The sequence below is a fragment of the Natator depressus genome, chromosome 20 (genome assembly GCF_965152275.1).
Source record: "Natator depressus isolate rNatDep1 chromosome 20, rNatDep2.hap1, whole genome shotgun sequence".
Lineage (NCBI taxonomy): Eukaryota > Metazoa > Chordata > Testudines > Cheloniidae > Natator > Natator depressus.
Window position 1 is genome coordinate 25,984,554 of NC_134253.1, and position 58,108 is coordinate 26,042,661.

The 58,108-nt window shown below is 62.9% G+C and overlaps 2 protein-coding genes across 7 annotated transcripts; both read left to right on the forward strand.

Moving 5' to 3' along the window:
• The first annotated feature begins 4,582 nt into the window (after positions 1 to 4,582).
• QTRT1 (queuine tRNA-ribosyltransferase catalytic subunit 1) lies at positions 4,583 to 11,202 on the forward strand. Its single transcript, XM_074935262.1, is given in 11 exon segments — positions 4,583 to 4,649; positions 4,652 to 4,887; positions 5,649 to 5,717; positions 6,850 to 6,988; positions 8,014 to 8,092; positions 8,625 to 8,740; positions 9,294 to 9,432; positions 9,984 to 10,059; positions 10,258 to 10,367; positions 10,735 to 10,819; positions 11,050 to 11,202. Coding segments are annotated over 11 exon segments (1,251 nt in total). The 5' UTR covers positions 4,583 to 4,600.
• A 3,671-nt stretch (positions 11,203 to 14,873) lies between these two features.
• Positions 14,874 to 57,696, forward strand: LOC141975386 (potassium channel subfamily T member 2-like). 6 transcript variants are annotated; one of them, XM_074935708.1, is made up of 30 exons: positions 14,874 to 14,965; positions 23,233 to 23,312; positions 23,894 to 23,996; positions 24,401 to 24,454; positions 24,538 to 24,586; positions 25,635 to 25,694; positions 26,672 to 26,746; positions 27,190 to 27,273; positions 27,631 to 27,728; positions 28,294 to 28,474; positions 31,336 to 31,500; positions 40,690 to 40,826; positions 41,163 to 41,226; positions 41,761 to 41,869; positions 42,636 to 42,744; positions 43,286 to 43,342; positions 43,717 to 43,866; positions 44,465 to 44,700; positions 45,435 to 45,657; positions 46,267 to 46,372; positions 47,051 to 47,223; positions 47,507 to 47,578; positions 47,951 to 48,085; positions 48,220 to 48,331; positions 48,552 to 48,650; positions 52,093 to 52,176; positions 54,756 to 54,884; positions 55,516 to 55,819; positions 56,366 to 56,450; positions 56,827 to 57,696. In XM_074935708.1, exons 1-30 carry the CDS (start codon positions 14,877 to 14,879, stop codon positions 56,930 to 56,932), a joined length of 3,528 nt encoding a protein of 1,175 aa, XP_074791809.1. In that variant the 5' UTR covers positions 14,874 to 14,876; the 3' UTR covers positions 56,933 to 57,696. The 6 variants fall into 6 exon arrangements, with proteins under 6 accessions (XP_074791809.1, XP_074791807.1, XP_074791808.1 ...); XM_074935706.1 differs by having other exon boundaries at positions 48,549 to 48,650; positions 56,827 to 57,694; XM_074935707.1 differs by having other exon boundaries at positions 27,634 to 27,728; positions 48,549 to 48,650; positions 56,827 to 57,692.
• Positions 57,697 to 58,108: the final 412 nt, after the last annotated feature.

Here is a 58,108-nt window from a genome sequence, read left to right on the forward strand (position 1 = left end):
CTGATCCACTGCCCGCAGGTTCGGCCGCTCCATCGCCTCCACTCCCGGCCCGGCCCGGCCCTCCGAGCGCAAAGCATGCACCACGTTCATCTTCGGCTTGGAGAGAGAGCAGAAGGGTGGAATGGGCCAGCACAACTCCCCACCCTCAGGAGAGAGCCCGTAGCTGGTACCCTTCAAGATACTCCAGGGAGAAGGTCTATGAGCTGGCAGGCAAGTGGGGTTACCCTGGCTGTGCCATTGCAGCGGGCTGCAGGTGTTGGGTCTTTTGCTCTTCACCCACCACCAAGCCCCTATGCAGAAGCTACACAGGCACCATGGGGACCCATCTGCCCATGTTTATGGAGATACAAGGCCTGGCTATGTACATCTTACTACACCAGCTGGCCTAGGGAAGCCCCTAAAACACAGTGAGCACCACTAGTGGGCTCACAAGCTATTTAAAGGGATGTTCTCCTAATCCTGTGTGGCACCCAGACCTACACAAGCGGTGGTGAGCTCTTTTAGCTCAGGCTTTCCGATTCAGAGATCACAGGTTCAATCCCCGCTGCCAACCACCCACCCAGGGACACAACATGACACACACCCCACTGGTGGGAACCCCTTGTGGTGATCCTGCTGCTGTCCGGGCTACACCTGGTCTGATGCTAAACAAGGCCTTCAGGATGGCATGCAGCCCTCATGGCAATTGGTTTCCAGCCCTACCCAAGTGACCCCGAAGCAACACATGGGGCTAGCCACCTACACAGCCTGAAGAGGTGTCAGGGCATGCCATCACACCACCAAGAGCTCAGACAGCTATCAGGGCCCCCTCATGTCACACCCTGCCCCAACAAGCTCAGTCTACATAGGGATGTCCCCACTGGAGGGGACCAAGGCCCAGAGAGGCTCCGTGACTTGTCCACGGTCACACAGGCTCAGTGGCAGAGCTGGGATTAGAACGCAGATCTCCAGTGTCCTGGTCCCCTCTGCCTCCAGCTGGGGTCATCACCCCCACCCACCTGGTGTTCTGGCAGCTTCGCTCCCTAATTGCTCAGCCCTTCCAGAAACACAGCTCAGGGTTTCTGGGCTGAGAGCTACCTCTCTCTGCATACTCAGCGAGACTTTGATAACCCTGCAGAGCAGAGCCTCCACCAGTGCTACATGCTCACACCCCCACCCCCGCTTTGCCTAGTAGTCGCAGAATTGCAGATTCTATGATCCTGGCCAGATTGTACCTGGTTTGTATTTCACAGCAGCTCAGTTCAATAGACACATGGCAGCTTTCCTCTGCCCTGTACCTGCCAGACAAGGTCAGACCATTGGTCCAGCTAGCCAAACATCCTGCCTTTGGCGCTCGCTGCCTGATATTTTCTCCTTCCACAGAGCAGGTAGCCCTGCTTCCTGCCAGTACAACACATTCAACGCTGCACAGCGACTAGGAGCATAACTGAGCGAACCAACTGTGCAGCACTGGAGAAGGAGAAGACTTGTTCCCCCCCCCCCCCAATCACCTGAGGGTCCGTGATGCCCCACACAGTGGGCGATTTAACCCACTCGTCAGCCAGAGTCCATAGTTTCACTTGAAAACGCACCACTTTGGCAGAGACCGAATTGCTGGGCAGGGGAGAACACAGTGTTCCGAAAGGACAAGAAAAACAATTGGTGGTTTGCTTGCGGCTGCAGAGAGGTATTACCGGCGCTAAACAGGCAGAACGATTGCACTGCAGAGGTGACAAGGGAGCCCATAAAAATAAGTGATGGGCCAGCAGCTAATTATTTTTCTCTTTTCCCCACCTCCGGCTTTCTGGGTAGAACTAATTAAATCCCTTACCAGATTAAATCTATTACCCAGATTTCCCAGCTGGCTGTTTGCTAGCTACAGAGACAGCCCTCGATTGGTTTCCATTCGGGAGCCCACGCAGGGGAAGTCAGACCAGTAAATGGGCCAGGCTTCTCCTACGGATTCTTGCTGCACTCGAGACGGAGCCCTGCCAGGAAACCATTCATGAAGGGCCAGAGCTCAGCCTACGAGGAAGGCTCATGCTTGAGGTGCTGGGCTGGAACTCTGGCGCTGGATTGGATTCCTGGTTCTGCCATAGACTCCCTTGAGCACCTCACATCAGCTGGGTGCCTTGGTTCCCCCATCTGTGAAGTGGGAGCAATGGGTTCCTTGTTCAGTCAGGCTCTCATTAGGTATCCTTAGCACCTAGCACACGGAGCCCTCTAGCATACAGGGGCAGCACATTCTTGCCATAACCTCCCTAGAAATGCACCCCCCCCCCGCACACACACACTCAAAGCACTGCCAGTGAGAACCTTTTTTGTTCTGGAGCCATGGCAGCAGCCTGGCACAGCTGGGCTATGGAGTCTGTGCATTTCAGGGTGGTGGGAGAAAGGTGCTGGATTTGTCTCCTTGCAGGTGCTCAGCCGCTCTAGCAACAGAGCTGATGCAGCATGAACAGAGTTTGCACCCCGTGCACAACACCCAGCCCCCTCTGCTTGCAAAGCTTGTCTGGCCAGAGGTTTGCTACTCACACTACACCCCATATCCAGGCCAGCAGGCAGAGCCCACCCCAAGCCACATTTGCCTTTACTGTCTAGTCCCCTATATTACCACATTTCTATTGCAGCAGCACCTCAGAGCACCAGCCGTGGACCTGGCCTCCATTGTGCTAGGCACTGTACAAACACAGATCAACAGGCCATTACTTTTCAGTTAACAAGAAAAGACACCTAGGAGCCGCCAGATCGGCTCAGCCCCAGGTCCATGTAGCTCGCTAGCCAGTCTCCAACAGCAGCCAGAGCTAGTTGCTGTGAAGGAAAATCATGAGGTTTTAGAGCCCTTCTGAAAACCTTTACCAAAAGGTACGGACTAGAAGGACTCCAGAGAACCCTGCCAAAGTCATCTAATACTTAATGCTTCCATGACAGCCTAGGACAATAAATATCACAGTTTAATTATACAGCACTTGGAAGTGTATTTCCTCTTATCCATCTTGAATTTGCCACCTTTCATTTTAATTGTCCCCATGCTCTTGTGTTACAAGATGGGGAGTAGAAATTGGCAGGCTCTTTCCAATACCCTCCCTTATTGTACATGCTTGGAGCTCTTGCTCACCACCTCCTGATCCAGGTAGGCACAGAGGCTATGCCATTCCCACCTTGCTGCAGGGCCAGATACCTGACATGGTTAAGGAAGAGCACCAGCCTCCCTGTCAGGACAGTCACTACCTCAACAAGGTCATCAGTCATAACTAACACACCCAGCCATCTCCCCCTAGGAAGGATTAGAGGCAGACATCCCTCATTGCAAGGGCTGCCCCAAGTTTTAGTCCTGTAGTTAGCTGCAGTCCACCCAAAATGGGCCTCCTCTTACACCCAGTATTGGAAGTTATTCACAGCAGGAATAAAAACCCATAACCCTAGGGCTGTAGAAAAACACCCTGACACCAACCCTACCACACTAAGCCCCCTACCTGACTAATATTCCTGCACTCCTCTACGGGGCACAGCAGAGCCTACATAGAAACCTTGGCCACCTAAGCAAAAACAAAATAAAACTAAACCTTACTTACCCCCCACCCTATTTTCCCTTTACACCTGCCTGACAGACACCTGCAGCTGCCACCCCTGGCCCTATATACGAGGAGCCTTGACGCCCTCATTCAGCAACCTGACTCCTCACACCTGACCCTTGCCACACCTAATTCAATCTGCCCCTTATTAGCCCCCCCCAACCAACCCCAGCTGCTTTCTAATAAGGTTTAGGGAGGTGATTTCTCTGTAAGTCGGTATCTTGCTTTGGGGGGGGGGCTAGAGCAAAGGTGCTGTGCTCTACGGTACAAAGGAGCTTGGATGCTCAGGGGGGAACAAGAGCGGGGGATGTTTTGCTCTGGCGCACGAGGGGGCTTGGGCCCTTGGGGGGCAGGAGCAGGAGGCACATTGCTCTGGCACACGAGGGGACTCTGGCCATGGGGGGCAGGAGCAGGGGGCCTGGGCCAGAGCAGGGGGGTATCACTCTGGGGCACGAGGGGGCTCGGGTCATGGGGGGGCAGGAGGAGGGGGCCTGGGCCAGAGCGGGGGGGGTATCGCTCTGGGGCACGAGGGGGCTTGGGTCTTGGGGGGCAGGAGCAGGGGGCTTGGGCCGGGGGGGTATCACTCTGGGGCATGAGGGGGCTCGGGCCATGGGGGGCAGGAGCAGGGGGCCTGGGCTAGAGCCGGGGGGGGTATCGCTCTGGGGCACGAGGGGGCTCGGGCCATAGGGGGCAGGAGCGGGGGGCCTGGGCCAGAGCTGGGGGGGTATCGCTCTGGGGCACGAGGGGTCTTGGGGGGCAGGAGCAGGGGGCTTGGGCCGGGGGGGTATCACTCTGGGGCACGAGGGGGCTCGGGCCATGGGGGGCAGGAGCAGGGGGCCTGGGCCAGAGCAGGGGGGGGTATCGCTCTGGGGCACGAGGGGGCTTGGGTCTTGGGGGGCAGGAGCAGGGGGCTTGGGCCGGGGGGGGTATCACTCTGGGGCACGAGGGGGCTCGGGCCTAGTGGGGAGGCTGAAGCCTGAACATGACAGCTGCGTTGCGACCGCCGCTCCCGCGTTGCTCAGGCAACGAAGGCAGCTCGGAATCACATGACCGTGCCCAAGATGGCGGCGCCCAGGGAGGCGTCACGTGACTCCCGGCGAAGATGGCGGCGCCCAGCAGCCGCGGCCCGGCGCTGTCCCTGCGCGTGGTGGCCGAGTGCGGGCTGAGCAAGGCCCGGGCCTGCGAGCTGCGGCTGCCGCACGGCCCCGTGCTCAGCCCGGTCTTCATGCCCGTGGGCACGCAGGGCACCATGAAGGGGATCACGGCCCGGCAGCTGGAGGGGCTGGGCTGCCGCATCTGCCTAGGCAACACCTACCACCTGGGCATGAGGCCGGTGCGCGACCGCCCCCCCCACCCCCCCCCCGGGCATGAGGCCGGTGCGCGACCGCCCCCCCCACCCCACCCCCCGGGCATGAGGCCGGTGCGCGACCGCCCCCCCCCCGGGCATGAGGCCGGTGCGCGACCGCCCCCCCCCCGGGCATGAGGCCGGTGCGCGACCGCCCCCCCCCACCCCCCCCCGGGCATGAGGCCGGTGCGCGACCGCCCCCCCCCACCCCCCCCGGGCATGAGGCCGGTGCGCGACCGCCCCCCCCACCCCCCCCCCCCCGGGCATGAGGCCGGTGCGCGACCGCCCCCCCCCCGGGCATGAGGCCGGTGCGCGACCGCCCCCCCCACCCCCCCCCCGGGCATGAGGCCGGTGCGCGACCGCCCCCCCCCCGGGCATGAGGCCGGTGCGCGACCGCCCCCCCCCAACCCCCCCCCCCGGGCATGAGGCCGGTGCGCGACCGCCCCCCCACCCAGGGGTCTAATTCCCCCACACACACTTTACCACCTGGCTATGAGTGAGGCTTGTGGTTGTCTGACCCTCCCTGCTCACCTGCCACGTGGCCATGAGGCCAGTGAGTGTCCCTGTCCCTGCAATCTCGGCGTAGTCTGTCGGGTGGGTGTAAAATCCTGTTCTTTGTTGTTGTTGGTTTTTTTTTTGAGGGGGGGGGGTTTAGCTGGTGCTTCTGGAGTTCTGATTTCTGGAGAATCCTTGGGCCTGTGTTCAAATTTCTAACCCTCCTTTTTCCCACCCTTCTAAACCCACCTCAGGGGCCTGAGCTCATCAAACAAGCCAACGGCCTTCACGGGTTCATGAACTGGCAACAGAACCTGCTCACGGTGAGTGGGGCTCACCAGGGCTGGGCGAGGAGGCGGGTTTCAGAGGCCTGATCCCTGTGGGTTGGTGGTGAGAGGGGGAGCAGGTTAGAAGCCAGGCACTCTGGCAGCTTCTCATGGAGCTTGGCTCTGGGGGGGTGAATCGGGGGCCCCTCTGGGCAGGGTGGGTGGTCAGGATTGGGGCCCCTGTGGGCAGTGTGCCATGGCATTTCAGAGCTGGGCTGCAGCATGGAGCCCCGGTGTGTTTCCCCTGTGTTAACCCTTACGTGGCGGCTGGATTTTCTTATCTGGGACTTTTCTTGACTGTTGCTCTGTTCAGGGTTTGCACAGCACCTTGTACAGCCATGGGGTCCTAGGTGCTACCGTAATACATGGTTTCAGAGTAACAGCCGTGTTAGTCTGTGTTCGCAAAAAGAAAAGGAGTACTTGTGTAATAGACGTAATACATAATGTGCAGCCCCTAGCACAATGGGCCACCTAGGTGCTACCGTAATACACCTAATAGATAATACAGAGAGTACCTTTAGTGCTAGTGGAATGTCCCACGTTGAATCGGCTTCTGTATTATGTATCTACAGGTTCAGCCTGGGCACCAGCAGGGCAAGCTCCTGCCTGTGGCTAACATGTCTCTGTGCTGCCCCAGCGGGGCCCCGTGCCCCCAGCAGCGAGCGGGGAAGCCTCTGAGGCTGCTGTTTAACACCATTTGCCTCACTGAGCACCTGGGAGAGGATGACTAGCAAGGGGCCTCGTGGTGAAGGCGGTGGTCTGGCACTTGGGGGATCTGGGTTTGATTCCTGGCTCTGCCGCTGACTCCCTGCGGGACCTTGGACAAGTCAGTGACTACCTGTGCCTCAGTTTCCCCATCTGTAAAGAGGGCATTGCAAGGAAGCTCATTAATGACTGAAGTGCTCAGATGCTCCAGTGATGGGGGCCTATGGAACAACTGAGGTAGATGGGCCACTGTCAGCCTGGAGTGGGCTCAAAGCAGAGGCCTGGAGTCTCCGTCCCCCTCCCTCAAGCTATCCAGCCTCCCTTCTCCCTATGTTGCACCTGTGACCCCTAGACAGTATCTCTGGCCTAAATTTCAGCACGCCCTGGCCTGGTATTCTCTAGCTCTCCATGGGCTTGTTCGCAGGACAGCGGCGGGTTCCAGATGGTCTCCCTGGTGGAGCTGTCCGAGGTGACGGAGGAGGGCGTCCGCTTCCAGTCTCCGTACAATGGGGAAGAGATCCTGCTGACGCCGGAGAAATCCATCGAAATCCAGAACACGCTGGGTAACTTGTGCTGTTTGGGAGCCACTGGCTGGGTCCCTGGTGCTTACCAGTGGCTGTACGCAATGGGGCCATCCTTTAAAAAGGCATCCCCAAGGTGCAGACCAACCTAGAAAAGGGATTTTGAGTCTGAGCTGGTAACTCAGGAGGGAGCACTCGCCCTTGCAGCCCATGTGCTGTGGGGTTCAGTGGGGGGCACTGTCCCTTTGGAGGCAGTGCTGGCCCCAGTGCCCTGCCGGGGCAGGGTGGGGCGCTCATCTGGGAGTGTTTATCCCAGTGTCCTGGGGCAGTACCGGAGGGTTGCTGTGCTCTGGGGGAAGAAGTGGGGAAGTGAGATCTGCTCCTGTGGTTATTGGAGCTCCACATGGAGTTCAGGCCCTGTGGTGAGCTCTGGCCAGACCTCCCCACTTCTGTTACATTCTGCCACCCTAACCCCCTGTTGCCTGTGGAAATCCAGCTCCTGGTGGGGCTGAGCCCTGGTGTGCTGCTTCCGTGGGTTGCATGTGGCTTTGAGTACTGCCGCGCCAGCGCCGCGAGAGACCAGGGAACGGGTCGCTCTGGTTCCTTCGAATCCTGCCGGCGGCGGGAACAACGGAAAGTCCTGGCCTCTGCTGGCTGCTCAGTGGAATGAGTCTGGTGGATCTCAGACCACGTCAAGTGCCAGATGCTGCCAGAGGGGTGGGTAAATAACACCCCCACCCCCACTTCTTAACGTCTTCAAAGCACAGAAGACATTAAGTGCTGTGGGTGTTTTCCTTTGGTTAAAGTAGAGTGGGGTCTAGTGGTTAGAGTTGGGGGCTGGGAGCCAGGACTCCTGGTTCTCTCCCTGATCTGGAAGGGGAGTGGGCTGCAGCGGAGGGCAGGGGGTTGGGAGCCAGGAGTCTTGGGTCCTGTTCTGGGCCCTGGGAGGGGATGTGAAGCTCAGGGCAGAGAATCAGAGCCATCCCCTTAGAGACTGGCCCTCCCCAGGCAAGTGGGAGCTGCCGCAGGCTCCTAGCTCAGGCTGCCTCTCCCTGTTCCCTTCCTAGGCTCAGACATCATGATGCAGCTGGATGACGTGGTGAGCAGCACCGTCACGGGGCCCCGGGTGGAGGAAGCCATGTACAGGTTTGTCCAATCTCTGTAGCCCCCCCCCCCCCCCCCCCACTTCTGTGGCTGGCGGATAACGCCCATCTGAGCCTTCCCCAAGCAAGCGCCCCACTCGGGCTCCTCCGCCCCCTGCTTTATCCCTCGCCCTAGGAGGTGGGGTGCCAGGCTCCTCGCCCCATTCGCTCCACGGGGTGGGTTTAACCCTGGGCAGGCCGGAGCCTCATCACCAGCGGGTCCCAGCTGCGGGCGGGTGGAGGGCGTTCCCGTCTCGCCTAGTTCACCCCCCCGTGTGGCCGAGCTGTGTGTCCATCGATCTCCAAGTGCTTCCCAAAGCAGGTCCCTATCATTGCTATCCCCGTTTTACAGATGGTGAAACTGAGGCACGGGGCAGTGAAGTGGCTTGCGCAGGGTGACCCAGCGGGTTGGGGGGCAGGGCCAGGAACAGAACCCAGCCTTTCCGAGTCCCAGTCCAGGGCTCTATCCATGAGGCCCCGCTGTCTCCAACTCTCCCGTGGGGTGGCAGGGACTGAGCGGGCCGGGTGCGTTGCAGGTCGATTCGCTGGCTGGACCGCTGCATTGCCGCCAATGGCAAACCCGACGAGCAGAACCTCTTCGCCATCATCCAGGGTGGGCTGGACCCTGCCCTCCGCACCAAGTGTCTGGAAGGTAACGGAGACCTGGCTCTGCTCCCTCCAGTAACAGCTGGTCTCTGTGCTCCGAGCCCGGGGGTGGATGGGCTGGACTTGGGGGCTGAGATGACCGTGGGCAAGTCCCTGCTTCCCTCTGGGCCCCAGTTCCCATCTGGACAATGGTAATTCTTCCCGTGTCCAGATAGACCATGAGCTCCTTGGCACGGCCCGATCTCGGGCGGCCGTACCTGTGTTGCTGGGCGGTTTCCCCTCTCCAGAGCTGCCAGGAAGCCGGGCAGGGCCTGGTCTGGGCTCGCCAGCCCTACTGTGGTCGTGGGAGCTGTGTGGGGCCGTGATGCCTGCGGCGGGAAGCTCCCGGCTGGCTTTGGGGTAGGATCTAGAGCTGCTGGAGGGGACTAATCCTGTGGGATGGGGGCATGCCCTGGGGGTGAGGCGAAGGAAGGGGGTGTAGAAGCTGCCTCTTCCCCCTTAGCCTGTGGAAACCCTCACGAGGGCATGGGTAGGAGTGATCCTGCCCTACCCCTTCCCCCTTAGGGACGGGACCTTCCTAGCTCTGTTTCCATCCTCAGAGATGACGCAGCGGGACGTGCCCGGCTTCGCCATCGGGGGGCTGAGCGGTGGTGAGGCAAAGGATCACTTCTGGAGGATGGTGACCCTCAGCACCGACCATCTCCCCAGGGGGAAGCCCCGCTACCTCATGGGGGTTGGGTAGGTGTCGACGCCAAGCAGCATCCACTCGTTGGCTCCCCCCTTCTTCTGGGGCTTTCGGCTGGGCTTGGCATCTCGGGGGACTGGTTCCCTCCGCTTGGGCTCAGGGATCGTCCCGTCTACGCAGCACCCGCTGCTGCTGGGGTGCTTCATGCTGCAGAATCTAGGGGGTTCAGGTGCCTGGGGCAGCAGTGCCTCATGCGGGGAACCAAGGGGGTTCAGGCGCTAGAGGCCTAGTGTGCAAGTTGAAGCCGAAACATGGCTGCCTAGTTACCCCACTTCCTCTTGGGTCATGGGAGGGGAGCATGTGACCCTTCACCAACAGGGTGATGCCCGGGGGCTGGCAGGTATGGCCCACACGCTGGCAGGGCAGGGCCCCAATTCTAACACCCCTTCCCCACCCATGTGCCTCACCCTGCCCTCCAGAGGGCCTTGGGCCGTCTCGCTCCCTCTACTGAGGTTCCCCAGGTTTGTGCTGGATGTCTGGGGCCCTAGGCTGAGACTCGATGTGCTCACGGGCCAGTTTGCAGAGCTGTCGTCTCCCCCCCCAGCTACGCCACGGACCTGGTGGTCTGCGTCGCCCTGGGCTGCGACATGTTTGACTGCGTCTTCCCCACCCGGACAGCGGTGAGTGGCTGCACCCAAGGAACGGGGTGGGGGTGGGGGGGGGGGGGTCAGTCTGTCTGTCTACACCCTGGGCTGCTCTTCTGTTTGCTGGGATGCCCCATAGTGATGGGCAGGTAACTGGGATCACACACCCCACCCCACCCCATAACCCCTTGTTGGCCACTGTCCCAGTGACCAGCCGGATTCTTTCCCTCCCAGCGCTTCGGCTCGGCCCTGGTGCCCTGGGGCTCCCTGCCAGTGAAGAACAAGCAGTTCGCCAAGGACTTCCGGCCCATCGACGAGAACTGCGACTGCCCCACCTGCCGCAGGTGCGTGCCCTGAGTCGGGGGAGGGGGGCAGGCAAGGGTCGTTCCCCTCCCCGTGGCGGCCACCTCGCCCCGCTGATGGGCTGGGAGCCAGCTGGTGTGCCGGGCACCTCGAAGTGGGTTGGTGCTTGGGGGTGAGGGGCGTTGGGTCCCCACCTTCGGCACGGATCTCCTGCCCTGGTGAGGGGGGTGGAGGACAGAGCTGCTCCCACCCCAGGGTATTGACCCCCGATCCCAGCCTTTCTCTCAGCCGTGGCTCGTCGCCAGGGGCTCCCGTGCGTCTCTCGAGCTCTGTCCCTTCCGAGGCTGCCCCAGGAGGGTCGGTTCCTGGGGCCTTCGCCTCCTTCACCGTGACGTTTCTCCGTCCCAGGTACAGCCGGGCCTTCCTGCACGCCCTGGTCCGCAGCGAGACGGTTGCCATGCACCTCCTCACAGTACACAACATCGCCTACCAGGTGGGTCCCCAGGGCGCCACCCGCCGGAGTGCTGCCCTCTAGGCCGGGCGTTAACAGCCCTGGAGGCTGGGGGGGCGCAGCAGGGCTGTTAAATTTGCTGCTGCTTCCTCCCGGGAGCCAGGCGGGTTCTGGGTGTGTGGCGAGCCCCTGGGTCTGTCCCCGGTCGGTGGGGAGGGGACGTGGGAAGTATCTGAGCTGTTCAGGGTGTAATCTGTGCCCCTCCCCTACAGTTGAATCTGATGCGGTCGATCCGGGAGAGCATCGTGGAGCAGAGGTTCCCGCAGTTCGTTCGGGACTTCATGAGAACCATGTACGGCAGCCGGGAGCGGTACCCGCCATGGGCTGTGGAGGCCCTGGCCTCGGTCAATATCACCCTGGAGTGACGGGGGGGGGGGGGGGGGGGGGAAGGTTGTTTTTCACTCCCTGTCCCCTCCAAAGAAGATGAGCTTGGAGGAGCACAGAGAATCTCTTCTTGACCTGGATTATCCCAGCTCTTCCCGCCCCCAGCAGATACCCTGGGAGTCGGAGGGGTCAGACCTGTAGCCCAGCCGGCCCCATCTTCTGATGCCCGTGCCCAGCGGTGACTGCTCTTCGTGGCATCTCCACCATGGGACGAGGGGGGGTCGGTGAGTCTGCAGCACAGAGCTCCTCTGTGCAAAGGGTTCTGGGTAACACGGGAGCCCTCGATCAGGCTCGTGGCAGGAGCAATGCCAGTGCCTGGGTTGTGGGGTCGAAAGAGTTAAAACCCAGCAGCTTCCAAGCTCATTAAGAAGGGGGCCTGGGAATGATTTTAAGCTTTCTTTTTGTTTTACTGTCCCGTCCCCCCTTTGTACACGGTTTGTAATTAACGGTTGGGTTTTTAACGAGGCGGAGCCAGGTGCTCCACTCCCCACTGGGCCGGGCACTGCACATCAGCCCCCAATAAAGGCTGTGAAGCTGCCAGTGGAGATGGATCAGACTGTCATGGGAGTTGACTTGTGGGGGTGTGGCTGGCTTGGGGCAAAGACTGGGCCCCTCCACACCGGTCTGGTCTGGCAGGTGCACGACATCCCCCTCCCTCTGCCTGGATCCGCTGCAGGATGCCAGAGACACCTACATGGCAGGGCACATGCCTGCTTGTGACATGGAAAGGTGGGCAAATCCCCTTACAGCCTGGACAGTGGGAGGGAGCACCTGAGCTGTTCTGCATCCCTTGTGCTGGGTCTGAACCTGCTCAAGAGCATCCGCCTCTAGGCTGTGGTGCAGGGTGGTCTCTACAGGGGTCCTTTGCCCCTGCGCTCAGATGCAGCCACTTCTGGGGTGGGACATGGCAGCTGTTCAACAGCGGCACAGCACCAGCGCTTGCACCCCCCATTCTGGGCATGGAGCGAACAGGAGCGCTGGGAGGCAGGGCTGGGCCTGTGCTGTCAGGGGAAAGCTTTGGTGCTCACCTCTGACCTGTTTGGTGCCTGAGGGCTGCTGATGTGGCCGAGGCCTGGAGCTGAGCTGGGCTTGTGGGTGGGCCCCCCCCCCCGCCACTAACTAGCTCAGGGAAGATCTAGCTACTCTCCAGCAGCAGCCTGTTACAGACCCTATGGGGTGCCCCAGTCCCTATGCACTGGGCTGGGGAAGCAGGGCCCAGGATACCAGCTGGGGCCTCATGGACCTGGCTTCACGTCCCTGCTGTGCTGCAGCCTCTCTGTGTGATCTTGTGCCAGTGGTGTAGTGTCTCCGTGCCTCGGTTTCCCCATGTGTCCAGTGGCACTAATAGCCCTGCCTCCCCAGCAGGCTGGGAGGGCAAATGGGGCAGCGCCCAGGTGCCTAGAACGGGAGCGGCGGCAGCCCGTGGCGCTGTGCGTTTCCCATTCCCCTTCCAAGCCCCCATTCCTGCCTCTCCCGCTCCCCAAGCCCAGCCCCGAGGGGGGTCCCCCCAGCAGGTTGTGATCTGTTCCATGGGGAAAGCATCCACAGGGGGGCCAGCCGCTGGGAATGGGAGGTTCCCCCGTCGGCCAGTAGGGGGCAGCAGGTGCCTGGCGAAAGCGGGGCCCTGGTGGCGCTGCAGCGAGCTCGGGAGGTTCTGCTGCGGGCGTGCGGGGGTGTATACGGTAAGTGCTCTTTGCATCCTGATGAGGACCCTGCGCTGGCTTCTGCTGTCCTGGAGCAGGGACTGCTGCGGGGAGGGGTGATCTGGTACCAGAAGAACCCAGGAGTCCTGGCTCCGAGGCCCCCTTTCTCTAAGCCACCCAACGCAACTCCCCCCCTGGTCGGTTCCTATTCCCTCCCCCCTGGCTTGTGCCCGGTAAAGCAGCAGGCTGGGAAGATCCGGTGCATTTGTTAGCCCTGCCTGCTCCATCCATCCTGCTTTTGACCCGGGTTCCTCTTGTCCCTGCCAGCCCAGGAAGGAGCCCAAGGGGTGAGGGTGTTGGGAAGGGGTAGCACTGCCCGGGCACCTGGTGAGCTGCAGGTAGGAGAGGGTCGTGCTGCGGCTCCTCTGTTCTGGGCAGATTCAGCTTTGCAAACCCTCCAGGGAAAGAGACCGGCCTTGCCGGGGTCCCCCTGCCTGGGCCATCAAAATCACAGGGCGGGCACTCCCCTGGCACATATCCCCGGCCTGGGGCAGTGCTTCCAGCTGTGGTGTACCCAGGTATGTTGGGCAGTTGGCAGCCAAAGGGTTAAGCCATACATGGGTTGGGCCCAGCTCCCACCCCACCTCCCAGGTATCTCCTATGCCAGGCCGCACCTGGCGTGATGCAGGGACACAGTGTAAGCAGCTTGCCGTGGGGGGCAGGGTGGGGGTGAGGTGCCCTGGCCTAGGAGAAGGGGCAGCAAACAGGGCCTGGGGATGGGGGGGGAGCTGGGTGAGAGAGGGGAGAGGAAGGGCGCCATGGCGCTGGGGAGGAGACGCGCTAGTGCCAAGCGCACACGCAGGGGCACACACAGAGGTCCAGGAGCTGGAGTCTCTTCCTGAGTGCGCACGATAGACTGTCTGTGAATGCAGCCGCCAGGGGTTCACTGCCACCACTGGGAGGGGAGTGGGGTCTAGTGGTTAGAGCAGGGCGGGTGGGAGGCAGGACTCCTGGGTTCTATCCTGGCTCTGGGAGGGGAGTGGGGGCTGGTGGGCCAGAACAGGGCGGGCTGGGGCTCAGGGTGCCTGGGTTCTCTCTCCCTCTCTCTGGATGGGGAGTGGGGGCTAGTGGTTAGAGCAGGGTGGGTGAGGCAGGACTCCTGGGTTCTCTCCCCAGCTCGAGGAGGGGAGTGGTGTCTATGGGTTTGGGGGCGGGGGCGGGTTCTATCCCGGCTCTGGGAGGGGAGTGGGGGCTAGTGGTTAGAGCAGGGTGGGTGAGGCAGGACTCCTGGGTTGTCTCCCCAGCTCGGGGAGGGGAGTGGTGTCTATGGGTTTGGGGGCGGGGGCGGGTTCTATCCCAGCTCTGGGAGGGGAGTGGGGGCTAGTGGTTAGAGCAGGGTGGGTGGGAGCCAGGACTCCTGGGTTCTCTCCCCAGCTCGGGGAGGGGAGTGGTGTCTATGGGTTTGGGGGCGGGGGCGGGTTCTATCCCGGCTCTGGGAGGGGAGTGGGGGCTAGCGGTTAGAAGAGGGGCAGGGAGGAGCATCTTGTCCCCCGTTCCCGGAGCCCGAGGGGTTAAGAGGGAGGGAGGGAGGGAGGGGCAGCAGCCCCCCGGCGTGGGGCGGGTCGGCGCGGCCCCTCCTGCTGGAAACGCCCCCCGCCAGCCCTGCCGGAGCCCGAGCCGCGCTCAGCCGCCGGAGCCGCGGGGGGCCGGGCCGTGGGCTAGCGGCAGCGCCCCGGTGGGCAGCCAGGGCGGGGGCAGCTCCAGGCTGCTGCAGGAGCCGGGCACCTGGCGCCCCCCCGGCCGGCGAGGCGAGGCTGATGGCGCCCGCTGCTGGCTCCCCTCCCCAGCCCGGGCGGCGGGCAGCGGCGGCGAGCGGCTCCGGGATGCCCGCGCCGCCCCGCCGTGCCCCTGGGCCCCGGGCGTAGCCGGCCGCCCTGGCTAGCGGCGCCCGGTGCCCGGCAGCCGCCGGGGCGCAGCCGAGCGCCGGCGGGACGGCGGCGTCGAGAGCCGACATGGCGGAGCTGGAGAAGGAGGTGCTGCCCCTGCCCCCGCGCTACCGCTTCCGCGACCTGCTGCTGGGGGACTGGCAGGCCGACGAGAGGTGAGGGGCGCCCGGCACCCTGGCGCTGGCACCCTGGGGAGTCTGGGTGAGGGGCGCGTGGGGTGGGCTGGATGGGGCGCTGGCAGGGTGGGGGGTCTGGGCGAGGGGCGGGTGGGTGGGCTGGATGGGGCGCTGGCAGGGTGGGGGGTCTGGGCGAGGGGCGCGTGGGGTGGGCTGGATGGGGGGCCCCAGAGAGGCTGGTCCCTGCTCCAGCTTTGCCAGCCCACCTCTGGTGCGAGCTGTGCCCGGGCAGTCCTGGGGGCGTCGGGCTCTCTGGGGCGGGGCCCCCGTGCCCTCGTTCCCGTGCTGCCCGCCGCAGCCTCCCCGGGCTCTCGGCCTGGGCCCTGAGTCTGCTGCCCGTCTGCCCGAAGCACTTTGCGCTGGGAGCTGGGTGCGTGATGTCTGCTGGGTGGCCCCTCGTCTTCCCCTGCCCCCATTCCCTCTCTGAGGACAGGGTGGGGGGCTCAATCCCCCTCCCCCGATCGGTGCCACCACCCCGAGAGCCTCCCCCATGCTCCCTGCCCCTGCTGATGCCAGTGTCGCCTGCCGCTTCTGGGCCCTCAGCCAGAGGGACGGGGACAAATGGGGAGGTGCTGCCTCAGGGCGGAAGGGAGCGGCAGCGTGGTCTGGTGATCTGGGGGGTGGGGTACCAGGACTCCTGGGTTCTGTTCCCAGCTCTGGGAGGGGAGTGGGGTCTAGTGGTTAGAGCAGGAGGCACTGGGAGCCAGGACTCCTGGGTTCTCCCCCCAGCTCTTGGGGAAGGTGTAGGCTCCGGATCAGAACGGATGGCATGGTCCCTGGGGACACTGGGAAGCCCATGTGGGGTGGTTCTGGGCAGCGGCAGGGGCCACCGGCTGGCTTTCGGTGGCTCTCCGTAGCACCTGTGGTGTCACCTGGCGCCCCAGAGTCCTTGGTGGCTCTGACAGCTGCTGCATGGGATCTCCCGGTGGGCTGCCTGGCTTCCCCTGGGCACAGCAGGGGCTCGGCGGCTCTGTGTGGCGCTGCTGAGCATGGGGGCAGGTCCCGCAGGGTGTGTGGAGCTGGGCGCTTTCCCTGTGGCAGGGCAGGGGACGGGGTGGGTTTTTGGGGCAGTGCGTGGGGCACTGTGCGTGGGGCTCTGTCTGGTGTCCCCGGGGGTCTCCCTGGCTCTGACTGGCATGCATGGGGCATGGGATGGTGCTGCAATGTCCCCGCCAGGCCGCTGCAGGCACTGGGGGCTTTCCCCACAGTGTCGCATGGCTCCATGGGGCACTTCCAGTGTGCTCACAGGCTGCCCTAGTGAGAGCCCCCCTGCTGCACCATGTGGGGGCAAGGACTCCAGGCAATGGCTGGGTGCCCCACCCCCAGCCCTGCTCTGTGGGATCCCCGGGGGGACGCTCTATGGCTCATGCAGTCCCCAGCCTCTCGACTGAGCCAGCCAGTCCCCCTGGAGACCCTGCCCCTGGGGTCAGATTGGAGCCGGTGTCTCCTTGAGGGGAAAGGCCTCGTGTCCCATTCCCCACCCCCCTGGGCCAGCCAGTCCCTGCTGCTCTGGGGCTGGATGGTGAGGGGCACCGGCATAGCTGGCTGGGGGAGCCCAGGGCTGGGATAGAGGGGGGCTCCACGTCGGGCTTGAGGGGCACCAGCGAAGCTGGGGGGTGGGAGGAGCCTGGGGCTGGGTTAGCGGCAGGGCGCTGTGGGTCAGGAGTGAGGGGCACCGGCAGCGCTTGGGGGCAGGGGGGAGCCCAGCATAAGGCTGGTCTGGGTCTGTGCTTCCAGTGACCTGAGTCTCGGTGGCCTGGGGCTGTTGGGATCTAGCAGCTCCTAAGGGGTTAACGAAGCTGTGAGCCCAGACTGGGGGGTGGGGGGGTGTTTTCAGAGCTTCCCTGGAGCCCATTTCCCCCCCCCATCCCCCAATCCACCCACACCCCTCCTCCTCCTCCTAGCCTGCTTCCAGCGACAGTCACCAGCTGCTGCCTGACTCCAGCGCCTGATCATTGGAGCGGGGGATACGGGGGTAGCTTAGCTGCACCCCGGGCTGTTGCAAGGAGATGCAGGGGGGGACGGACAGGAAGGAGTGGGGGGGGATATCCTCTTCAACCTCAACTCATTTCCCCCCCCGTCGCCCCTGCTCCTTCCCCTTGGTCAGAGGCCTCCTGGAGCCAGATCCCTGCAGCCTGAGTGGGTACCTGGGGCTGCCGGCTGGTGCCAGCTAGGGGAACCTTCCAGGACTTTACGTGCCAGCCTGGATCTGGCCCAGCAGGCAGAGGCTGTGTGGAAATTACAGCTGGAGAAGATCTGTTGTGGTTAATCAGGTGTATCCGGCTGTGGTGTGCACAGACCACAACCCAGCTCCAGGGGTCCCCAGAGACCGTCCCTCCCCCAGAGAGCTCATCAAGGATCATTCCCACCCTCTTACAGAGGGAGGACTGAGGGCCAACACAGACAAAGGTGTCACGGTGTCCCCGGGCGAAGCTCTGGAACTGCTCCCCATGAAGCCAGGCAGGACTCTGGGGCAGTCGCCTTCCTGGGAGCAGCCTGTCTCCAGGACACACAGCTCACACAGCTTCCCCCTTCAGCATCCTCTGCCCCTCCGTGCACTTCCCCCAGCAAGTCTGCCCAGGCGGGGTCCTGGGGAAGCCAGAGGGTCCTGCCCCCCAACTCCGCAGTCAGACGGGACTCTCAGCCAGCCAGTAAAACAGAGGTTTATTAGACAACAGGAACATGGTCTAACACAGAGCTTGTAGGTGCAGAGAACAGGACCCCTCAGCTGGGTCCATTTTGAGGGGGGCAGTGAGCCAGACAACCCCGTCTGCACTTCACTCCACGTCCCCAGCCAGCCCCAAAGTGAAACTCCCTCCAGCCCCCCCCCCCACCTCCTCTGGGCTTTGTCCCTTTCCCGGGCCAGGAGGTCACCTGATTCCTTTGTTCTCCAACCCTTCAGCTCTCACCTTGCAGGGGGGAAGGGCCCAGGGCATCAGTTGCCAGGAAACAGGGTGTCGGCCATTGTCTGTGTCCAGACCCCTGCACACACCTGCCCTCTAGGGCTCTGCAACGATCATACACCCTTATCCCACCCCCTAGATACTTAAGAACTGCCTAGGGGAAACTGAGGCACCCCCACAATATTCAGAGGAAACATTAAGAACTCAGTCCCGCTTCGTCACAGGGGGCACTCTTGGCCAGTTAGCTGTGATGTGGCGGTGGGAGCATTTATCTAGGGTCTGCCCTAGGAATGATCTGGGGGAGGGGGGCATGCAGCAGGTCAGAGCAGCTGATCACAACGGTCCCTTCCGGTCATCTGCTCCCGGGCCGGCATGTGTCTCAGCCGGTTCAACATTTCGCACCTGGCGGAGCCCTGCCGGGCAGGAAGCCTTGCTCTGGCAGCAGCCCTGGGGCCTTTCTGGGGTGCATGGGGGAGCAGGGATCTGCTGGCGGCTGAGTGCCCCGGGGCCGGGTGGGGCAAAGGCTGGCTCTGGGCGCGGGGGCTGTGCCAAGTGGAACGCTGAGAGCAGCTGACAGCGGGAATGAACAGCTGAACAAGGGGGAGGGGCTGAGCCGGCCCCTTGCCCCCCTGGGTCCTGATACGCTGGTGCCCCTGCTCCCGCTGGCCCAGGGAGGGTGAGCTGGAGAGGTGACCCAAGTCCCCCACAGCTGGGCCCCGGGGGCAGACGCAGATGGAGCAGAACCGATTGGATAAAGCCCTGGAAGCATCAGCAGACCCGGGGCAGGCAGGTCCGGTGTGACTTCCTGGCCTGAAGTGGGGGGGGATGGGGGCTGGTTTCTGATCTCAGTCGCCCCAGGGGCCTATGGGAGCTGCCCCCAGCACTGTGTGTTCAGCTGGGCCAGGCAGGGGCCACGTCCCTCCTCCTATCCCCCACATCTGCGCCAGCTGGTTCCCCACCCCCTGCCCACCACTCGCTGCTTGCCAAGGCCCTTCCGAGCTCTACCCCTCCTGACTCACTCACCCTTCCCCTGCATTGGGTCCATGTACTCCACCTGCAGACACCCCCCGAGCCTTCCCCCAGCCCCCCTCGGAAAGCGGGGAACACTCGAGATCAGGCCCTAACTGCCCCGATTGAATCCGGACTGACACCAGCGCTGGGCCCAGGCGTGCAACTGGAGTGGGTTTGACCAGCAGGACACGTTTACCGAGGCATGTGGCTGAGGTTGATTTGATCAGCCCCGCGCTGCGCTGTGGCTGGGAAGCCGGGAGCCCCAGGGCCAGGCAGGGAGCGCTGAAATATGGGGCCTGTCTGGCGTGTGAGCTGCAGCGAGCGCCCCGGCCCGGAGCGCCCCCGCCAGCAGCCGCGGGAGCCGTAACTGGGAGCAGGTGGTGGGGACGATCAGCCTGGGGGCTGTTCTTCATGGCTGCGTCCTGGCAGCCGGGTGTAATGAGGGTTGGGGTTTCTGAGGCTACCTGTGTTGATGAGGGGGAGGACTGGTTTAGCCGGGCTGCGGGGGCTGGCGCCCGGGTGGGGAGGTTTAAGGGGGGGGTTGATGCAGGGCGGCACTTGAGGAACAGGGTTGGGTGGCTCAGCCCCCAAAGCACCTAGAGACCCTACAATAACAAACCAGCACACGGAGGCTCTGCGTGACCCTCCGTTACCATATGGGTGAATGCAGCTGCTCATGATTGACCCTCTGCCAACGAAACACTAGAGGGGTCTGCGCACCCTAGGATAACAAGCCAGCGCCCGGCTCCGCCCACCCCAACGATAACAAACCGGCGCCCGGCTCCGCCCACCCCAACGATAACAAACCGGCACCCAGCCCCGCCCACCCCAACGATAACAAACCGGCGCCCGGCTCCACCCACCCCAACGATAACAAATCGGCACCCAGCCCTGCCCACCCCAACGATAATAAACCGGCGCCTGGCTCCGCCCACCCCAACGGTTACAAACCGGTGCCCGGCTCTGGCCACCCCAATGATAACAAACCGGCACCCAGTCCCGCGCACCCTACAATAACAAACCAGTGCCTGGCTCCACCCATCCCAACGATAACAAACCGGCGCCTGGCTCTGCCCACCCCAACGATAACAAACCAGGATCTCTCCCGGCGAGGAGACCAGCTTGATGATGACAACTCCCACCAGCTCAGTGGCTTCTTGGTGAAATAGCCCTGGGAACCGGTGCCCCAGGGTCTCTGATGGCCCCGGGGCCTGGCACCCCAGCCTTTAGAGGTTTCTACCTCCATCCCGGAGGCCACCTGTCCTCCTGGCGAGGGTCACGCCAGCCATGGCTACTGTGAGCATGGTGGTCTGCCCCCATCCTTACTCTGGTCTGGCCCTGCCCTGACTCTGAACGCCTAGTGCCAAGGCTCTGTCTGGCCAGCTGGCTTGTCTGGGGGGCAGGGGAGAGTCGGCCCCTGGGTTAAATCCCACAGGGCTGTGGCTTTGGCACGGCACCTTCCTTGCCAGGTGAGTCCCGAAAGGTGTGTGTGGGGGGTCAGGGACGTGTCCCTCCTGCCCCTGCCCCGGCGTCCCTGCGACAGTCACACTAAGGGCAGCTCCCCATCTCACAGCAATGGGCTCAGGCTCTCTGCAGACCCAGGCAGACATTGTGGCCTCACATGCCCACCCATCCTCCGGGCAACAAAATGGCAGGTGACATTCAATGTTGATAAATGCAAAGTGATGCACGTTGGGAAACATCATTCCAACTGTACACATAAAATGACGGGATCTGAATTAGCTGTTACCACTCAAGAGAGAGATCTTGGCGTCATTGTGGAGAGTTCTCTGAAAACATCCGCTCAGTGGGCAGCAGTCGTCAGAAAAGCGAACAGAATGTGGGGAATCATTCAGAAAGGGAGAGATCATAAGACAGAAAATGTCACATTACCTCTATAGAAATCCATGGTACAAATCCAGTATTCATCCTTGAATCCTGCGTGCGGACGTGGTCACGCCATCGCAAAAGAGAGCTAGTGGAATTGGAAAAGGTTCAGAAAAGGACAACAGAAATGATCAGGGGGACGGAACGGCTTCTGTATGAGGAGAGGTTAATAAGACTGGGAATTTTCAGCTTGGAAAAGAGACGACTAAGGGGGAATATGACAGAGGTCTGTAAACTCATGCCTGGTGTGGAGACAGTGAATAAGGAAGTGTTACTGACTCCTCCTCATAACGCAATCACTAGGGGTCACTCAATGAAATGAATAGGCAGCAGGTTTAAAACAAACAAAAGGAAGTATTTCTTCACACAACGCACAGTCAACCTGTGGAACTCCTTGCCAGAGGATGTTGTGACGGCTAAGACTATATCAGGGTTCAAAAAAGAGCTAGATAGGTTCCTAGAGGGCAGGTCCATCAATGGTTATGAGCCAGGATGGGCAGGGACGGTGTCCCTAGCCCCTGTTTGCCAGAAGCTGGGAATGGGTGACAGGGGATGGATCACTGGGCTTTTCCCTGTTCTGTTCATTTCCTCTGGGGCACCTGGCACTGGCCACTGTCGGAAGACAGGACACTGGGCCGGAGGGACCTGCTCTGACCCAGGATGGCTGTTCTGATGTTCTTTAAAGTTTTCCTTTGCAAACTACGAGGGCTGGAAACATAATTCTGTACGTTTGGTGGATGAATGTTGCGAGGCTGCTCTCACGCACTGATGCCAGGCGCTGGGTCCAGGTTCCAGAGCAGGGCTATAACCCAGCCCTGCCCCCCATGCCCACTGGTTCCCAGGGAAAAGCCAAGTCCTGGGTTTCAAGCAAGCAGGAGTGCCTGAAATTACAGCTGCTGCCTCCCTCCTCCTGGCGCATTGTCCTATGATGGGGGTGACTGATGCAGGGTCCCTGACCAATGCAAAGGGGGCAGCTGCTATGGGGAGGGATGGGGAGAGATCAGCAGCTGAGCATCCCCACAGCAGACGTCAGGCAGCCACTCGCTGGCAGTGGGGAGGCAGCCGCCTGCCATGGCTAGTGCGGCAGGGCAGGACGCCTGGGTTCTTTTCCCAGCTCTGGCACGGGGGACGGTCCTTGCCCTGAGGATGTTCCAGTTGAACGTGAAGCCACACGGGGAGCTGCGTGTGTTAGCGTCTGCTCCTGCCTAGGGCCGAGATCTGGTGGCACACACAGGTTGCCAGAGCTGGTGCCTCGTGGCCCAGCGGAAGCGAGAATGTGCCAGTGTGGGGAGCTGGGAGCCGCTCAGCCAGGCCTGTGGCTGGGCACGGGGCTGGGGTGGGATGTGGAGCCTGCGGCGAGATGGCTGGTTCTAGGAGCAGGGCTGCGCCGTGGGGATGCAGAAGGGTTTGGGCTGAGTCTCCCTGCAAGCAGATGGGGGGCAGCCTATCAGCTCCTGTCCAGCAAGGGGGAGGCCAGAGGGGTCTTTCTCCGGCGGCCCGGAGAGCTGGCTCAGGCTGAGGGATGTCTCTGAATGTAGTGAGCTACTTCGGAAGGTGCTGCAGGTCAGAACCGAGGAGTGGGGGCAGCCCGGGGCTGGGGCAGCCGGGGGCTGCGGGCTGGAATTGAGGGGCACCAGCAGAGCTGCTAGGAGCCCGGGGCTGTGGGCTGGTCTCATAACCTGAGCCCTTGATCTGATGGAGCCTCGCAGGTCTCGGAGCCAGCACTTCCGCCCACGGGCCTGGAGCGGAGCCGGGGGGCAGGGACCAATCTCCACTGCTCTTCTGGGGGCAGACAGCAGCGCGGGGGGCTTTGGAATCCAAATGTCTGGTTGCTCCCTGTGTCCTGGCACATCGCAGCTGCCAGCATCCCTCCCCGCACCCCTCCAGCCTGGCATCCGCTGGCCTGGTACCACCCCGGGCTCCCTCTCTGGCTCAGTGATCACCGCTAACGAGATGCCGATCGGTGGAGGCCAAACAAAGCGAGTCCAGCTTATGGTCCTGCCAGCCAATTAGCGCCCAGCAGTAAGTGATGCCCTGGGGTGAGGGCCCGGAGCAGCCGGGCTCTGCCTGCCCAAGACACAGGGCAAAGGGGGACCCCAACCCGACAGGACCCCAGCGGGAGCGGCCAGGCGTGTGATGCAGGCACTGGGCCGGGACTCGGAGATCTGGGGTGGCCACCCATCTCTGCCACCGACTCCCTGGGGTGTCCGTGAGCGAGTCACTGATCCTGCCCTGCCTCCCGGGGGCGCTGTGCGGATAAAAGCCCCTGGACTGTGTCCGGGAAGGTGGCACCCTGGGGAGCTGTCTCTGGTGCTGACTGAGGCCCAGCAGAGGCTGCTGGGATCTGCCCGGAATCGCCAGGGCTCGGAGCCCCGTTCCAAGCAGGCAGGTTCCCGCAGCCTCAGCTCTTCCCCCGCTGACTCTGTGCCCCCATCTCTCTTGCAGGGTCCAGGTGGCATTTTACATCAACGAAAACACCTTCAAGGAGCGGCTGAAACTCTTCTTCATCAAGAACCAGCGCTCCAGTGAGTCGCTCTGGCCGCCCCGAGTCCTGGGAGGGGTTTTGGGGGGGGCCCGGTGCAGAGTCTGGGATGGCTAGGGCAGGGCGTGGCCAGCCCGCGGTGATGGATGGTTCTGTGGGTCTACAGCTGCCGGGGCCCCAAACAGGATCTGCCTGGGCCACAGGGGATGGGACTGAAACACAGCTCGGAGCCCCCGGGAACCTCCTGTTTCTCCCCTCTGGCCCCATCTACTCCCTCACCTCGTGGGCGTTACTTTGTCTTTCTTGGCGCCCAGCTAGCTCTAGCTCCACCATAAGATGTGGGCTTGAGGCAGGAATCCCTGGGTGTGATCCAGGACTCCTGGGTTTATCCCCAACTCTGGGAGTGGTTAGAGCAGTGGGGGAAGGGGGGAGGCAGGGACTCCTGGGTTCTATCTAACTCTGGGAAGGAGTGTGGTGTCTAGCGGTTAGAGCGGGGAGGACTGGGCGTCAGGACTCCTGGGTTCCCTTGTAGGGAGTGGGGTGGAGGCTCTGCCCTTGCAGTCCGTGCTGACCCCAGGGTGGCGCGTGGGGCACTGCCAGTCTCATCCCCCGTGTGTGTTTCAGGTTTGCGGGTGCGTCTGTTTAACTTCTCTCTCAAGCTGCTCAGCTGCCTCCTGTACATCATCCGGGTGCTGCTGGACGACCCCCAGGAGGGCCGAGGGGGCTGGTGAGTGAGGCCCCCCTGTCCCGGCCGTGACTAGCTCAGAGCCCCCGAGCTGAGGGCAGCCAGGAGAGACAGGCTGCGCCGTGCTGGGAACTGCACAGAAAGGGTGGGGTGGGCACGGGCGCCCCATGGGCAGACCCCACATGCCTCGTTACCCAGAATGCTCTCTGCTGCGGGCACCACCTGGTTTGCGCCAGTCACTCCCCCCCGGCCAGGAACATGCCGCCTGCACGTGCAGGGCAGGAGAGGCTGTCTGAGCAACCTTGGCATGGAGATCACAGCGGGCACTCTGGGGTGGGGGGCAGAAACCAGGGCCGGCCCGGTGACTGGCCTCCGCCTCCGGGGAGAGATGGCCAGGGGCTCAGAGGTCTGTCTGTCTGTCTGGCTGTCTCCTTCTGCTTTTCCAGCTGGGGCTGCCCCAGGCAAAACCACTCGGCTCACCACCTGCATAAATTTGACTGGTAAGTGTCCGGAAGCACCGAGCTGGCTGGGCCAGGGCTGGGGAGCTCCGGAGCATGCCCTCAATGTGGCTTTTCTCTTCCAGGACCCCGATTATCTGGGTGAATAGGCCTCTGCCCCTCTGGGGGCTGCAGGTGAGTGGGGGTGTCCAGGGGGAGCAGCAGGAGGCTGGAGCGCATGGGGGTTAGTGACTTGTGGGTGCCTAGGAGTCTGTGTCCCAGTATTGGGGGGGTTGCCCTGGGGGTGTGATGGACACATGGAGGGACCCCTGCCACGGGGAGGGTACTGAGCTGGTCACAGGGGTTATCAAGGGAGGTGGCGTGTCTGCAGTTTCACCAGCCTCTTTCCTCCCAAAGGATCCCAGGGGTTGCTTCTCTGGGCGCTGAAATGCAGCTGGCTCTGGGGTGGGATGCAGCTGCTGTATAACGGCCACGCAGCAGCGCCCCACAGGGATCGCTCACCCAGCACGAACATGCAGCCACCTCTGGGGTGGGGCATGGTCACCTGGCAAAGTTTAACAGCCACTGGGCAATGCTGCCCAACAGCTCAGGGCAACACAAGGGGCAAGGGAACCGATCTGACCCGAAGAGCAGAAGCCAGGGAGGCCCAAGACTTCGAAGCGCCAGCCGGCCTGGGGGTGGGGGAGGGTGGAGAAAGCAGCGGCAGCCTTGACGTTAAATATCTGCCCTCTGGCCAAGGGCCCAGGGGATCGTTACGGCTACGGATGGACTCCGTGACTTCCAAAGACCTCCGTGGATCAGCACTGGAGGCTGGGAGCCGCAGGGTCCCGCCTACGGCAGCGAGGCCCCCAAACTCCCTGCCGCCATGGGCAGCAGGGGGATCCCCGCAGCTCCCCACCGCCGCGGGCGGCAGGGGGACCCTCGGGTGGTGCAGGCCCCGGAGCTCCCAGCCACCCTGTGGCTGCCCAGTTCCTGCCCATTTTATCACAGGCAGTTTTAGTAAAAGTCAGGGATGGGTCACGGGCGCCGTGAACACCCATGACACAATCTTAGCCTCAATCCTGGGGCCTGGTGGACCGCCGGCTGCTTGGCAGGAGCTGGGGTCCCCTCCCAGTCCCTTGGGATGGCCCAAGGCGCTGCGCTGGTGGGGAAAGATCTGGGCTCCCTGTGGGGCTGTCAGCGTCGTTCCCTTACTGACCCCCCCTCTGTTCCCCACCCCCAGGTGCTGGTGGCTTTGATCAGTTTCCTGGAGACGATGCTGCTGGTGTATCTCGGCTACAAGGTACAACCAGGGGGTAGGGGCGGGGGGTGGGGGGCTTCTCCGTGCAAATCGCCTTGGCCTGAACCAACTCCCCTGCCCTGCAGTGGGCCCCGGGGGCAGGAATCCCTGGCAGTGGACTCTCTTTGGGAGGCGGGTACCCCAGCTGCCTCCCCTCTGACCCCCTCCCGGGATCTCTGCCTTTCTGCTGCTATCACCTGCTACAGCAGGGGGGTCCCTCTGAGCAAGACGGGGGGGGCAGACTCTGCCCAGGTGTAAATCAATAGACCCACCCTGGTTTACCCCAGCTCAGGATCTGGCCCTCGAGGTTCCAGCCCCGTCCCCAATCCCCCAATACGTGGGGGCAGCTGGCAGACACCCCTGGAGTGATGAGCTCTTTGGCCGGGGGGATGGGCAGAGAGGGGGCAGGGAGGGACCCCCCTGTCCAGGGATCGTCCCATTCCCTGGTGATGGGGGGAGTGGGGCTGGGACTGGAGGGGAGAGAGGCTGCAGCCGGGGGTGGGGGGGCAGGGTAGATGGATTTAATGCCCCCCCAAGTCTTGTTATTGACAAGGCCAGTTCTCCGCCCAGGTGGCTCGGGGGGGGGGTGTTCCCAGATCTTTCCCCTTCGTTTCTTTTAACGACCTCTCCGCTTTGAGCAGTAACATGAAAGCTGTGGGACCAGGGGGGAGACAAGCACCGTGGAGCCCCCCCCCCAGCTTTACAACAGACTGTGGTAATTTGGTGAAAGACTGATAGAGCCGTGTGGAGAGGACCTCGGGAAACTGCTCATCCTGCACCCCCCAGCTCAGCTGGTCCCCTCAATCCCGACCCCCAGCCCCCCTTAGCCCAGCCCAGGGCAGCCGATGCCCCTCCATCCTGAGTGAACTGGGGATGAGGGGGCCGTGGCTGGGGGCTGGGGATGAGGGGCGGGGGGATCAGTTACTGTTTGTTCCCGCTGGGAGGGTCTTGGGTTCTGATTTCCTCTCCCCCGTCGCCAGGGGAACTTGTGGGAGCAGGTTCTGCGGGTTCCCTTCATGCTGGAGATGATGAACACGGCACCTTTCCTCATCACGGTGAGTCTGAGCCAGGGGCCCCCTCCCCATCCCCCCTTCCCCCACTGCATCCCCTGCCCCACTAACCCCCTTCCCCCACTACACCCCCAGACTCTGCCCCACTAGATCCCACTACTCCCGCTAACCTCTCCATCCCATTCTCCCCACCAACTGCCCCATCCCAGCCCCTCCCTGATCTCGCTGCTTCCCTCAATAACTGCCCCCCCGTTCCATCACCCCCACACCCTTGGCATGTTGCTGTCTTAGGACAGGGGCCCATGGTGGCAGCAGTGGGATCCCTACAAGACACCATCCCCTCCCCCGCCCTGACCAGACCTCAGCCTCCCACATCCAGCAAATAACAGGGCAGGGCAGATTCCTGCTGCTGGGAGGGGTCTGTCCTGTGCTGGGGGGGGGCTCTGCCCCCCCACTGCTAACCTCCCGCCGGCCCCTCCTCTGCTCAGGTGTTCTGGCCCCCGCTGCGCAATCTCTTCATCCCGGTGTTCCTGAACTGCTGGCTGGCCAAGCACGCCCTGGAGAACATGATTGTGAGTCTCAAGGCTGGGGAAGGGGGGGCTTGCCCGGGGTGGGGGACACGGCTCTGGCCCCCCTCCCCCCTCGCCTCTGTGCTGGCCCTTCTCAGGCAGACCCATCCCAGCTGAGTGGCAAAAGGCTCCCTGGCCCCGTCCTGTAGGGCCCCTGGGGGACAGTTGCGCCCCCCCCCGCCCCCGGGGCACACTCCATGCCAATGAGCAGCACCCAGTGTACCCGCTGGGTCTGGGATTTCTGCTGCTGTCCCGGGTGTGCCGGGCTCAGTGTGCGTGCGCGGGTTGCCTGCCGGGGCTGGGAGGGGACGGCAGCGCCCGGCCCCTCAGCGCCCCCCCAGCCCCTGCCTCTCGTCCCAGCAGAACGATCTCCACCGCGCCATCCAGCGGACGCACTCTGCCATGTTCAACCAGGTCCTGATTCTGGTCTGCACCCTGGTCTGCCTGATGTTCACCTGGTGAGGGGGGCCCGGGCAGCGGGGGCTGGGAGGGGTCCCGGGGAGGTGGGGCCGGGGTGAGTGGAGGCAGGGTCCTGCCCCGCCCGCTGGGGCCCTGCCCCTCCCCAGCTGCAGGGACAACGCTCAGACCAGCTGGGCTGGGGAAGGGGCAACGCTGAGGTTGGCTCAAGTTCAGGGCCTGAGCGCAGCCCCCCCGGTGGCCCTACTGGCCCCGTGCGCTGGGCTTTGGAGGAGCAAAGGTTCTGGGCTCAGCGCGTCCCCCTGGGGGCCGGTGGGGCATGGGGGGAGCTGGGCTGGCAGGGGCAGGTGAGTGGCAGCACCATGGACAGCAGCCCACCTGGGCCTTTTCCGCCTGCCCCTTGGGCCCGGAGACTTGAACCCCCAGAGCCACCCAGGCTGAGCGCCTGGCACGCTGTGCCCCCGCCCGCCTGCCGGGGTCAGCGTGGGGATGCCCCTCCCCTCCCCGCCCTGCTGCTTTGCTGCAGCCAGCTCTGGGGCGGGGCACGTCACTCGCCAGCAATCCCGATGGTCCTGGCTGTGACGCTGACCGGTGGCTCCCCCCCAGCATCTGTGGGATCCAGCACCTGGAGCGCGCAGGCAACAACCTCACCCTCTTCGACTCACTCTACTTCTGCATCGTCACCTTCTCCACCGTGGGCTTCGGGGACGTCACCCCCAAGATCTGGCCCTCCCAGCTGCTGGTCGTCATCATGATCTGCGTGGCGCTCATTGTGCTGCCCATCCAGGTGAGCTGCAGGCAGGCGGGAGGCTGCCCAGACGGGCAGGGGGTGGGTGGGAAGAGCGGGACCTGCGGGTCGGGTCACTCCCGAACTCTTGGGGAGCCAGCTGCACTCCCGGGGCTCGGCCCCGTTAGCGTAACACGGGGGGCACCTGGCCTCCACGGGGAGCCAACGGTTGCTGACGGGCTCCTCAGTCCAGCAGCCAAGGTTGAGCCGGTTCCAGTGGCTGGAGGCTGAAGCTGGCCGAGTTCCAGCTGGCCACACGGTGCCGATGTTTGCCAGGGAGGGGAATGAACCCGGGGGCGCGGTGGGGTCTCTGTCCCTGGCGGCTCTGAGCTCAGGCTCTGCTCAGGGCCAGCCAGGAATGAGCTCAGGGCCGTCCCACGGCCTGCACTGGGCAGGGGTCGGACCAGGTCCTTCTGGCCGTGGCATCTCGGGAAGAAACAATGACTCCGGCAGGGGTGGGCCCTGGATTCCTCAGAAGCAGGGTCCAGCCACTTGGGGTGACCGGGGGGCAGGTCAGTGCGGGGGGTGGGAGAGAGTCCAGAGGGGGAAAGCTGGAGCCAGGGAGGCAGCCGAGCTCTCTCCGCAGGCCAGGAGGGGGCGACCTGCCTTTCCGCTGCCTTTTCGCAGCTCCAGCCCCGGGGCGCTCCTGCCTAGGCCCACCACACATCGGGCCCGCTGAGCTCCCTTGCCCTGGTGTAGACAGCACGCAGCTCCAGGGGTCACCCCGGATCAACCCCGGAGGGGAACCGCCCCCCGGTGCTTCCGGCACCATTGCATTTGGGCCCAGAGACAGGAGGCAAATTCCAGGATCCACCGAGCCAGCTCCTCAGCTGGCATCAGTGGCCTTCGCTCCATTGGCTACATATGCATTGCGTGTGGCTGCGTGTGCATTGCGTGTGGCTGCGTGTGCATTGTGTGTCCATGGTCCCGGCCAGGGCTGGAGGCTGCCAGGTACTTCCCACCCGTCTCCTTGCCCTGGAGCTGGCGTGTGGGGAGCCCCGCCTGGCAGCTTGGCAGCAGCTGGCCTCACACGGTGACGGGGGCGGGCAGGGCACGAAGTGCTGGCTCCTGCCGTCTGTCAGCTCCGGGAGAGGTGGATTAGAGCTCCCAGGGCCAGGAACAGCCGGTTTTTGGGGAGCCTGGAGCCTGGTGAGAGCTGCAGGGCCCCCTGCCCCGTCCCCGCAGGCAAGGGACCTGGGGAGGCCCCAGTGCAAGGCAGGAGACAGGGCCCCCCAGACAGGCTGCCAGCTTTTCCTGGTGCTGAAGGTCTGGTGGGGGGATAAAGATGGAGCTGGGCGGGGGTCGCCCCTCTAGCAGGAGGGAGGGGGCAGGGCCCTTGCTCCACCCCACAGGGACGTGCAGCAGCTGGGATTCGCCCCCCCCTCCCCCCATCACTCTGTCCATGCAGCTTCCTGCCTCCTCAGCCACAGGGAACAGACCCCCCAGCCCCAGGGAACAGCCCCCCCTCCCGAGAAGTGGCCTGCCAGCTCCTCTGCCTCCCCATTACCCCCCACGCTCACTCCCAGCCCCAGAGGTACCCCACTGGCGCGCTGCCAGGCCCAGGGACTCTCAGTGCACGCGTTCCCCGCCAGGAAGGAGTGGGATCCCAGCCCAAGGGGGCTAAGCCAGCTGGCAGCAGCCACGGGCCCAGCCCACCCCCTGGCGCTGGCACGACCGGGCCCAGAGCAGAATGGGGGGCGGAAACCCAGAGCAAATTCATGGTATGGGCCTGCTTCCAGCCCATGCACCATACACAAGGACCCCTCGCCCGGCACCGAGATGCAGCCACCTCTGGGGTGGAGTGTGGGGGCTGTTTATACAGGGATCCCTCGCCCGGTGCTGAGGTACCCTCACGTTGCTCCTAGCTGCACACCACCTGCTGAGCACCCCTCCCTGCAGCCCAGCGCCCCCCACCAAGCCCTCACCCCTCTCCCCATAGCCCAGAGCCCCCTGCCAAGTCCCTGCTCCGCTCCCCGCAGCCCAGTGCCCCCTGCTGAGCTCCCATCCTGCTCCCTCCAGCACCCCCCGCTGAGCCCCCGCCCCTCTCCCCACAGCCCAGCTCCCCCTGCCGAGCCCTTGCCCCGCTCCCTGCAGCCCAGTGTCCCCCGCTGAGCCCCCATCCTGCTCCCTCCAGCACCCCCCACCAAGCCCCGCCCCTCTCCCCGCAGCCCAGAGCCCCCCGCTGAGCCCTTGCCCCTCTCCCCACAGACCAGCGCCCCCCACCAAGCCGCTGTCCCGCTCCCTCCAGCACCCCCCGCCGAGCCCCCGCCCCGCCCCCTGCAGCCCAGAGCCCCCCGCCGAGCCCCTGCCCCTCTCCCCACAGTCCAGCGCCCCCTTCTGAGCCCCCGCCCCCTGCAGCCCAGTGCCCCGCCGAGCCCCCGCCCCTCTCCCCACAGTCCAGCGCCCCCTGCTGAGCCCCCGCCCCCTGCAGCCCAGTGCCCCGCCGAGCCCCCGCCCCTCTCCCCACAGTCCAGTGCCCCCTGCTGAGCCCCCGCCCCCTGCAGCCCAGTGCCCCGCCGAGCCCCCGCCCCTCTCCCCACAGTCCAGCGCCCCCTGCTGAGCCCCCGCCCCCTGCAGCCCAGTGCCCCGCCGAGCCCCCGCCCCTCTCCCCACAGTCCAGCGCCCCCTGCTGAGCCCCCGCCCCCTGCAGCCCAGTGCCCCGCCACAGTCCAGCGCCCCCTGCTGAGCCCCTGCAGCCCAGTGCCCCGCCGAGCCCCCACCCCTCTCCCCACAGCCCAGCGCCCCCTGCTGAGCCCCCATCCTGCTCTGTGTGGCACAGTGACCCTAGCGCTGCGCTGGGGCCAGCAGCAGCTCGGAGGGGCGCGCGCCCCCTAAGGCCGGCTCCCCGCCCTCTCTTGCAGTTCGAGCAGCTGGCCTTCCTATGGATGGAGCGCCAGAAGTCGGGGGGCAACTACAGCCGGTACCGGGCGCAGACGGAGAAGCACGTGGTGCTGTGCGTGAGCTCCCTCAAGATCGACCTGCTCATGGACTTCCTCAACGAGTTCTACGCCCACCCCCGCCTGCAGGTGAGAGGGGGCGGGGCGCCAGGCTGCGGGGGGCACAGGGGGCTAAGGAGCTCACCCTGCATTCTGCAGCCCCCCAAACACCAATGGTGCCAGCTGCTCTGGGGGCGATGGCACGCTGACACTCCTGACATCCCAACTCTGCACAGACATTGTCCCCGGCCAGGGTTGTGGGGGCAGGACAGGGTTCGGGGGATCAGTGTGGGACTTGGGGTGCAGAACAGGGCTTGGGGGGTCAGTGTGGGGCTTGGGGGGCAGGACAGGGCTGGGGGGCTCAGCATGGAGCTTGGGGGGCAGAACAGGGTTCGGGGGATCAGTGTGGGACTTGGGGTGCAGGACAGGGCTTGGGGGGTCAGCGTGGGGCTTGGGGGGCAGGACAGGGCTTGGGGGGCTCAGCGTGGGGTTAGGGGGGCAGGACAGGGCTTGGGGGGCTCAGCATGGAGCTTGGGGGGCAGAACAGGGTTCGGGGGATCAGTGTGGGACTTGGGGCACAGGACAGGGCTTGGGGGGTCAGTGTGGGGCTTGGGGGCAGGGCAGGGTTTTGAGGGATCAGCATGGGGCTTGGGGGAAGATTTGGACATGAAAATCTGGGGGTCCAGTTCAGGTTTTGGGGGGTTCATTGCAATGTTGGGGGGGTGAATGTTTGCTCCCACACTCTCTGCACACTCTGGTCTGCCCCTTCCCCACCGCCCCCCCACCGCCTGCCAGCATGCTCACTCCTTGTCAAATCAGGAGCAACACCCTCAACTAGCAGAAGGGGTGATTTGCATATTCATATATGCAAATGAGACACCCCCACAGACTACTGCACTGTGTCATGCATGGCCTTTGTGCTTGGCATAGCCTAAGTGGGAGGGGGGCAGAGGGAACAGAGTGACCCATTTTATCTCCCTTGCCCAGGAATCGAACCAGCAGCTGGGCTTGGGGGGGGCATAGGTGGGGCAGCTGACTCAATGCCCCCCTCCCCACTCCAGGAAAAACATGCTTTGGAAGCTCTCAGGGCCCGATCCTGGGTTCTCAGGATAAATTGAGGGTAACCACTGTAAGTAGACAAAGGGGAAACCGAGGCACGGAGAGGGGCGGTGCCTTACTCCAGAGTGTGGAGCCAGGAGTAGAAGCCAGGAGTCCCGAAGCCAGCGTCATGCCCTGTATGGAGCGCCGTTGGCTCTGTGCTGCATTATGGGCGGGGGAGGGGGCAGACCCTGGGTACCCCTGGCAGAGGGGCCGGTGCCCTACCAGATGGTTGGTTACTGTTGCTGCCTGCTCGCGGGCGCTCCTCCACCGCAGGGCTGGAGGTTGCAGGCTCAGACCCAGCCCGGGGCTGGTGTGGGGCAGGGGGCATCTGTAACGAGGCTGGTTCTGGTGGGACCCAGCTGAGAGGTGCCAAGTCAGGACACATTGCTGAGAGCAGGGAGGGCTTTTGCAAACTAAGGCAAACCAAACCCGCCAGCCAGCGAGGACTTGGGTCTCACCCCACCGGCTAGCCACGAGTCAGGCCGGCAATGCCCTCAGACGCGCCCGTTTCCCAGGATCCCCACCAGCGCCGCTCGCCGTGGGGACGCACGGTTATGAAAACCAATTCGCCAGTAAAAGAAAGGCGGTTCTCCCGATCCCAACGGACCAAGCCCCAGACCCCGGGACGAGTCAGCTCCTACCCACAAATCACGCTGTTGCCCATCCTTTAGCATCTAAAAGCTGAAGGTTTATTGATCAAAGGAAACCGAGGTCGGTGAGAGCCAGCACTGGTGAAATGGAATCAGTCCCATCCAGTAACGGCCAAGTTCTCGGGTCAGGCTTGTAGCAGGGATGGAATAAGCGGCAGGTTCAAATCAAGTCTCTGGAGAACGTCCCCAGCTGGGAGGGTGTCACGGAGTGTGGGGGAGTCCAGGCCCTGCACCCCTCTTCCTGGGATTCACTGAGACTCTCAGCCAGCCAGTAAAACCGAAGGTTTATTGGACAACAGGAACACAGTCCAAAACAGAGCTTGTGGGGACACCCAGGACCCCTCAGTGAAGTCCTTCTGGGGGAGCAGGGAGCTTAGACCCCAGCCCTGGGGTTCCCTGTGTTCCTCCACCCAGCCCCAAACTGAAACTAAACCCACCCAGCAGGTTCCCTGCTGCAGCCTCCGTCCACATTCCTGGGCAGAGGTGTCACCTCCCCCTCCCCCTCCTGGCTCAGGTGACAGGCTCTCAGGTCTCCCGTCCCCAGGGCACATTCCCAGGTCAACACTCCCCCCTCCCTGCTGCGTCACATCGTCACATCTCTCCCCCCCTCGAGACTGAACTGAGCGGGGTCACTGTGACCAGTGACCTGGGGAAGTTCGGGGCCCCCTCTCCGGGACAGCGCATCCGCTATCAGGTTGGCACTTCCCTTCACATGGACCACGTCCATGTCGTAATCCTGCAGGAGCAGGCTCCACCTCAGGAGCTTGGCGTTGGCTCCTTTCATCTGGTGCAGCCAGGTCAGGGGAGAGTGGTCGGTGTACACGGTGAAGTGTCGCCCGAAGAGATAGGGCTCTAGTTTCTTGAGGGCCCACACCATGGCCAGGCACTCCTTCTCGATGGCCGCGTAGTGTTGCTCCCGGGGTAGCAACTTCTTGCTCAGGTACACGATGGGGTGTCTCTCCCCCTTTTCATCCTCCTGCATTAACACCGCCCCCAGTCCCGTGTCGGAGGCGTCGGTGAACACCACAAAGGGCTTGTCAAAGTCTGGGTTTGCTAGAACTGGGCCACTGACCAGAGCCTCCTTCAGCGCCCGGAAAGCCTCCTGGCACTGCTCGGTCCAGACCACCTTGTCTGGCTTCCCCTTCTTGCATAGCTCAGTGATGGGGGTGGCTATGGCGCTAAAGTGAGGCACAAACCTTCGATAGTATCCTGCCATCCCAATAAAGGCTTGGACCTGCTTTTTGGTGTGGGGAGCGGGCCAGTCTCTGATCACCTCCACCTTGGCCGGTTCCGGCTTTAGGCGGCCGCTCCCCACCCGATGGCCCAGGTAAGATACTTCAGCCATCCCCACCTTGCACTTCTCCGCTTTGACAGTCAGCCCAGCCCCCTGGAGTCGGTCCAGCACTTGTCTAACCTGGGACACGTGGTCCTCCCAGGTCTGGCTAAAGACACAGATGTCGTCAATATATGCCACGGCAAAACTCTCCATCCCCCTCAGGAGCTGGTCCACCAGGCGCTGGAAGGTGGCCGGCGCTCCCTTGAGGCCGAAAGGCAGGGTCAGAAACTCATAGAGCCCCAGAGGGTGATAAAGGCCGATTTCAGCCGGGCATCTGCATCCAGCGGCACTTGCCAGTAGCCCTTTGTAAGGTCCATGGTGGTAAGGTACCGAGCTCCTCCCAGCTTGTCTAGGAGCTCGTCCGGCCTGGGCATGGGGTAGGCATCCGATACAGTGATGGCATTGAGCTTCCGATAGTCCACACAGAACCGGACTGACCCATCCTTTTTGGGGACCAGCACCACCGGCGAGGCCCAAGGGCTGGCCGATGGCTGGATCACCCCCAAAGCCAGCATGTCCCGGACCTCTCTTTCCAGGTCCTGAGCAGTTTTCCCTGTGACTCGGAAGGGGGAGCATCTTATCGGCGGGTGCGACCCTGTCTGCACCCGGTGGACAGTCAGATTAGTGCGTCCAGGCTGGTTGGAAAACAGCTGTCGGTACGGATGCAGCACCCCCCTGACCTCAGCTTGCTGGGCAGGGGTGAGCTGATCCGAGAGGGGGATTGTTTCCAGGGGGGAACCAGCTCTGGTCCCAGGGAATAGATCTACTAAAGGGTCATCTCCCTGCTCCTCCCACTGACCACACACAGCTAACACCACATTCCCCCTGGCATAATATGGCTTCATCATATTCACATGGTACACCCGGCGGTGGTGGGCCCGGTTCGACAGCTCCACCACATAGTTTACCTCATTGAGCTGCTTGACGACCTTGAACGGGCCCTCCCAGGCGGCCTGTAGTTTGTTCTTTCTCACGGGGATGAGAACCATCACCTGATCCCCGGTGGCATAGGCACGGGCCCGCGCCGTGCGGTCATACCAGACCTTCTGCTTCCTCTGGGCTCTGGCCAGATTCTCCCTGGCCAGGCCCATGAGTTCAGCCAGTCTCTCTCGGAAGGTCAGGACATACTCCACCACTGACTCTCCATCGGGAGTGGCCTTCCCCTCCCACTCGTCTCTCATCAGGTCCAGGGGGCCCCTCACCCTCCTTCCATATAACAGTTCGAAAGGCGAAAATCCGGTAGACTCCTGGGGCACCTCCCTGTACGCGAACAGCAGGTGAGGTAAGTACTTGTCCCAATCCTGCGGGTGCTGGTTCATAAAGGTTTTCAGCATCATCTTTAGCGTCCCGTTAAACCTCTCCACCAGCCCATTGGACTGGGGGTGATACGCTGAGGCCCAGTCATGCCGGACCCCACATTTCTCCCACAAGCACCGGAGCAGGGCCGACATGAAGTTGGAGCCTTGGTCTGTCAAGACTTCCCTGGGGAACCCCACTCGGCTGAAAATGGTCAGGAGCGCATCTGCCACGGTGTCTGCTTCAATGGAAGCTAAGGGCACTGCCTCGGGGTAGCGGGTGGCGAAATCTACCACCACCAGAATGTATTTCTTCCCCGACCGGGTCGTCTTGCTGAGAGGCCCCACGATGTCCATGGCCACCTTCTGGAAAGGCTCCTCTATGATGGGCAAAGGTCTCAACGCCGCTTTCCCCTTGTCCCGGGCCTTCCCCACCCTCTGACAGGGGTCACAGGATCGGCAATACTGCCGGACGGTGGTAAAGACCCCGGGCCAGTAAAAGTTCTGTAGCAACCTCTGCCGGGTGCGCCGGATTCCCTGGTGCCCTGCGAGGGGGATGTCATGGGCCAGGGACAGGAGCTTGCGGCGGTACTTCTGGGGGACCACCAGCTGCCTCCTGATCCCACAGGACTCCCCTTCCCCTGGGGGAGCCCATTCTCGGTACAGGAACCCCTTCTCCCACAGGAACCTCTCCTGGCAGCCTCTCCTCATGGTCCGTCCCTCACTGAGGTCGGCCAGGTCCCTGAGCTTCTGCAGGGAGGGATCTTTCCTCAACTCGGCCTGGAACTCAGCGGCTGGGGAAGGGATGGGGCCCGGTTCCCCCTCCGTGGCCAGGTCTGAGGCCGCAGCCTCTCTGAGCCGTGCCCCTCGGCGCTCCCTCCCCACCCGAGTAGGGTCTCGCGCCTCCAGTGTGGTACCCTCCCCAGGGTCAGGTCGCAGTGCCCCTCGCCGGCTCTGGCTACGGGTCACAACCAGGGCCGTCTGGGGGTCGCTTGGCCAGTCCTCTAGGTCTCCCCCCATCAAAACTTCAGTGGGCAAATGGTGGTGTACCCCCACATTCTTGGGGCCCTCCTTGGTCCCCCATTTCAGGTGTACCCTTGCCACGGGCACCTTAAATGGGGTCCCGCCCACCCCCGTCAGGGTCAGGTAGGTGTTGGGCACCACCCGATCTGGGGCCACCACCTCGGGCCGGGCCAGCGTCACCTCCGCGCCCGTATCCCAGTATCCATTGACCTTCCTCCCATCCACCTCCAGGGGAACAAGGCACTCTCTCCGGAGGGACAGCCCCGCACCCACCCTGTAAACCGAGCACCCTGAGTCCAGAGCCTCCAGCCCTCTGGCGGGGCTGGCTGGGGGTACTCTTCCCTCCTGAGCAGGTGGCAAACTGGTAGCCCCCCTTTCCTGGGTCGCCTGCCCCTCGTCCAGCTGAGTCCCTACCCAGTTAACCCTGGGTAGGTTGGGTCTGCTCAGTTTGTCCCGGAGCCCGGGGCACTGGGCCCGTACGTGGCCTCTCTGGCCACAGTGATAGCAGCTCAGGTCACGTTGGTCCCCTCGAACGGGTCGGAGGGGCCCGACACCAGGCGTTCCCCTTTGGAGGGGGTTCTCCCTATTTCCCCGCTGGGAGGCCCCATGGTGACTCTCTCTCTGCATCGGGGGGGGCCTGTTCTTTTGGGACTCCTCCCGGCTACCCCCTGACCGACTGTTCACAAACTCGTCGGCCAGCTGCCCTGCATGCTGGGGGTTCGCGAGCTTTTTGTCCACCAGCCACAGCCTCAGGTCGGAAGGGCACTGTTCATACAGGTGCTCCAGTACAAACAGGTCAAGCAGGTCCTCTTTAGTTTGGGCCCCCGCTGTCCACTTGCGGGCATATCCCTGCATCCTGTTGACCAGTTGTAGGTAGGTGACCTCAGGCGTTTTACGCTGACTCCGGAACCTTCTCCGGTACATCTCGGGGGTCAGCCCAAACTCACGGAGCAGGGCCTGTTTGAACAGTTCATAGTCCCCAGCCTCTGGCCCTGTCATCCGGCTGTACACCTCCACGGCTTTGGGGTCCAGTAAGGGGGTGAGGAACTGGAGCCTGTCGGCAGGGTCAACCCTGTGCAGCTCGCAGGCATTCTCAAAGGCCGTCAGGAAGCTATCTATGTCCTCCCCCTCCTTCCGCTGGGCCAGGAAGCACTTATCAAAGCTCCTTGCAGTCTTGGGTCCCCCCTCACTCACCGCAGCCGGGGCCCCACTGCTCCTCAGCCTGGCCAGCTCCAGCTCATGCTGTCTTTGTTTCTCCTTCTCCTGCTGCTCATGTTGACGTTCCCTCTCCTTCTCCTGACGCTCCCTCTCCTTCTCCTGACGTTCCCTCTCCTTCTCCTGACGCTCCCTCTCCTTCTCCTCCTGCTCATGTTGACGTTGTTTCTCCTTCTCCTCCTGCTCATGTTGACGTTGTTTCTCCTCATGTTGACGTTGTTTTTCATGATCCTCCAGCTCCCTCATTTTCCTCTCCCTCTCCCATTCCAGCCGCATCCGCTCCAGGGATGGGGAGCTCCGCTGGGAGGATCCCCTGCTGGCTGCTGGGGTCAGGGGGCCCTCGGTATTCGCTGGGCTTCCCACAACCCCTCCCCCAGGCATAGGTAGGAAGGGTCTCGGGGTGTCCTGGGCAGCAGTCTGACCCCTCCCAGCCTGGTCAGGCCCCACGGCCCACGCTGCGTCCGCCGGGCGGCTTCCCTCAGGGACAGGGATCGGGTCATCCAAGCGATCCCTCTCCTCCAGCTGGGCAATCAGCTGTTCCTTGGTGGACCTCCCGACGCGCAGCCCACTCTGCCTGCACAGCTCCACCAGGTCGCTCTTAAGGCGTTTAGCGTACATCTCCCGGCTGGCCACTCGCAGGCCGGGCAGCTGTCCACGGTTTCCAGGAAAAGCCCCTAGTGTGCCAGTCCTTCTTGAGGTCACCACCTCTTTGCCAGGGTCGAGCTGCAGACTCCTCCGCCCCTGGGACCGCTCGCTGCAATCCCCCGGGGGACCCTGTTACTGCAAAAGTCCTTCTCTCTGGTCACACACTCCCAGGGGTTAACCGCCCCCTGGAACCGTCTCTCTCTGAATCTTCAGCACGCCTGGTCCCCGTCAATCCCCCTTCGTTTTACTGTTCCCCAGTCACTTACTGCAGGAAGCGCCGTTCACGGGGTGCAGTAGATCCCACCGCTGCCACCAGTTGTCACGGAGTGTGGGGGAGTCCAGGCCCTGCACCCCTCTTCCTGGGATTCACTGAGACTCTCAGCCAGCCAGTAAAACCGAAGGTTTATTGGACAACAGGAACACAGTCCAAAACAGAGCTTGTGGGGACACCCAGGACCCCTCAGTGAAGTCCTTCTGGGGGAGCAGGGAGCTTAGACCCCAGCCCTGGGGTTCCCTGTGTTCCTCCACCCAGCCCCAAACTGAAACTAAACCCACCCAGCAGGTTCCCTGCTGCAGCCTCCGTCCACATTCCTGGGCAGAGGTGTCACCTCCCCCTCCCCCTCCTGGCTCAGGTGACAGGCTCTCAGGTCTCCCGTCCCCAGGGCACATTCCCAGGTCAACACTCCCCCCTCCCTGCTGCGTCACATCGTCACAGAGGGGTCCTTCCGTCCCGGGTTCAGAGCTTCCGTGTGTAGCAAGGTCCCTCCAGAGGTGAGCAGCAGGACAGACGACCAGGTGGAGGAGCTGCAGTAGCTTTGTATAGTCTCTTGCCAGGTGGCCTCTGCTTTCTTTGTCCCAAGGACAAGCTGCCCAGCCCATGGCCTGGAAACACCTCAGAGTTCGGTCCATGGGCAGGTCCCTGCCTGCCTGGCTGAGTCCCCAGGCGCGTCTGCCTTCTCGCAATGGGCCAGTTGTGTCGCTGATGGTCCTTACTGGGCCACCCAGCAGGCTGGGCAGAGCTGACACCAACGTGTCTGGGGCGTCCCCCAGAAGCAGAGCGCAGGTTTGAGCTACAGACAGTACGGAGCCAATACTGATAACTTCAAATACAAAACTGACACATGCACCCAGACAGCACAATCCTAACCAGCCAACCATCACCTCGTCTTAGACACCTCATTTGACCCGCTTTATACACGATTTGGTGCCACTACTGGACCTTGGTTGCGACAATGATCTACACGGTCCCAGTTCACGTCAGGAACATCACAGCATCGACCCCTATAGAGTGAAGCTCTGGACCCCCACCCCGTGCTGCAGCAGGAAGAGCTGGGCACTGTGGGCACAAGGGGGCACTGAGCCCTGATCCCAGCTGGGGAGGTGCAGGGGAACGGTGCTGCGGGGGGAGGGGGAAGGGCTGTTCCAGGAGGCCCCGATGGGCTGGTGCCTTGGCACCGCTCTGCGGCCGTGTGGGTGCGGGGGGTCTGGCCTAGCAATGCGCGTTGCACCCTCCCTGGATGCGGGGGCTGCCCATTGCTGTGCAGGGCTCAGAGGGGCTCAGCGGGCAGGCGAAGGGCTGGCGTAGCCCAGGGCTGGAGCTCTGCGCTCCCTGAACCCTCCGGACCCCATGGAAGGGTGCAGGGAGGGGAAAGGGAAACTGGGAGGGAGCGGGTGGGGTGGGGATGGTGGATGGAGGGGGGTGGTCATAGTGGGATGGGGACTGGCGGGGGGGGGGGCTAGCTCAGGGGGCGGGCCGTGCCGGGGAGGTGTAGGTATCTGGCACAGGGGGCTGGCCATGCTGGGATAGAGGCTGGTATGGGGGGGCTGGCCCAGGGGGCGGGCTGGGCCGGGGAGGTGTAGGTACCTGGCACAGGGGGCTGGCTGTACTGGGATATGGGGGGCTGGCCATGCTGGCATAGGGGAATGGCATAGGGGGGCTGGCCCGGGGGGCCGGCCGTGGGGGTGGCATAGAGGGCTGACCGTGCCCTGACCATGCCCCGCGACTCCCCGGCAGGACTACTATGTGGTGATCCTGTGCCCCACGGAGATGGACGTGGCGGTGCGGCGGGTGCTGCAGATCCCGCTCTGGTCCCAGCGCGTCATCTTCCTGCAGGGCTCGGCCCTCAAGGACCAGGACCTCATGCGGGCCAAGTGAGTGCCAGCCAGGCGGGGCTGCCCCAGGCCTCGGGGGCCCTTCCTCCCATCCCCGTCGGCCAATGACAGAGGGAATCGATGGAACTGGCCAGTGGGGTCAGAAAATCTTGGCTGCCCCCCCTAGCCAGCTGGCGGACCCATATGGGGGGCCCTGCCCCACCCTGTCTGTGAAGGGAGGGGTGCCGGGGCAGGGAACTGGCCTTGTCTGTAATGGGGGAGCAGGGGGTCCAGTCCCATCCTGTCTCCAGCCACTTTGCTCCCCATAGCTGGTCTAAGCTGCCCCGCTGGGGTCTGGTTTCCGGCTAATCCCCGTCTCTTCTCCCCACGCTGAAGGATGGATGACGCAGAGGCCTGCTTTATCCTCAGCAACCGCTTCGAGGGGGACCGGATCGCTGCGGTAGGTGCCACGCATTGATATCCCGCCCTGCGGGCCACCCAGCCGGACCCAGCACTGGGTTAAAGATGGTACTGGGGGAGGGGTATTTATTACAGGGTAGCACCCAGACACCCCGACCAAGATCAGGGCCCCGTCGTGCCGGGCGCTGCCCAGACCCCGACCGAGATCGGGGCCCCGTCGTGCTGGATGCTGGGCCACACAGCTCTCCTGCAGTGGCTTCTGGGATACGCGCTGGCAGGGACCGTGTTGTCCGGGTCTCCATCCTCTGCAGGGACCCCACCTGGGCAGGCTGAGACCCCCTGGTGCAGGGCAGCAGGAAGCAGCTGCCAGGCTGTCTGCATTTCCCAGCCATGGCGCCCTGCGTGGGTCGCTGTGTCCACGCCAGGCCGATTGGGTCTCTGGGGACCACGCTGCGCAGCAGGGTGCTGGGGGCTGTGGGGAGGTGTGATCCCTCCTGGCACCTGGGGGGCTGGGGGAAACGTGAGGGGGCTGGCCTGGCTGTGATGCTCTGCCCCATCTTGCCCATCCCCCCAGGATCATCAGACCATCCTGAGGGCCTGGGCGGTCAAGGACTTTGCCCCCAACTGCCCCCTGTACGTGCAGATCCTCAAACCCGAGAACAAGTTCCACATCAAATTCGCAGGTGAGGCGCCCTCACACGGCCCTCGCTGGGCCCTCTCTGCCCCCGTCCTGTCTCTGCCTCCGCTGTGCCCCTGGCACCCTCTCCTGCCCCTGCCCCATGCTCCTGCAGTGATCGGCAACGGGGGAGAGGAGAGAGATGGGAGGTGTCTATGGGGATGGGGGGATGGAGGGTTGGCTGGATAGAGGGTTATGAATGAGGGTGGATAAATGGGGAGATGGGGATGTATATGGGGATGGAGGGATGGATCAGGCAGGGGGTAGATGAATAGAGCAGACACAGTGGACGGGGATGGAGGGAGGGATCAGGCAGGGGGTAGATGAATAGAGCAGACACAGTGGACGGGGATGGAGGGACGGATCAGGCAGGGGGTAGATGAATAGAGCAGACACAGTGGACGGGGATGGAGGGAGGGATCAGGCGGGGGGTAGATGAATAGAGCAGACACAGTGGATGGGGATGGAGGGGGGGATCAGGCGGGGGGTAGATGAATAGAGCAGACAGTGGACGGGGATGGAGGGAGGGATCAGGCAGAGGGTAGATGAACAGAGCACACAGAGGAGTGGACGGGGATGGACGGAGAGCTAGAGAAGGAGGGAAGGTGGTCGGGTGGCTGGGTGGACGGAGAGCTGGCAGAGGCAGGATGATAGGCGGATGGAGGGAAGAAGGAAGGGACGGATGAAGGAAGCAAGCAGCTGGGGGAGCAGGCCCAGCTCCTCCGGGGCAGCCTCGGCCCTGGCTCCCAGCCCGTGTGCGCCTCTCTCTGCAGATCACGTGGTCTGCGAAGAAGAATTCAAGTACGCCATGTTGGCTCTGAACTGTGTGTGTCCAGCCACTTCCACCCTCATCACGCTGCTGATCCACACCTCGCGGGGACAGTGAGTAGCTGTGCCTGTCGCTGGCTGACCGCCCCCAGCTGGGGCTGCACTAGACCCAGCAGCACTGCCTGCGTCTGCACAGAGCCTGAGCCAGTCGCTTTCGGGCTGGGGGAACCCACCCAGTGCATCCCAGTGGGGTGTTGATTTTCAGCCCCACTGCTCTGGGGGTCCTGCCAATCGCACCCCAGCAGCAGGTCTCTCCACCCACCTTGGGGTCAGTACTCAAACTCTTCTGGGAGGGAAGGCAGTCAAGGGTGGGGTGGGACCAGGGAGCCCCACAGCACTTCCTCCTGCCCTGGAGACCTGTGCCCCTCCACAGCAGCACTGAGAAAGAAGCAGGGGAGGAGCCAGTGCCAGGGTGGGGGAGGAAACAGCATTAGGTGCACTGGGGGAGGCAGGAGTCAGCAGCAGGGTGGGGGAGACTAGCCCCAGCAGCATCTGCCTGAGTGTGCAGAGAGCCTGAGCCGATTGCCAGGGTGGGGGATGGTGGGGTGGCAGGGATGGGGTCGGTTGTCATTTGCCCCTTGGTGCCTTTGGACAGAACCACCCCCATGGAGCCCTTCAAGCCGCGGCCGAGCACCTGGCAGCCCCTGTCCAGGTGAGTCTGGCCTGGGGCCTGGGTGGGTGACGCGCTGCGGAGGGAGGGGACGCACTTGCCTCTGGGTCACGGGCCAGGAGGAGACGTTGGGGCCCCTCGTCCTGGGGCCGACCCCCGGCTGGAGCCCCCGCATCCAGAGCCAGGCGAGCAGCAGAGGGAGGGGCCCCAACCCTGCCCAGCTCTGGGACATCCCCCCCTGCGTTCTGTGAATGGCTGGAGACCCGTGGACTTTCCCTGCCGTGACCCAGGCACCAGCGACACCGGGGGTGAGTCCACAGGCCAGTGCTCCCCTCCCTCCTGGGCGGGGGTCGGGGGAGGGCCCCCCCCCGACCCAAGGGCTGTGATGCACATGGGGGGCGTCTCTCCCCCCGCAGGGACGGCCCCGCCTCCCCGGAGCAATGGCAGAGGATGTACAGCCGCTGCTCGGCCAACGAGGTCTACCACGTCCGGCTGGGGGACAGCAAGTTCCTGGGCCAATACCAGGGCAAGAGCTTCACCTACGCCTCCTTCCACGCCCACAAGAGGTACGCGGGGCCGGGGGAGGGCGGCTCCATGTGCCGCGTGTGCACCCCCGCATGCTGGCACGCCCTTGCACATGCACGCACATGTGTATGCTCGTGCCCATGCTCACACACGTGCTCATACACTTATGCACACGCTCACACACATTGGCATACCCTTCCAGGTGCTTGCACGCACGTGGGCAAGCTTACACCCTGGTGCGCATGCTTACACACATTGATTGGTGCATACCCTTGCACATGCATGCACATGCTCGCACATGTCCTTGTACACTTATGCACACACTTACAGACATTGGCATACTCTTCTGTGTGCTTGCACACACTTACACACATGTACACTCGTGCCCCGCCTGCAGACACACATTTGCATGCCCTTGCACGTGCGCAGACATCCTCGCCCACACGCACCCCTGTGCACGCGCATGATCCAGCTTGCGCGTGTTCTCTGTTCATGAGCACACTTACACCCAGCCAGGCCTGCACGCCGATTGCACCCCCAGGAGCTCTGAGCTGGCTTGCACACGCCTCCCTCCACCAGCTCTCCAGGGCTGAGCCCCCTCCCGGGGGAGCCAGGCGCTGACCCCGGCTGCCCCGGCAGGTACGGGGTGTGCCTGATCGGCGTGTGCCGGGAGGACAAGAGCAACATCCTGCTGAACCCGGGGCCCTGCCACATCCTGGCCTCCTCCGACACCTGCTTCTACATCAACATCTCCAAGGAGGAGAACTCGGCCTTCATCTTCCGCCAGCAGGAGCATCTGCGCCAGAGCCGGCTGCCCACCCCGGCCTACCCCGGCCTGACGCGCCTGCCCGTGCACAGCGTCATCGCCAGCATGGGTGAGCCCCCGCCCGGCCCTCACACCTCTCCAGCCAGTCGCCCCCCGGCACGGAGCCCGCCAGTTCCCCACCAATCCCCCGCTGGCTCTTCACCCTGCTGCAGCCAATCGGAACCCCAGCTTTCTCCCCTCGTCCCCTGCTGGCCTGTCAGGTCTCAGCCAATCACCGCCCGGCATGGGACTCCCCCCAGAGTGCCCCACCAATCCCCAGCCGGCCCTTCACCCCTCCTCAGCCGGTCATTATTGAGTATGGGGCCCTGCCAAACTCCCACCAATCTCCAGCTGGCTCGTCATACTACCCCAGCCAATCACCATCCAGCACTGGGCCACACCCTCCCTTAGTAATCCCCACTTGCCCCTTCACACTTCCCCAGCCAATCATCACTCAGCATGGGGCCCACCAATCCCCAGCCAGCCCTTTGCACTGCCGCAGCCAATCCCCACCCAGCACAGGCCCAGCTGCCTGCTCTCCAAACCCGGGGGGCAGGGCACCAGGTGGCTGGTGGGGCGGGGCCCAGCTGGGGGCCGGGTTCCAGTCCAGCCTCGCTGGGTGGCATCATGTGATACGAGTTTGCTGGGGCTCAGCCTGCCCCCACTCGGGGGGCATGTCACAGAATCGGCCCCACACCCCCCCCTGCAGGCTGGGGGAGGCATGTGGGGGCAGCCAGGACGGCTGGGCTCAGGGTCCTTCCCCCCCGGAGAGTGCCCTGACCCGCCTGCCCCCCGGCCGTGCAGGGACGGTGGCCATGGACCTGCCGGACTCTGGCAGCAGCCCGGACAGCGTGGGCGGGACCACGCTGGGCCTGCCGGGCGACCCGGCGGGCACCGAGAAGCGCCGCAGCATCGCCCCCGTGCTGGAGGTGGTGGACGCCATCCCCAGCCCCGCCTTCGACCTGCTGAGCGACCAGTCGGAGGACGAGGCCACCCACTCTGACGGCGCCGCAGCCGCCTCCGGCACGTAAGGACCCGCCCGCCCCGCCTGCCACGGGGCCCTGTGTGACACGGCTCGAGCTGGGGGGGTCTCAGCGTCCTGACTGGCCCCGTCCACGGAGAGGCCACGGGGACGGAGGGGAGTGGGGCATGTAGGGACCTGCCTCTGGGGCACGCCTGGTGCTGCCCCCGCGAATTCCGGCCTGGACCTGCAGCGCCCCTTGCAGGGTCCCGACGGGAAATGTTTATAGCAGTGGGGAGAGAGGCGGCTGTCCATGGGTCGGGAGCCGCAATCCCCCAATGCCCGCATGCTCCCCCCCGGTATGGGAGACCCCAGGGGGGTTTGCCAACGACAGCATGTGCGTGTCTCCAGGCACGTGAGCGTGTGGTGTGGGGTACACGAGGGACCCCCGAGAGTTAAGGGCTGCCCAGAGCACAGACAGACACCCATGCCCCGTGCACTAACCCAGCTGGAAGGAGCTGCCCGGCTTGGCAGGATGCCCGTGTCTCCTGCCCAGCTCCAATGCGCCCGGCCTGGCGCTTTGGGGCTATGAGGAGCGAGGCCCCCCAAAGGGCGCTGGCCTCCCCTTCTCCCTGCCCCCCAGCTCCTCCTTCCCCCTCTCTCTTGGTCTTCCAGCTGGGTAAAGGGTTACCCCACCAACTCCCCCTACATCGGCAGCTCCCCCGCCCTCTGCCACCTGGTCCAGGAGAAGACCCCCTTTTGCTGCCTGCGGCTGGACAAGGTACCACCAGGGCTGGGCAAGATGCCCCCGGGGGCGATGCCAAGGGGCCCTGGGCTGGGCCCCCAGCACCATCCCAGGGGCCCCTGCCCTGCCCCAGTGACCCCCTGGGGCCACCCCAGGGACACATGGCTGGCCCCCCTAAGAGGCTGCAGGTGAGGGGGCACAAGTGAGCAAAGGATGATACAACCCCCCCACCAACGTATAGATCCAGGAAGGAACGGGGAGGGGGTCACCCCCCACCTCAGCCCCAAGTCTCCAGCTGGGGATCAGAGGAAAATGGGGGGATGGGTCACGCCCCCTCTGGGCTGGGGGATCGGTGGTGTTAACCCCCGCTTTGCTGGTGGGAAATGGGGGGATGGGTCACGCCCCCTCTGGGCTGGGGGATCGGTGGGGTTAACCCCCACTTTGCTGGTGGGAAATGGGGGGATGGGTCACGCCCCCTCTGGGCTGGGGGATCGGTGGTGTTAACCCCCGCTTTGCTGGTGGGAAATGGGGGGTTGGTCACGCCCCCTCTGCGCTGGGGGATCGGTGGGGTTTAACCCCTGCCATGCTGGCACCCCAGAAGCCAGCTGTACCCCCAGCCAAGTCAGATCCCTGGGGGGTCCCAGGCGCCAGTCTCAGCACTGGCAGGGAATGAGGGGGGGTGGTGCCCCCGGCGAACCCCGCTTGCCCCTGCAGAGCTGCCACCACTACCCGTACGAGGACGCCCGCGCCTACCGCTTCCAGAACGAGCTCATCATTGTCTCGGCTGAGAGAGCCGGCAATGGGCTGTACAACTTCATCGTGCCACTGCGGGCGTACTACCGGCCCCGCAAGGAGCTCAGCCCCATCGTGCTGCTGCTGGAGAACATGTGAGGGACCTGCCCCGGGTAAAGGGGTCGGGGAGGGGGCCCCAGGGCACAGGCATGGGCTGGGGGGAGAGGGGGAGCTGTCAGGGATAGACAGCGGGTGCTGGGCTCGCCGGCACACCACTGGGTATTGGGCAGAGGGAGTGGGACAGGGACATGTGGGGGGCCAGGCCGTGGGGCGGGGGCAGAGGCTGGGGGGGTGGGGGTGGAGTAATGCAGACTGGGTGGGAGCAGGGATCGCCCCCCCCGTCTGCCCCTCCACTGCCGTCCCCCGTTTCACTTGCAGGCCAGAGACCCAGTTCCTGGAGGCCATTTGCTGGTTCCCCCTGGTCTATTACATGGTGGGCTCCATCGATAAGTGAGTAGGTGCTGCATGGGGCAGACCGGGGCAAGGGCTGGGGCGGACCCAGGAGGGAGGGAGGCGGAACCACTCGTCCCCTCTGGATTTCCGGCCACGCTTGCTTTGGCCCTGGGCTCTGGGGCACGGTCCCGGGCTCAGCTGGGGGGCCGGTGGCGTGGGCCAGCTCGGCCCCCTCCCGCCTGCCCCCATCCGGTTGGCGTCGTGGTGCCCTGTGCCCTCACCCCCCTCTAATTCGGGTAGCTTTGGAGGCCCCCAGGGGTGCAAGCCAGTGGAGGCCGGGGGGGGGGGGAGGCTGGGCACATGTGGGGCGGGAGGGGTGTGGGGCAGGGCGGCGCTGCCTGGCACAACAGCCGACCCCCCGCCCCCCAGCCTGGACGACCTGCTGCACTGCGGCGTGACCTTTGCTGCCAGCATGGTGGTCGTGGACAAGGAGAGCTCCATGATCGCGGACGAGGACTACATGGCCGACGCCAAAACCATCGTCAACGTCCAGACGCTGTTCAGGTACGGGGCCGGGGGAGCCAGGACGCCTGGGGTCCCTCCCCGGCGCTGGGAGGGGAGCGGGGTCCCGTGGTTAGAGCAGGGGGTGGGGGCTGGGCTCAGGAGCCCGTCTGACCCCGTCTTTGTGCCCGGGGCAGGCTGTTCCCAGGCCTGAACATCATCACCGAGCTGACGCACCCGGCCAACATGCGCTTCATGCAGTTCAAGGCCAAGGATCGCCACGCGCTGGCCCTGTCCAAGCTGGAGAAGGTACGGCCTGGCCGGACCCACGCTGCCCCACACTCCCTGTCCCCCCCCCACACTTCCCTGCTGCTCCCGCCTGCCCCCGCTGTGCCCCACGCCCCCCGCTGCACCCCTACCCCCCTGGCCTCCTGCACCCCCTGCCCCGTGCTGCCCCCCTGTATCTCCCTGTCCCCCCCGTGCCCTGGCCCGCTGCACCCCACTCACTCGCTCTCTGTGCCCACAGAAGGAGCGGGAGAACGGCTCCAACCTGGTGTACATGTTCCGCCTGCCTTTCGCTGCAGGGAAGGTGTTCAGCGTCAGCATGCTAGACACACTGCTCTACCAGGTACCCCAGGGACCCCCTGCCCCGGCGACACCCCTCCCTCCCCCAGGGACCCTCCCTCCCCACCCCCAGCAACCCCCCTCCAACTCCCAGGGACCCTCCCTCCCTGCCCCCAGGGACCCTCCTTGGGGAAATCCCCTGCCCCTGGGGACCCCTCTTCCTGCCCCTGGGGACCCTCCCTGGGGTTATCTGAACAGGTGATCTGCTAGATCCCTCCAATCCTTGACCCTGGGAGCCAGCCTTACTCTGCTCTGCTGTGAGAACCCCACTCCTGGGCTGGTCACGCACAGCCTCTGCCATGTCAGCTGCTCCTTGGATTGTGCAACCGAATGACACTGGCTAATATCTCCGGCCCCGGACACAACCCTAGGAACCTTGGTCCAGTTATGCTGCTGGACACTGCAAGCTTCCATGAGTTTGTCAATTTAACAAAGAAATTGAGGTGTACCAGGCTTGTTTTCCCAAGGGGAGCCTCTGACATGCTTCAAACCAACCGCACTGCTTCAGGTAGAATAAACAGATTTATTAACTACAAAGATAGATTTTAAGTGATTATAAGTCAAGGCACAACAAGTCCGATTTGGTCAAATGAAATAAAAGCAAAACTCATTCTAAGATGATCTTAACACTTCCAATGTTGTTACAAACTGAGATGCTTCTCACCACAGGCTGGTGGTTGCCCTTCAGCCAGGCTCTCCCCTTTGATCAGCGCTTCAGTCACTTGGTGGTGGTGTCTGTCGATGGAGGTGGGAGAGAGAGAGGAAGAGCCTGGCAAACGTCTCTTCCTTTTATCATGTTCTTTCTTCCCTCCTGGCTTTGCCCCCCTCCCCCACTTCAGGGTCAGGGGAGCATTACCTCATTGCAGTCCCTGAATGACCAAAGGAAGGGCGGTGACTCACTCCAGAGTCCAACAGATCCTTTGTTGCTGCCCAGACCAGTGTCCTTTGTGCCTGTGAGGCTGGGCTGGGTTTGTCCCATACATGCCCTGATGAGGTGTGAACTGCCCCTCTGCTCTTCGAGAGTTTTGCCTGGCTCTGTTTTAAGCCATGAGGGCACATTTTTCAGCCTCATAACTATATACATGAAATTACAACCTATAACAACAATTACTATAACAACTGCTCAGTGCATCATGAGCCTTCCGAAGACACCCGACATGACAACCTTTGCATTGGATACCACACAGTCATTTTACAAGGATGAACATGGGGGTGCAGGGTGTTCCCACGAGGTACAGAGCATCACACATCTCCCCTTAGTTTACTGCAAGAGGGTTAGTCACTGACTAGCTCGAAGGCAGTTTGTGTTATAGTTCTCTTGGCATCCAGCCATTGTGGCCATGAGGCAGCGTGCCTCAGTCTCCCCTTGCACACACAGCAAACCAGGTTTGTTATGGTTTCTCTGCTGTGATAAGCTTTGAATCTGATTACATGTATTAACTGAGAACTAGCGTTCCCGTAAGGTTTAACATCCGTGTCAAAATTCTTATCCCCAAAACTCAACATTAATACCAAAACATTTTATCACAGATGGACGTTTACAGGTATCTTTATGATACCACGCCTCTGTTCAGATAGTCTGGTTTGAGGTCAGTTGTTCATTACCCATGGTGTCCTTTGACTCTCTCCCATGGAATCAGTCACTGGCTTTTCCTTCCCTCCAGTGTTCCCCTCTGTGTGGGCTCTTAATTTAACCATGTTTCTGGAGTTTTGGTGCCTCAGGGTCTGGCAAGGTAGGTGTTGAGGAGGATCCTGCACATTGGCTGGCCTTTTGGGGAGTGGTCTCCCAACCCCAGGACTGTACACATGCAGAAAATCCAGCTTCCCTTTTGGGGTTACCGAGTGTTTCCCCCTCCAGCACTGAGTCCTTCCCTGCCCCCTAGACTAGAGGGCTGTGATCCGTGCTCTCTGGGCTAGGTGTGTTTACCCTTCAATCAGATTCACCTTTTCCCCACAGCTCTCCCACCAAACGACCACCTTGCAACTTCCAGGTCTCAAATCCTCTGTTCTCACAGGCATTGGAGCTGCATCCATTGGTTTCGCTATCAGGGTAGGAACTCTTATCGGGGATTTCAGGTATTACACACAGGCCTGTTGAAGGCAGTCAGATATTCAGCAATACCATCGTCCTCACTGAATGCAGGACATAAGTGTTCCCACTGGTGGATTTTTGGCGTGATGGGAGTCGTTGGGGTCGGGAGGTTCTGGTTCTGCTTCTCTAGCAGGTCCAGTTGGTGTTTTCGCTCGCTCTCTCTTTCTTCTCTCTCTCTCTTTCTCTCTCTTTTATCTCCAGTTCTTTCAGTTGCAGTAATCTCTGGTGCGCCCGCTCCTTGTCTGCAATCTGCAGGCTAAAAAGCTCCAACTTCACAATCGCTTCACTGCTTTCACTCATTTTCCTGCTTTTCTGTTCCAACTTCCCTTTCCCGAAATACGCAAACAGAAAATAACAAACCTCTGACCTCCTCCTGACTGTTCTTAGCCACTGCGCTTAAGACTCACTTAAAATCACAAATATCAGTGCTTAAAGTGTGAACTTCATTTGGAGTAACAAGCTGCACATACGCCCTGCTCGCTCTGCCACTGTGACGTCCCCCTCTGGTGTTATCCGGACCGGTGATCTGCTCGGTCACTCCAATCCTTGACCCTGGGAGCCAGCCTGACCCTGCTCTGCTGTGAGTACCCCCACTCCTGGGCTGGTCACGCACAGCCTCTGCCATGTCAGCTGCTCCTTGGATTGTGCAACCGAATGACACTGGCCAATATCTCCAGCCCCAGACACAACCCTAGGAACCTTGGTCTTGCAGCGTCCAGTTATGCTGCTGGACGCTGCCAGCTTCTATGAGTTCATCAATTTAACAAAGAAATTGAGATGTACCAGGCTTGTTTTCCCAAGGGGAGCCTCTGACACGCTTCAAACCAACCGCACTGTGTCAGGTAGAAGAAACAAACAGGATAAACATGGGGGTGTAGGGTATTCCCACGAGGTGCAGAACATCACCCCCCCCATCCACAGGGACCTCCCCTCCCCGTTCCTGCGGACCCCCCGAGGGACCTCCCCTCCCTTCCCCCAGGTACCCTCCCTGGGGACACCCACTATTCCCTGCTCCTGGGAGCCCCGCCCCCCCACACCCAGCCCTGCATCCCCTTGTCTCCTTCTCTACCAGGTAATCCCCCAATCCTGCCCCACCATACCTGGGACGTGCCAGCCTCCCCCCTCTGTGTGGGACGTCCCAGCCCCCCTCACCCCACCAGAGGACATGCCAGCCTGCAGCCCTGGCAGGGGCAGCCCAGAGCCTGCTGTGCTGGGTCCAGGGGCCAGGCTGGCCTCACCAATCTGCACTGTGAGATCTGCTCCCATCCCCTCCTTGCCAGTAAGGGGAGATGGGGAATCGGGGGCAGGGGGTGGCCCAGAAAGCTCCCCATTGACCCTTCCCCCTGTCCTGCAGTCGTTTGTGAAGGATTACATGATCTCCATCACCCGCCTGCTCCTGGGGCTCGACTCCATGCCAGGCTCTGGCTTCCTGTGCGCGGTGAGTACCTGGCCGGACGCTGCCTGGCACCTGCCCCTCACCCTGGTGTCTGGGCATCTGTGTCTGCATCCCTCTGCCTGCCTCTCACTTGTCCTGTCCATCCCTCTGCTTTACACATCTGTCCGGCCAGTCATGTGTCTCCTCACATGGCCCTCTGTCCGTCCATCGGTCCCCTCACACAGCCCTCCATCCATCCGTCCCCACATGCAGTCTTCTGTCTGTCCAAGGGGTGCCATTTAGGAAGGGCAGGGGGGGCTCTGGCCCCCCCTGAGTTTTGCACCTGAGGTCTGCTCACAGCGCTTGCCCTAGCCCCAGACAGACAGTTAACTGCACACAGGTAACTGCAAACAAACCAGGGAAATGCAGCCGAGATGGAGCTACTATAAGGTGGGTGCATAACTGGTTGGAAAATCGTTCCCAGAGAGTAGTTATCCATGGTTCACAGTCAGGCTGGAAGGGCAGAACGAGTGGGGTCCCGCGGGATAAGTTCTGGGTCCGGTTCTGTTCAATGTCTTCATCAATGATTTAGATAATGGCATACAGAGTACACTTATAAAGTTTGCGGACAATGCCAAGCTGGGAGGGGTTGCAAGTGCTTTGGAGGATGGAATTAAAATTCAGAATGATCTGGACAAACTGGAGAAATGGGCTGAAGTAAATAGGATGAAATGCAATAAGGACAAATGCAAAGTGCTCCACTTAGGAAGGAACAATCAGTTGCACACACACAAAATGGGAAATGACTGCCTAGGAAGGAGTCCTGCGGAAAGGGATCTGGGGGTCAGAGTGGATCACAAGCTAAATATGAGTCAACAGTGTAAAGCTGTTTCAAAAAAAGCAAACATCCTTCTGGGATGTATTAGCAGAAGTGTTGTAAGCAAGACACGAGAAGTCATTCTTCCGCTCTACTCTGCGCTGATTAGGCTTCAACTGGAGTGTTGTGTCCAGTTCTGGGCGCCACATTTCAGGAAAGATGTGGACAAATTGGAGAAAGTCCAGAGAAGAGCAACAAAAATGATCAAAGGTCTAGAAAACATGACCTCTGAGGGAAGATTGAAAAAATTGGGTTTGTTTCATCTGGAGAAGAGAAGACTGAGAGGGGACATGAGAATAGTTTTCAAGTACATACAAGGTTGTTACAAGGAGGAGGGAGAAAAAATGTTCTTAACAAGGACAAGAAACAATGGGCTGAAATTGCAGCAAGGGAGGTCTAGGTTGGACATTAGGAAAAACTTCCTACCTGTCAGGGTGGTTAAACACTGGAATAAATTGCCCAGGGAGGTTGTGAAATCTCCATCATTGGGGATTTTTAAGAGCAGGTTGGAGAAACACCTATCAGGGATGGTCTAGATAATACTTAGTCCTGCCTTGAGTGTGGGGGACCGGACTGGATGGCCTCTCTAGGTCCCTTCCAGTTCTGTGATTATTTCTCCCTATATAAGCTCACAATTTTGATGCCACTTTTCCAAACCCACCATGATGACACCATATTTCTTCCTAGAAAAGAGACAACTAAGAGTGGATATGATAGAGACCTACAAAATCATGAATGGTTTGGAAAAATTGAATAAGGAAGTGTTATTTACTCCTTCACTTAAAGCACAAGAACTAGGGGTCACCCAATGGAATGAATAGGCAGCAGGTTTAAAACAAACAAAAGGAAGTATTTACATAACGCACAGTCAACCTGTGGAACTCCTTGCCAGAGGATGTTGTGAAAGCCAAGACTATAACAGGGTTCAAAAAAGAACCTGATAAGTTCCTGGAGGTTAGGTCCATCAATGGCTATTAGACAGGATGGGCAGGGATGGTGTCCCTAGCCTCTGCCAGAATCTGGGAATGGGGAACAGGGATGATTCCCTGTTCTGTTCATTCCCTCTGGGGCACCTGGCACTGGCCACTGTCGGAAGACAGGACACTGGGCTAGATGGACCATTGCTCTGACCCAGTTTGGCCGTTCTGATGTTCTTATATAGAACCCAGATGTATCTGCCCCCCACTGTAACCCACTTGACCCCACTCCCCTCCCAGAGCTGAGATAGAACCCAGGAGTCCTGACAGAGTCTCTCTGTCTGCAGAGTTAGTAACAAAGTAAGAATAAACATTACATTTTTAAACCTAACCAGTGTCCCATAGGTGACTTGCCACAAGATGTCAGAACATGTTAGTATTAAGGCTGAGTGGGTCTAATATTTATTGAATCTTTGTTCTTTTCTATAGGAATTAGATCCAGGGCTCCTGTCAGCTAATTGCTAAGTTCTCTGCCAAAACACTTTTTAGGTCCCTAAGTAGCCCCTGGCCTGGCATCACAGTCAAAGTTGCTCCCCGAAATCTGAAATGGCACACTGGGTCGGTCCCCTCATGCTGCCCGCAGTCCGTCAGTCCCCACACACGGCCCCCTCGCTCTCTGTCTCCCCCACCCTTTCCCTTCTGTTCTCGGTGTGGGGCTCGCTCCTCATCCCCCTGCAGGTGCCGGTAGGGGGGCAGCAGTCACTGCTGCATGGGGAGGGGATGGCAGGCTCAGGGGGGCAGGGGGACGCCCCCTCCCCCGCAGGGTGACCCATCTCTCTCCCCCGCAGCTGAAGGTGACCGAGGACGACCTGTGGATCCGCTCCTACGGGCGCCTCTACCAGAAGCTCTGCTCCAGCACGGGCGACATCCCGATCGGCATCTACCGCACCGAGTGCCACCTGTTCTCTGCCACCGAGGTGCCCCCCCCTCCCCTCCGCCCCGGGATCAGGGCTTGGCCCCCATCCTTCCCCGGGAGCGGAGCTGGGCCCCATCCCCCACCAGGATCAGGACTTGGCCCCATTCTCCCCCTGGGAGCAGGGCTTGGCCCCCATTCCCCCCCCCCGGGAGGAGAGTTTGGCCCCCATTCTCCCCCTGGGATCAGAGCTGGGTCCCCTGGGATCAGGGCTTGGCCCCCATTCCTCCCCCGGGATCAGGGCTTGGCCCCCATTCCCCCCCCCCGGGAGCAGAGCTGTGCCCCCATCCCCCCCGGGATCAGGACTTGGCCCCCATTCTCCCCCCGGGATCAGGGCTTGGCCCCCATTCCCCCCCTCCCCCCGGGAGCAGAGCTGTGCCCCCATCCCCCCCGGGATCAGGGCTCTTCCCCCCCCCCGGAGCAGGGCTGGGGCCCCCCCAGTTCACGCTCACCCCCCCCTTCAGGAGCAGGATCATCCCCCTCCAGTGTGTTCAGGGGCCACGGGATGGTCTCCAGGGCGGGTCGTGGGGGGCAGGGGGTCCCCACTCCTCTGTGCCCCGCCCCCACCTCCAGCACCGCGGATCCCCCGGGTGGGGGGGTCCGCGGCCCCCCGCGCTGACCCCCGCCCCCCCCAGTCGCAGGTCTCGGTCAGCGCGGAGGACGACGAGGACACGCGGGAGCCGCGCGGCGCCCGGCTCTGCCGCCGGGGGCCCCGCGACTCGACGGGCCGCGACCCGGCCGAGCAGCCGCTGCTGCGCCGCAAGAGCCTGCAGTGGGCCCGGCGGCTGAGCCGCAAGGGCGGGCGCCGCCCCAGCCAGACGGCGGCCGAGCGCATCAGCCAGCAGCGCCGTGCGCTGTCCCACCGCTCCGAGCGCCAGGAGCTCGGCGCCCTGGTGCAGACCCGCATGAGACATCTGGGGCTCTCGGCCGCCGGCTACAGTACGGGGGGCTCGGGGGCCGCGCTGGGGGTGCTGGGGGCTGGTCTCGGGGGCTGGGCCCGGGGATTGAGCTGGGGGGTCCCGGGGGCTGGGCCGGGGGGTGCCGGGGGCTGGGCCAGGGGCTGAGCTGGGGGGTGCTGGGGGCTGGGCCAGGGGCTGAGCTGGGGGGGGCCGGGGGCTGGGCTCGGGCGCCGCGCTGGGGGTGCCGGGGGCCGCGCTGGGGGGGGCCGGGGGCTGGGCTCGGGGGCCGCGCTGGGGGGGGCCGGGGGCTGGGCCCGGGGGGCTGCGCTGGGCGGGGTCCCAGGTGGGCTGCGCTCGGGGGCCGAGCTGGGCAGGGTCCCGGATGGGCTGGGCCCAGGGGCTGAGCTGGGGGGGTGTCCGGGGCGGGCTGGGAGCGGGGTCCGGGCGGGCTGAGCTGGGGGAGGTCTGGGTGGGCTGGGCCCGTGGGTCTGAGCGGCGGTTGGGGGTGGTACTGGCCTGGCCGACTCTGCCCAGGGATGGGCTGGGGGGCCGGGCAGGGGTCTCACCATCTCCCCCCCGCTTGCAGTGGACATGATGGACCAGGGCAACACGCTGTCTTACATCCTGCTCAACCCCTCGCCCGACACGCGGCTGGAAATCAACGACGTGGTGTGAGTGCCGGGGGCACGGCCAGCGGGGGGCGGGTGCTGCTCTCTGGGGGGGGCACCCACACCCTCTGCCCAGGTTGCATTCGGCTGCTCCCCCCTCTCCTACACCCTTCCCCTTCAATCCTCAGCCCCGGGCCAAATCCACGCTGGGCTTAGCCCTCCTCACAGCCCCCAGTCCCACCCGGATCCCCCCAGCCGTCCCCTGGTGAGGGAGCACCCCCACCCATGGGCCCAGGGGGGCTGGGCTCAGCAGCCCCCCCCAGAGAGGGGAGGTGCTGGGGTATAGCTGGCCTGCTCATTTCGGGGGGACAGGAACGAAGGCTGGCGGGGGGACTGCCTGGCCCCTGGCCCCCCCGACATCTCCTTTGTCTCCCCACAGGTATCTCATCCGGCCCGACCCCCTGACCCTGGTCTCTGCCAGCAGCCCCAGCCGGAAAGCCAGCGTCAGCCACTCCGAGGACCTGAAGGACAGCACCCATCTGTGACCCCAGCCAGGAGACACGTGCCAACACTGTGACCCCCTGCTCGGCAATGGACTCTGTCAGCCCCCGAGCCAAGATCTGCTCCCAGGGCACCGGGCACCTGCAGGGAGGGGGCTTGGTCCTGCCGCCACCGGGCCTGATCCTGGCCCAGTCTATACGGCTCCCGGAGCCATGGGGGCGCTGCCCTGAGAAGACTTGGCAGCGGGGGGCCGTGCCCGTTCCAGGTCCAGTGCTTTCCCATTGGCTCTGGAAAGAGCAGCCCTGTCCCTCCCAGCACAGGCAGCCCTGACCCATCGGGCACTGTGAGAATTGTGCCCCCTCCTGGGAACCCCACGGGACAGACAGACAGGCAGGCCTGCCCCGCTGTGCCTGTGCCCGCTGCCCCATGCTTCCTGCAGCTCTGACCGGCTGAGACGGGCCCCGCGCCACCTGCATTCCAGCCCCAGAGACAGGAATCCGGCCCCCAGGCTGGGGGCGCCCTCTGGGATGCCAAGGCCCTTAGGGCATTTCTCCTTGGCATCAGCCCACGCCCAGTCTCTCTTCCAGCTTGGATCTGGTTGTGTGCCCCTCCGCTCCCCGCAGGCAGCTCCCCGTCCCCACGCTGGGACCGGGTTGGGGACAGGGACCGGAGCTGTCCGTGCGGGCACCCCTCCTGTTAAAGGATCGAGGCCAGGCATGCTGGGAAATGCACTGGCACCCCCCTCCCCCCCGCGCGCCACTGGTTGAATGTAGCTCCCCCCCTCCCCGGCCTGGGACATGGGCCAAGGGACTTCTTAATGCCAGAGATTCCTCTGACTCTGGTCTCACTGTGAACATGGGCTCTTAGATGTACAGATACAATAAACCTCTCTAGCTGCCTTGGAGACGCTCCATCAGTGTGTGTGTGGTGAGGGGGGAGCCCTGCCTCTCCCCACATGTTCATGAATCTCACCATATTTCCTGGGTTCCCCCCACAAATCTCCAGCTCCCGGAGTCCTGTGATCACAGGAGACATTCGGCTTTCGTTTAGCCAACAGTGAGCGAATCTGTGCAGCCGTCCCTGGAAGCCGCAGCTCTTGGGCAGCCGAGGTGCTGGGCTGGGGTTCTTTAAGCCCTTGTGATTTTTCGCTCCATCGGCTGCCGGCCAGCCTGGGGCGTTGGAAATCCGTGGTTACTTGAACAGGAGCGCGTGGGTCTAAG

Excerpts from the sequence above, each read along its gene's own strand:
- LOC141975386 (XM_074935706.1), top strand. The coding sequence starts at position 14,877 with ATGGCGGAGCTGGAGAAGGAGGTGCTGCCCCTGCCCCCGCGCTACCGC. Across the intron at positions 41,227-41,760 it reads AGGGGGACCGGATCGCTGCG|GATCATCAGACCATCCTGAG; the intron begins GTAGGTGCCACG and ends CCATCCCCCCAG. Across the intron at positions 41,870-42,635 it reads GTTCCACATCAAATTCGCAG|ATCACGTGGTCTGCGAAGAA; the intron begins GTGAGGCGCCCT and ends CTCTCTCTGCAG.